Source organism: Leptodactylus fuscus, chromosome 9, assembly GCF_031893055.1.
Source record: "Leptodactylus fuscus isolate aLepFus1 chromosome 9, aLepFus1.hap2, whole genome shotgun sequence".
Classification (NCBI taxonomy): domain Eukaryota; kingdom Metazoa; phylum Chordata; class Amphibia; order Anura; family Leptodactylidae; genus Leptodactylus; species Leptodactylus fuscus.
Genome location: NC_134273.1, coordinates 60,128,400 through 60,200,488, shown reverse-complemented (window position 1 = coordinate 60,200,488; position 72,089 = coordinate 60,128,400). Strand labels below are relative to the sequence as shown.

Below are 72,089 nucleotides of genomic sequence, written 5' to 3'. Positions count from 1 at the left end.
CGCTCATCTCTACTCATGAACCATAGTTTGGTCATTGCTGGTGTAGACTGTATTGTAATATGAAAAGTTTTTAGTTGGCAGTCCTATTATCCAACAGGGCTAAAAAAAAAAATGGCAGCAAATAAAGGCATTTTATTACAGACAACACTTTAGAAAATATTACTTTTTAATGCCTACATAGTTTAGCCAAAGAATACACGTGGTGGTTGTAAAAAGACTTTGAAGGCTGAAAATGTTCTATTTATCCTGAGTGGGAACAGCTCTAACCCATAACTCATCTTATCACATACCAGTAAGCACGCTACCATTCACACTATGTTTACTGTTGCTTTGGATGTTGACTAATTAAAACCTTCCACATCTGTCTCCTGTTTATTTCATGGGGCTGAAAAGATCATTGAATTAATGTTACATAATCTTCTCAACCAAAGTTCTGTAGCAAGTTCTAACTTCTGCTCAGCATCATGGAACAGTCTGGAGGGGGGAAACACATAGTGTGAAGTCTGTCAGGAGTCTCATAGCCTGTGAAATTCAAAAAGTAAATCATTGTGCAAGAGAATGTGCTGCATTATACAACTTGCCCTCTGGTGGTAACAAATTACAGGACTTGGTGTGTGGAAACCTAATACTGTACTCTGTAATTTTACTACGATCTGCAATATCCGACACTTTGCGACACAACAACTTGTGACCAGTTAAATAACCAGAGAACAAGAACTACAGTAAAAGTGCTAAAGGTAAAATGTTGGGTCTGGTTTGACCGTGCATGAATGGCGGGTCTTCACATACTAAGAGCAGTGATACATAAGAATATACAAGTAGTGATGTCCTGCTGCACTTCCTCCTGCCCAGCCATGAGAGTGGCATTGGTGCATTGGATGGAAGTATTTACTTAGATCGATATGACATATCAGAGGATAGGAGATTTAGACCCTGCTCACATCTGAGCATGAGTTTCCCGTTCGGGGAACCCCCTAAATGGAAACCTAATCCACATAAAAAAGCGGTTACCTTAGGAAACCCGCGGACCCCATAGACTATAATGGGATCCATATGGTTTCCACTCAGTTTCCGCACGAAAAATAGGGAGAGAAAAGTGCTAATTGCAGAACTTTTCTCTCCACATTTTTCATACAGAGAGGGGAAAGGAATGGCCCGAACGCAGATGTGAACCAGACCTTAGTCATTGTATGGCATCGTGAAGTAAATTATTATGCAGTATATGCAGGATATGCACTATATAGCACTGTTACTTTGGGAACTATATGGAAGTATGATTTAGCCAATGTATGGTACTGATATTTCAGCATTGCTTCATGTGTACACTAAATGAAAGATGTCTGTGAAGGTTGCATGTTAGGCTGCTCTCATCTGTCTCTCTGATGCAGATGAAGACTCCTCCGGGACTCTAAGGTAAAAAACACGACAGAAACTTTCTTCTGTCATGTTTTTTACATTCTGGGGGAAGAAAAAGTTGTATCTTCAAGACTTTTTTATCCATTATAAAGTAAACAGGTGTGTCTGAAGAAAGCTTCTGTAATATGTTTTTTTACATTATAGTCAATGCAAATGGATACAGACGAGGGGACTCTGCATTGTTTCTGGAATTTCCCCAATGTGGGACTATTAAAGGATTATCTTATCTTATCTTTGTTCTGCATCAGTCACCAATATCCGAATGACCCTGCACACAGTAAGCTACTGGAGTGTACCATTCTTCCTCATACATCATTATAGCATATAGATAAAAGGAAAAATAAAAGCATTGTTATATCCTCACCTTTTCATACTCCTGTGCCGTCCTCTGGCGGCATTGTACGGTGCATGACGCGTGTCCACTCATGATTACCTGCTCCCAGACTCTATCATTCTGTGTTGGCAATGTTAGGGTTAACTTTTGTGTGCTGGTGATTGGCAGATATCAAGCCTGGGCAGGTTCTGGACTTCCTTAAACTGACCATCAGCCATGGTTGGTGGCTATTGTGTCTCTGACTTTACTAAACATTTATGTTGCATTTACTATCCTCTGCTTTTTGGCTCTTGACTACTCTTTTGGATTGCGATTAGGTACTGTTTTCCCTCTCTAGCTTGACCCTTGGCTTGCTGACTCCTCTTCTTTGTTGTTTTGTCTTGTCCTGCTCTGTGTATCACTTGCTTGTAAGAAAGGACTGTCACCCAGTTGTCCTCTACCACCAAGGGTAGTTGAAGCAAGTAGGTAGGGACAGGAGCTGTGTTGAGTTTAGGCCTCACTGTCACTTTCATTCCCTTCCTCCCATTTTTCAGCAGCAGCTACTGGAGAATTGCTCAACTGACAATTCCCTAACAAGCATAGCTGGCCATATTATAAAATAGTTCTCAGCCAAATGGCCTTAAGACCGAAAGTCACTGTTGTGGATAGTTTCATTAGATGATTTACATAGCATGATTAAACAAATAATTTGGTTTTATACAGGATATGGAAGATAAGTCTAGTGGTGTGGCCCCTTGAGTTACAATATTGTCTGGCTCCAGGCAACCATTGTATGTTGAAACTGTTCTAACTTTAGATGATAACTCTATGGAAAACTACGATTTGGATCTGAAGCTCTTACTAAGAAGATATCTAGTGTTCTGTAAAGGTGTGTGCCATAGTTTTGTCTGTATTCTGTCCATATTAAACTTCTCCTTGTGTTACACTTACCTGGCTTTGAGCCTATTCATCTTTCTTGACCGTTGTCTGATTACCATTTGGACGTCGTGCCACTGGCCATTGTGCCACTATCTAAGTTACCTTTTATGCACAAACTCTGCTTATCCTGACCTTGGGTGTTCTCTTACCGTGTCTCTGCTTCTCCCTTAGCATCTCTCAAACTACTTGGGTCAGATGTCACTGAGTACAATTATTAAAGGATGAAAACCAGGGAACGAATTGGACGAGGTCCACACACATTGTAATGGAGAAACAGTCCTTGCAAAGAAATAAAATTATTGTAGAATATTGGTTTCCTTGAGTCCCTAAATTGAAGGATTCATGTCATATTTTTGTCATAATTAATATGCAATACATATTAATTGATGTGTTTAGAAATGTTAGATTTCTGGTGTAAAAAAACAGCAGAATTCTGAAATATTGTCGCAGCTGGTATTTTTGTGTCTCCCACGCCACTTTTGCCACATTTAACATCATATATGACAGTTTACTTGTGCAAATGATCAGTGAAATTAGCTGGCGTAGATCATATCCCGGCAGAAGAGCTATTGCATTAATGAAGAGGCGGCTGTTCTACCAGCACCGGGGAAATAAAGACTGTCATGGAACATGCCAACCTTCATAAATAGCCCCCCAATTTTATAAACCCTTTCACATTCACAGACTTATGACTTACATATCTTAATTCTACAATTAAAATCACTTCCAGGTTTCTTATAAGCTGAATTTGTTGCCTACTAAAGTTGCTATGCATAAAATATTTGTTCTAAAGTGTATGAGCTAAAATAGAGCTTAAAACTCTACTGAATAGATGTTATACAGATATAATATGAAAGCAGCTTTATAGAGCATATTTGCCTTTGGGATACGGTACTTGGGATACGGTACTTGGGATATGGTGCTTCAGGTTGACTAGCATCTGGACCTACACTGCCTGGCCAAAAAAAAAGTCGTCTTGTGCAACAAGGTACCGTTCCACCACTGATATAATTATGAACTGTTCATGTCAGGAATTTGCATATATTCTTGAATATATATATAATTGAGCTGTAGCCTGTCAAGTGCAGTTCATAATTAAAGGTGTGAAGCGATGCCTACCAACAGAAGAGCTACGAGATGTTAGTGCCTTCAAGAAGGGGCAAGTCATTGGATTGCATCAGGCCAACAAATCGACCAAGGAGATAGCCGAAGTAACTGGTATTGGACAGAGAACTGTTCAGCGTATCATACGAGCATGGCGAGATGGTGGAGAACCCTCCTCCAACCGTGGAAAGTGTGGGCGTAAGACTATACTCGAAACTCGAGGTCGTAGGTTCCTAAAGCGACTGGTGAAGAATAACCGCCGGAAAACCACCTTTGAGCTCACACAGATGTTCAACTCGATGGAGCGACACATTTCAGAGTGAACAATGCGACGAGAACTCAAAGGAATGGGTCTCAACAGTTGTGTCGCCACACGAAAGCCATTGGTGACAGAGACCAACAGACGTCGGCGCCTGTCATTTGCAAGAGAACACAAGGATTGGACCCTAGAGCAGTGGAGAAAGGTCATGTGGTCAGATGAATCACATTTCACATTGTTCCAGAGTGATGGTCGTGTCCGGGTGTGACGAGAAGCACACGAAACACTGGAATGTGCTGGAAAGGAACCTGCGCTGTCACTCAAAACCCCCAACGAATCTGCATAACCTGGGCTCCCTGATACTCGAGAATTGGATCAAAATCCCTGAGTCTACACTACAGAACATTATAGACTCCATGCCGAGACGGATGCGTGCTGTTATTCGAGCTCATGGTGGCCCAACTAAATATTAACACTAGTGACTTTTTTTTTGGCCAGGCACTGTATTTGAGTGCATGTGATCATGGGAAGTTTTATTGGATATAAAGGACACACTCCAAAGTTACAAAAGATTTTATAGTTACAGTTCCTCCCACTAAAGTATCCAAAAGCAGATAGCATGACAATTGTCAACTTTTTTTTTTTTGTAAGACATCCAAGGAGAAAAGGTGCAGGTATGGGACAGAAAAGATGATACACTACGTAACAAACAAACAGTTTTTACGAGAACATGCTATTTTATTGTAAATCTAGGTATTGTCGAATTAATAGTACACTGTCAGCACTGACTGCACTGTGTCCGACTCTGTAGGGACATAACCTACTGACAACCAAGAGGAATAACAAAGGACAGGCAGAACACAGAATTCTAAGAGGTGCTCCGGCATTGTCATTCCATGAGAAATATTTGTTCAGACAGGCATGTCAGGAGTGTTGACAGATCCATTTAAGCTTTTTATAGATATAATCAGGAAATCCCTATAAAGGATGACCACTGATAGGTTTTGTCGGCTGTATGTCCTCAACTCAGTATATAGAAGCAGTAATGAAGAAGTAGCAGCATGATGCGGCTAACAGGAAACTGTGTTCAATGGAAATTTACCAAATTCTATGACAATTGGTTAGTCAACAGACTTGGTCCAGTTATATAGCAGTAATGTATTACATGTTTATACAGTATATCCATATTCATTACACAATGAGAACACTGGGACAGTATACATTATCATTCTCTGTTAAAGATGTAATTCAGAAAGCAGTTTTCATATAATCTATTAGAGGATCCTCATCTCTAAACCACAGTGGAGATTGGTTATAAAGTGCAACCCTATCCTGGCCTTCATTACACAGAAAACCCATTGATATGAATGGCCACTATGCTCCTCTTCCCATTTGGTGGTGCTGAACGGAAACAGAACACTTTCTCTTCAATTTCTCCAATCATTATACATTAGCTATCTGGGGGGATCCAACAGGGAGGAACTGGGTGGTCAGTTTATTATCAAGTGACCCTCCTAATAGGTAGAGGTAAAATCACAACTGTGTCATTGTTCCCTTAGAAGCATCCATTATAGAATCCATTAAATAGTGCAGACTAAAAAGTCCTGCATGCATGGTATGCTTTTGGCACCTTTGGGGTACGTTATTTTAAACATCTATCACTTCCATTGTTCTACTCCTAAAACAGAGCAGAACAACACAAACGTAATATTGATGTGAATGTAGCCTAAGAAGTGTTATACGTGGTGAACCCTTTAAAGGGGTTGTCCCATCACAAGGATCCTATCTATACTGCTTGTTAATGTGAATGTAAGACTTTTCCTAAATACACTGCTTCAGCAAAACTGCTTTGTTTGTCCACTATCTTACTTTATTCAATTCATTGTTGACACAGTCCTTGACTTATCTGCTCAAAAGTCAAGTGATGTATCTGCTGCTCTGAGGGGGGGAGGGAGGAGGGGCTGTCTGCTCTCAGGGGGGGAGGGAGGAGGAGATAAGTGCACGGGAGCGAGCCTGTGTTTCTAGCTATTCCTGTGTCTACATCACGTGACATACCTCCCTGATCTCAGATAGAGGAGAGGAGCTGCTTTCATTTCTTCTGTTCTCCCAGTTATCAGGTTAGCTAATTCAATTATGAATTAATTGATACAGGCAGTCTCTGTATGTAACACAGAATGGAGTTGCTGCTGCCTGTACTTCATAGTCCAATATGGGTGGGTGGAGTTACACACGAATTTGGTGGGGGAGCTAAACGGCAGGTTGCATGTGAAGCCCCACCCACCAAATGATGCAAGAAACCAGGAAGAAAGATTTTACAGCAGTAAAGACTAGTGAGTATGCGACGTGGGAATACCCCTTTAATGCCAAAGTATAAACACACCATATAAGCATAACCATAATAATTAGAGATGAGCGAACACTAAAATGTTCGAGGTTCGAAATTCGATTCGAACAGCCGCTCAATGTTCGTGTGTTCGAACGGGTTTCGAACCCCATTATAGTCTATGGGGAACAGATACTCGTTAAGGGGGAAACCCAAATCCGTGTCTGGAGGGTCACCAAGTCCACTATGACACCCCAGGAAATGATGCCAACACCTCTGGAATGACACTGGGACAGCAGGGGAAGCATGTCTGGGGGCATCTAACACACCAAAGACCCTCTATTACCCCAACATCACAGCCTAACAACTACACACTTTACACACTCAATACCACCTCTCTGACAGTAGGAAAACACCTTGAAACATGTGTATTTGGCACTTGCAGTGAGGAGAGCTTGTCACCAGCAGTGAATTTGGCCCTTGTAGTAAGTTGAGGTTGGCACCAACATTTGTTTTGAAAATCAGGGTGGATTGAGCCTCTAACCAGCAGAGTTTGGGCAAATTCATGGTGGAGGGAGCCTCTAAACACCCCAGTTTGGGCAAATTCATGGTGGAGGGAGCCTCTAAAAACCCCAGTTTGGACCAATTCATGGTGGAGGGAGCCTCTAACCAGCCCAGTTTGGGCAAATTCATGGTGGAGGGAGCCTCTAAAAAACCCAGTTTGGACCAATTCATGGTGGAGGGAGCCTCTAACCAGCCCAGTTTGGGCAAATTCATGGTGGAGGGAGCCTCTAACCAGCCCAGTTTGGACCAATTAATGGTGGAGGGAGCCTCTAACCAGCCCAGTTTGGACCAATTAATGGTGGAGGGAGCCTCTAACCAGCCCAGTTTGAACCAATTCATGGTGGAGGGAGCCTCTAAACAGCCCAGTTTGGGCAAATTCATGGTGGAGGGAGCCTCTAAAAAACCCAGTTTGGACCAATTCATGGTGGAGGGAGCCTCTAACCAGCCCAGTTTGGACCAATTAATGGTGGAGGGAGCCTCTAACCAGCCCAGTTTGGACCAATTCATGGTGGAGGGAGCCTCTAAACAGCCAAGTTTTGGGAAATTCATGGTGGAGGGAGCCTCTAACCAGCCCAGTTTGGACCAATTCATGGTGGAGGGAGCCTCTAAACAGCCAAGTTTTGGGAAATTCATGGTGGAGGGAGCCTCTAACCAGCCCAGTTTGGACCAATTCATGGTGGAGGGAGCCTCTAAAAAACCCAGTTTGGACCAATTCATGGTGGAGGGAGCCTCTAAACAGCCCAGTTTGGGCAAATTCATGGTGGAGGGAGCCTCTAACCAGCCCAGTTTGGACCAATTAATGGTGGAGGGAGCCTCTAAACAGCCCAGTTTGGGCAAATTCATGGTGGAGGGAGCCTCTAACCAGCCCAGTTTGGACCAATTCATGGTGGAGGGAGCCTCTAACCAGCCCAGTTTGGGCAAATTCATGGTGGAGGGAGCCTCTAAAAAACCCAGTTTGGACCAATTCATGGTGGAGGGAGCCTCTAACCAGCCCAGTTTGGGCAAATTCATGGTGGAGGGAGCCTCTAACCAGCCCAGTTTGGACCAATTAATGGTGGAGGGAGCCTCTAACCAGCCCAGTTTGGACCAATTCATGGTGGAGGGAGCCTCTAACCAGCCCAGTTTGGACCAATTAATGGTGGAGGGAGCCTCTAAACAGCCAAGTTTTGGGAAATTCATGGTGGAGGGAGCCTCTAACCAGCCCAGTTTGGACCAATTCATGGTGGAGGGAGCCTCTAAACAGCCCAGTTTGGGCAAATTCATGGTGGAGGGAGCCTCTAAAAAACCCAGTTTGGACCAATTCATGGTGGAGGGAGCCTCTAATTAGCCCAGTTTGGACCAATTAATTGTGGAGGGAGCCTCTAACCAGCCCAGTTTGGACCAATTAATGGTGGAGGGAGCCTCTAAACAGCCCAGTTTGGGCAAATTCATGGTGGAGGGAGCCTCTAACCAGCCCAGTTTGGACCAATTAATGGTGGAGGGAGCCTCTAACCAGCCCAGTTTGGACCAATTAATGGTGGAGGGAGCCTCTAACCACCCCAGTTTGGACCAATTCATGGTGGAGGGAGCCTCTAACCAGCCCAGTTTGGACCAATTCATGGTGGAGGGAGCCTCTAAAAAACCCAGTTTGGACCAATTCATGGTGGAGGGAGCCTCTAAACAGCCCAGTTTGGGCAAATTCATGGTGGAGGGAGCCTCTAAAAAACCCAGTTTGGACCAATTCATGGTGGAGGGAGCCTCTAACCAGCCCAGTTTGGACCAATTAATGGTGGAGGGAGCCTCTAAACAGCCAAGTTTGGACCAATTCATGGTGGAGGGAGCCTCTAAAAACCCCAGTTTGGACCAATTCATGGTGGAGGGAGCCTCTAACCAGCCCAGTTTGGACCAATTAATGGTGGAGGGAGCCTCTAACCAGCCCAGTTTGGACCAATTAATGGTGGAGGGAGCCTCTAACCACCCCAGTTTGGACCAATTCATGGTGGAGGGAGCCTCTAAACAGCCAAGTTTGGACCAATTCATGGTGAAGGGAGCCTCTAAAAACCCGTTTGGACCAATTCATGGTGGAGGGAGCCTCTAACCAGCCCAGTTTGGGCAAATTCATGGTGGAGGGAGCCTCTAAACAGCCCAGTTTGGGCAAATTCATGGTGGAGGGAGCCTCTAACCAGCCCAGTTTGGACCAATTAATGGTGGAGGGAGCCTCTAACCAGCCCAGTTTGGACCAATTAATGGTGGAGGGAGCCTCTAACCACCCCAGTTTGGACCAATTCATGGTGGAGGGAGCCTCTAAACAGCCAAGTTTGGACCAATTCATGGTGGAGGGAGCCTCTAAAAACCCCAGTTTGGACCAATTCATGGTGGAGGGAGCCTCTAACCAGCCCAGTTTGGACCAATTAATGGTGGAGGGAGCCTCTAAACAGCCAAGTTTTGGGAAATTCATGGTGGAGGGAGCCTCTAACCAGCCCAGTTTGGACCAATTCATGGTGGAGGGAGCCTCTAAAAAACCCAGTTTGGACCAATTCATGGTGGAGGGAGCCTCTAACCAGCCCAGTTTGGACCAATTCATGGTGGAGGGAGCCTCTAAACAGCCCAGTTTGGGCAAATTCATGGTGGAGGGAGCCTCTAAAAAACCCAGTTTGGACCAATTCATGGTGGAGGGAGCCTCTAATTAGCCCAGTTTGGACCAATTAATTGTGGAGGGAGCCTCTAACCAGCCCAGTTTGGACCAATTAATGGTGGAGGGAGCCTCTAAACAGCCCAGTTTGGGCAAATTCATGGTGGAGGGAGCCTCTAACCAGCCCAGTTTGGACCAATTAATGGTGGAGGGAGCCTCTAACCAGCCCAGTTTGGACCAATTAATGGTGGAGGGAGCCTCTAACCACCCCAGTTTGGACCAATTCATGGTGGAGGGAGCCTCTAACCAGCCCAGTTTGGACCAATTCATGGTGGAGGGAGCCTCTAAAAAACCCAGTTTGGACCAATTCATGGTGGAGGGAGCCTCTAAACAGCCCAGTTTGGGCAAATTCATGGTGGAGGGAGCCTCTAAAAAACCCAGTTTGGACCAATTCATGGTGGAGGGAGCCTCTAACCAGCCCAGTTTGGACCAATTAATGGTGGAGGGAGCCTCTAAACAGCCAAGTTTGGACCAATTCATGGTGGAGGGAGCCTCTAAAAACCCCAGTTTGGACCAATTCATGGTGGAGGGAGCCTCTAACCAGCCCAGTTTGGACCAATTAATGGTGGAGGGAGCCTCTAACCAGCCCAGTTTGGACCAATTAATGGTGGAGGGAGCCTCTAACCACCCCAGTTTGGACCAATTCATGGTGGAGGGAGCCTCTAAACAGCCAAGTTTGGACCAATTCATGGTGAAGGGAGCCTCTAAAAACCCGTTTGGACCAATTCATGGTGGAGGGAGCCTCTAACCAGCCCAGTTTGGGCAAATTCATGGTGGAGGGAGCCTCTAAACAGCCCAGTTTGGGCAAATTCATGGTGGAGGGAGCCTCTAACCAGCCCAGTTTGGACCAATTAATGGTGGAGGGAGCCTCTAACCAGCCCAGTTTGGACCAATTAATGGTGGAGGGAGCCTCTAACCACCCCAGTTTGGACCAATTCATGGTGGAGGGAGCCTCTAAACAGCCAAGTTTGGACCAATTCATGGTGGAGGGAGCCTCTAAAAACCCCAGTTTGGACCAATTCATGGTGGAGGGAGCCTCTAACCAGCCCAGTTTGGACCAATTAATGGTGGAGGGAGCCTCTAAACAGCCAAGTTTTGGGAAATTCATGGTGGAGGGAGCCTCTAACCAGCCCAGTTTGGACCAATTCATGGTGGAGGGAGCCTCTAAAAAACCCAGTTTGGACCAATTCATGGTGGAGGGAGCCTCTAAACAGCCCAGTTTGGGCAAATTCATGGTGGAGGGAGCCTCTAACCAGCCCAGTTTGGACCAATTAATGGTGGAGGGAGCCTCTAAACAGCCCAGTTTGGGCAAATTCATGGTGGAGGGAGCCTCTAACCAGCCCAGTTTGGACCAATTCATGGTGGAGGGAGCCTCTAACCAGCCCAGTTTGGGCAAATTCATGGTGGAGGGAGCCTCTAAAAAACCCAGTTTGGACCAATTCATGGTGGAGGGAGCCTCTAACCAGCCCAGTTTGGGCAAATTCATGGTGGAGGGAGCCTCTAACCAGCCCAGTTTGGACCAATTAATGGTGGAGGGAGCCTCTAACCAGCCCAGTTTGGACCAATTCATGGTGGAGGGAGCCTCTAACCAGCCCAGTTTGGACCAATTAATGGTGGAGGGAGCCTCTAAACAGCCAAGTTTTGGGAAATTCATGGTGGAGGGAGCCTCTAACCAGCCCAGTTTGGACCAATTCATGGTGGAGGGAGCCTCTAAACAGCCCAGTTTGGGCAAATTCATGGTGGAGGGAGCCTCTAAAAAACCCAGTTTGGACCAATTCATGGTGGAGGGAGCCTCTAATTAGCCCAGTTTGGACCAATTAATTGTGGAGGGAGCCTCTAACCAGCCCAGTTTGGACCAATTAATGGTGGAGGGAGCCTCTAAACAGCCCAGTTTGGGCAAATTCATGGTGGAGGGAGCCTCTAACCAGCCCAGTTTGGACCAATTAATGGTGGAGGGAGCCTCTAACCAGCCCAGTTTGGACCAATTAATGGTGGAGGGAGCCTCTAACCACCCCAGTTTGGACCAATTCATGGTGGAGGGAGCCTCTAACCAGCCCAGTTTGGACCAATTCATGGTGGAGGGAGCCTCTAAAAAACCCAGTTTGGACCAATTCATGGTGGAGGGAGCCTCTAAACAGCCCAGTTTGGGCAAATTCATGGTGGAGGGAGCCTCTAAAAAACCCAGTTTGGACCAATTCATGGTGGAGGGAGCCTCTAACCAGCCCAGTTTGGACCAATTAATGGTGGAGGGAGCCTCTAAACAGCCAAGTTTGGACCAATTCATGGTGGAGGGAGCCTCTAAAAACCCCAGTTTGGACCAATTCATGGTGGAGGGAGCCTCTAACCAGCCCAGTTTGGACCAATTAATGGTGGAGGGAGCCTCTAACCAGCCCAGTTTGGACCAATTAATGGTGGAGGGAGCCTCTAACCACCCCAGTTTGGACCAATTCATGGTGGAGGGAGCCTCTAAACAGCCAAGTTTGGACCAATTCATGGTGAAGGGAGCCTCTAAAAACCCGTTTGGACCAATTCATGGTGGAGGGAGCCTCTAACCAGCCCAGTTTGGGCAAATTCATGGTGGAGGGAGCCTCTAAACAGCCCAGTTTGGGCAAATTCATGGTGGAGGGAGCCTCTAACCAGCCCAGTTTGGACCAATTAATGGTGGAGGGAGCCTCTAACCAGCCCAGTTTGGACCAATTAATGGTGGAGGGAGCCTCTAACCACCCCAGTTTGGACCAATTCATGGTGGAGGGAGCCTCTAAACAGCCAAGTTTGGACCAATTCATGGTGGAGGGAGCCTCTAAAAACCCCAGTTTGGACCAATTCATGGTGGAGGGAGCCTCTAACCAGCCCAGTTTGGACCAATTAATGGTGGAGGGAGCCTCTAAACAGCCAAGTTTTGGGAAATTCATGGTGGAGGGAGCCTCTAACCAGCCCAGTTTGGACCAATTCATGGTGGAGGGAGCCTCTAAACAGCCCAGTTTGGGCAAATTCATGGTGGAGGGAGCCTCTAAAAAACCCAGTTTGGACCAATTCATGGTGGAGGGAGCCTCTAATTAGCCCAGTTTGGACCAATTAATTGTGGAGGGAGCCTCTAACCAGCCCAGTTTGGACCAATTAATGGTGGAGGGAGCCTCTAAACAGCCCAGTTTGGGCAAATTCATGGTGGAGGGAGCCTCTAACCAGCCCAGTTTGGACCAATTAATGGTGGAGGGAGCCTCTAACCAGCCCAGTTTGGACCAATTAATGGTGGAGGGAGCCTCTAACCACCCCAGTTTGGACCAATTCATGGTGGAGGGAGCCTCTAACCAGCCCAGTTTGGACCAATTCATGGTGGAGGGAGCCTCTAACCAGCCCAGTTTGGACCAATTAATGGTGGAGGGAGCCTCTAACCACCCCAGTTTGGACCAATTCATGGTGGAGGGAGCCTCTAAAAAACCCAGTTTGGACCAATTCATGGTGGAGGGAGCCTCTAAACAGCCCAGTTTGGGCAAATTCATGGTGGAGGGAGCCTCTAAACAGCCCAGTTTGGGCAAATTCATGGTGGAGGGAGCCTCTAACCAGCCCAGTTTGGACCAATTAATGGTGGAGGGAGCCTCTAACCAGCCCAGTTTGGACCAATTCATGGTGGAGGGAGCCTCTAAACAGCCCAGTTTGGGCAAATTCATGGTGGAAGGAGCCTCTAACCAGCAGAGTTGTGGGAAAGCAGGGTGGAGGGAGCCTCTAACCAGCAGAGTTGGTGGAAATCAGGGTGGAGGGAGCCTCTAACCAGCAGAGTTGGGGGAAATCATGTTGGAGGGAGCCTAGTATTAGCAGAATTGTGCAACGCTTATGGTGGATGAGTATGAGGATGCGGAGGAATTGGAGAGGTTGAGTACAGACATGGAGTTTCATGTTGGGGTGCTTTACACAGGTGGGCACAAAAATGAAGGCTCTATCCAGTGGTGGTTCATTTTTATCAAAGTGAGCCGGTCGGCACTCTCAGCTGACAGACGGGTGCGCTTGTCAGTGATGATGCCACCGGCTGCACTGAACACCCTCTCAGATAGGACGCTGGCGGCAGGACAGGACAGCACCTCCAAGGCATATAGGGCAAGTTCAAGCCACAGGTCCAACTTCGACACCCAATACGTGTAGGGCGCAGAGGGGTCGGAGAGGACAGGGCTGTGGTCGGAAAGGTATTCCCGCAACATGCGCCTATACTTCTCACGCCTGGTGACACTAGGACCCTCCGTGGCGGCACTTTGGCGAGGGGGTGCCATCAAGGTGTCCCAGACCTTAGACAGTGTGCCCCTCGTTTGTGTGGACCGGTGAGAACTTGGTTGCCTACTGGAGGAACTGCCCTCCCTGCCGCCACTGTCACATGCTGGAAACATCTCCATCATATTCTGCACCAATTGCCTGTGGCAAGCATTGATGCGATTGGCCCTCCCCTCTACCGGAATAAAAGACGAGATGTTGTTTTTATACCGGGGGTCAAGGATAGCAAAGATCCAGTACTGGTTGTCCTCCATGATTTTGACAATACGCTTGTCGGTTGTAAAGCACCCCAACATGAACTCAGCCATGTCTGCCACAGTGTTAGTTGGCATGACTCCTCTGGCCCCACCGGAAAGTTCAATCTCCATTTCCTCCTCATCCTCCATGTCTACCCATCCGCGCTGCAACAATGGGACGATTCGAAGTTGCCCGGAAGCCTCCTGTATCACCATCACATCATCGGACAACTCTTCTTCCTCCTCCTCCTCCTCCTCCTCCTCCTCCATTAAACGCAGTGAAGCGGACAGATGTGTGGACCTACTCTCCAGCTGTGACGGATCGGATGCTATCCCTAACTCCTCTGTGTGATCTGAGTTATCCCTGATGTCAATCAGGGATTCTCTCAGAACACACAAGAGCGGGATTGTAAGGCTCACCATCGCATCCTCAGAGCTCACCCTCCTTGTGGACTCCTCAAAGACCCGTAGGATGTCACAAAGGTCTCTCATCCATGGCCACTCATGGATGTGAAACTGAGGCAGCTGACTTTGTGGCACCCTAGGGTTTTGTAGCTGGTATTCCATCAAAGGTCTCTGCTGCTCAACCACTCTATTCAACATCTGAAACGTTGAGTTCCAGCGTGTGGGGACGTCGCACAAAAGCCGGTGTTGTGGCACATGCAGGCGTTGCTGGAGAGATTTTAAGCTAGCAGCGGCTACTGTCGACTTGCGAAAGTGGGCGCACATGCGCCGCACTTTCACCAGTAGCTCTGGAACATTGGGGTAGCTCTTTAGGAAACGTTGCACCACTAGGTTGAAGACGTGGGCCAGGCATGGAACATGTTGGAGTCCGGCAAGCTCCAGAGCTGCTACCAGGTTCCGGCCGTTATCACAAACGACCATGCCTGGGCCCAGGTGCAGCGGCTCAAACCATATTGCCGTCTCATCGAGGAGGGCATCCCTCACCTCGGAGGCAGTGTGCTGTCTGTCCCCCAAGCTGATCAGCTTCAGCACAGCCTGCTGACGTCTACCAACGCCAGTGCTGCAACGTTTCCAACTCGTAGCTGGGGTCAATCTAACAGCGGAGGAGGAGGCGGTGGCGGAGGAGGAGGCGGAGGAGGAGGCGGTAGAGGAGGAGGAGGAGGGGGGTGTTCTTCTCGTGTCCCTGCCAGGAATGTTAGGCGGGGAGACGAGGTACACCGGGCCAGTTTGGGAAGCAGTCCCAGCCTCAACTACATTTACCCAGTGTGCCGTCAGTGAAATGTAGCGTCCCTGTCCGCATGCACTTGTCCACGCGTCGGTGGTCAAGTGGACCTTTGTGCAAAGCGCGGAACTAAGGGCCCGCCTGATGTTGAGTGACACGTGCTGGTGCAAGGCGGGGACGGCACACCGGGAGAAGTAGTGACGGCTAGGGACGGCATAGCGAGGTGCCGCAGTTGCCATCAGGTCCAGGAAGGCGGGAGTTTCAACAAGCCGGAACGCCAACATCTCCTGGGCCAGCAGTTTAGCGATGTTGGCGTTCAAGGCTTGCGCGTGTGGGTGGTTAGCAGTGTATTTCTGCCGCCGCTCCAATGTCTGAGAGATGGTGGGTTGTTGTAAAGAAACGCCTGATGGTGCCTTTGATGGTGCAGGAGAAGGAGATAAGACAGGACCAGGGGAGGATGAGGTAGAAGTCAACAAAGTGGCGGAGGCAGATGAAGTGGTGTCCTGGCTCGTCCTCTGGAGTGCATCGCCAGCACAGTCAGCAGTGGCAGTGGCAGAGGCAGAGGCAGAGGCAGTGGCAGTGGCGTGAACGGCAGGCGGCCTTTGTCCTGCCGTTGCTGCCTGCCACTGATTCCAGTGCTTGGATTCCAAATGACGGCGCATTGAAGTGGTGGACAGGTTGCTCTTCTCAGAGCCCCTAATCAATTTCGAGAGGCAAATTGTGCAGACAACACTATATCTGTCCTCGGCGCATTCCTTGAAAAAACTCCACACCTTCGAGAAACGTGCCCTCGAGGTGGGAGTTTTTCGGGGCTGGGTACGAACTGGAACATCTTGGGAGATTCCGGGTGTGGCCTGGCTTCGCCTAAGCTGCTGACCTCTGCCTCTGCCTCTAGCTACCCTTTTTGGTGCTGCACCTGCCTCAACATCCACACTACTTTCCCCGCTTGACATCCCCCCTGTCCAGGTCGGGTCAGTGTCCTCATCATCCACCACTTCCTCTTCCAACTCCTGTCTCATCTCCTCCTCCCGCACAATGCGCCAGTCAACTGGATGCCCTGACGGCAACTGCGTCACATCATCGTCGATGAGGGTGGGTTGCTGGTCATCCACCACCAAATCGAACGGAGATGGAGGAGACTCTAGTGTTTGAGCATCTGGACACAGATGCTCCTCTGTTAGGTTCGTGGAATCGTGACGTGGAGAGGCAGGTTGAGGGACAATGAAAGGAGCGGAGAACAGCTCTGGGGAGCAGGGACAGTTTGGGTTATTGTTCTGTAAAGCTTCGGAATTTTGGGAGGAAGGAAGACAAGACTGTTGGGTAATAGGAGGAGAGGAGGCAGAGTCTGACTGGCTGCTGGACAATGTGCTGTAAGCGTTCTCTGACAGCCATTGCAAGACCTGTTCCTGGTTCTCGGGCCTACTAAGGTTTGTACCCTGCAGTTTAGTTAATGTGGCAAGCAACCCTGGCACTGTGGAGTGGCGCAATGCTTGCTGCCCCACAGGAGTAGGCACGGGACGCCCTGTGGCTTCACTGCTACCTTGCTCCCCAGAACCATTCCCCCGACCTCGCCCACGGCCTCGTCCACGTCCCTTTCCGGGAGCCTTGCGCATTTTGAATTCCTAGTTAGAAATTGGCACTGTATACCAGTAGTAAAAATTGTGGGTGCACGTAACCCCAATATATTCTTTGAATTCCCAGTCAGACACTGGCACTATATGGCAGTAGCAAGAAATGAGGGTATTTGTATTCCCAATATACTCTTTGAATTCCCAGTCAGACAATGGCACTGTATACCAGTAGTAAAAATTGTGGGTGCACGTAACCCCAATATATTCTTTGAATTCCCAGTCAGACACTGGCACTATATGGCAGTAGCAAGAAATGAGGGTATTTGTATTCCCAATATACTCTTTGAATTCCCAGTCAGACAATGGCACTGTATACCAGTAGTAAAAATTGTGGGTGCACGTAACCCCAATATATTCTTTGAATTACCAGTCAGAAACTGGCACTATATGGCAGTAGCAAGAAATGAGGGTATTTATAACCCCAATATATTCTTTGAATTCCCAGTCAGACAATGGCACTGTATACCAGTAGTAAAAATTGTGGGTGCACGTAACCCCAATATATTCTTTGAATTACCAGTCAGAAACTGGCACTATATGGCAGTAGCAAGAAATGAGGGTATTTGTATTCCCAATATACTCTTTGAATTCCCAGTCAGACAATGGCACTGTATACCAGTAGTAAAAATTGTGGGTGCACGTAACCCCAATATATTCTTTGAATTACCAGTCAGAAACTGGCACTATATGGCAGTAGCAAGAAATGAGGGTATTTATAACCCCAATATATTCTTTGAATTCCCAGTCAGACAATGGCACTGTATACCAGTAGTAAAAATTGTGGGTGCACGTAACCCCAATATATTCTTTGAATTCCCAGTCAGAAACTGGCACTATATGGCAGTAGCAAGAAATGAGGGTATTTGTATTCCCAATATACTCTTTGAATTCCCAGTCAGACAATGGCACTGTATACCAGTAGTAAAAATTGTGGGTGCACGTAACCCCAATATATTCTTTGAATTACCAGTCAGAAACTGGCACTATATGGCAGTAGCAAGAAATGAGGGTATTTATAACCCCAATATATTCTTTGAATTCCCAGTCAGACAATGGCACTGTATACCAGTAGTAAAAATTGTGGGTGCACGTAACCCCAATATATTCTTTGAATTCCCAGTCAGAAACTGGCACTATATGGCAGTAGCAAGAAATGAGGGTATTTGTATTCCCAATATATTCTTTGAATTCCCAGTCAGACAATGGCACTGTATACCAGTAGTAAAAATTGTGGGTGCACGTAACCCCAATATATTCTTTGAATTACCAGTCAGAAACTGGCACTATATGGCAGTAGCAAGAAATGAGGGTATTTATAACCCCAATATATTCTTTGAATTCCCAGTCAGACAATGGCACTGTATACCAGTAGTAAAAATTGTGGGTGCACGTAACCCCAATATATTCTTTGAATTCCCAGTCAGACACTGGCACTATATGGCAGTAGCAAGAAATGAGGGTATTTGTATTCCCAATATACTCTTTGAATTCCCAGTCAGACAATGGCACTGTATACCAGTAGTAAAAATTGTGGGTGCACGTAACCCCAATATATTCTTTGAATTACCAGTCAGAAACTGGCACTATATGGCAGTAGCAAGAAATGAGGGTATTTATAACCCCAATATATTCTTTGAATTCCCAGTCAGACAATGGCACTGTATACCAGTAGTAAAAATTGTGGGTGCACGTAACCCCAATATATTCTTTGAATTACCAGTCAGAAACTGGCACTATATGGCAGTAGCAAGAAATGAGGGTATTTGTATTCCCAATATACTCTTTGAATTCCCAGTCAGACAATGGCACTGTATACCAGTAGTAAAAATTGTGGGTGCACGTAACCCCAATATATTCTTTGAATTACCAGTCAGAAACTGGCACTATATGGCAGTAGCAAGAAATGAGGGTATTTATAACCCCAATATATTCTTTGAATTCCCAGTCAGACAATGGCACTGTATACCAGTAGTAAAAATTGTGGGTGCACGTAACCCCAATATATTCTTTGAATTCCCAGTCAGAAACTGGCACTATATGGCAGTAGCAAGAAATGAGGGTATTTGTATTCCCAATATACTCTTTGAATTCCCAGTCAGACAATGGCACTGTATACCAGTAGTAAAAATTGTGGGTGCACGTAACCCCAATATATTCTTTGAATTACCAGTCAGAAACTGGCACTATATGGCAGTAGCAAGAAATGAGGGTATTTATAACCCCAATATATTCTTTGAATTCCCAGTCAGACAATGGCACTGTATACCAGTAGTAAAAATTGTGGGTGCACGTAACCCCAATATATTCTTTGAATTCCCAGTCAGACACTGGCACTATATGGCAGTAGCAAGAAATGAGGGTATTTGTATTCCCAATATACTCTTTGAATTCCCAGTCAGACAATGGCACTGTATACCAGTAGTAAAAATTGTGGGTGCACGTAACCCCAATATATTCTTTGAATTACCAGTCAGAAACTGGCACTATATGGCAGTAGCAAGAAATGAGGGTATTTATAACCCCAATATATTCTTTGAATTCCCAGTCAGACAATGGCACTGTATACCAGTAGTAAAAATTGTGGGTGCACGTAACCCCAATATATTCTTTGAATTACCAGTCAGAAACTGGCACTATATGGCAGTAGCAAGAAATGAGGGTATTTGTATTCCCAATATACTCTTTGAATTCCCAGTCAGACAATGGCACTGTATACCAGTAGTAAAAATTGTGGGTGCACGTAACCCCAATATATTCTTTGAATTACCAGTCAGAAACTGGCACTATATGGCAGTAGCAAGAAATGAGGGTATTTATAACCCCAATATATTCTTTGAATTCCCAGTCAGACAATGGCACTGTATACCAGTAGTAAAAATTGTGGGTGCACGTAACCCCAATATATTCTTTGAATTCCCAGTCAGAAACTGGCACTATATGGCAGTAGCAAGAAATGAGGGTATTTGTATTCCCAATATACTCTTTGAATTCCCAGTCAGACAATGGCACTGTATACCAGTAGTAAAAATTGTGGGTGCACGTAACCCCAATATATTCTTTGAATTACCAGTCAGAAACTGGCACTATATGGCAGTAGCAAGAAATGAGGGTATTTGTATTCCCAATATATTCTTTGAATTCCCAGTCAGACAATGGCACTGTATACCAGTAGTAAAAATTGTGGGTGCACGTAACCCCAATATATTCTTTGAATTACCAGTCAGAAACTGGCACTATATGGCAGTAGCAAGAAATGAGGGTATTTATAACCCCAATATATTCTTTGAATTCCCAGTCAGACAATGGCACTGTATACCAGTAGTAAAAATTGTGGGTGCACGTAACCCCAATATATTCTTTGAATTCCCAGTCAGAAACTGGCACTATATGGCAGTAGCAAGAAATGAGGGTATTTGTATTCCCAATATACTCTTTGAATTCCCAGTCAGACAATGGCACTGTATACCAGTAGTAAAAATTGTGGGTGCACGTAACCCCAATATATTCTTTGAATTACCAGTCAGAAACTGGCACTATATGGCAGTAGCAAGAAATGAGGGTATTTGTATTCCCAATATATTCTTTGAATTCCCAGTCAGACAATGGCACTGTATACCAGTAGTAAAAATTGTGGGTGTATATAGCCCCAATTCTATTGCTAGGGGACTTGCAGGGTATTTCTGGGGTGAAGGTGGGGGGGCACACCGTTGGAACGGGTATCGGGGTATATATCGGGTATACGGGAATACACTGACAGTGTATTCCATTCAGGATCCTGGGAAAGCTGGGTTGCGGCGATTGAGCCCGTCAGTGCCACGTTACACTGACAAGCTTCTCCCTGGAATTTAGCTCTTACAAGAGCTGTTGGTTGTCTTCTCCTTCCTATCCTAGCCTGTCCCTGCCTACCCAGAATCTAAGCCCTAGCTAGCTGGACGGAAACCTCCGTCCTCGGTGAATTGCAAGCTCAGAATGACGCGAAGCTGGGCGGCGCTGTTCTTTTAAATTAGAGGTCACATGTTTTCGGCAGCCAATGGGTTTTGCCTACTTTTTTCAACGTCACCGGTGTCGTAGTTCCTGTCCCACCTACCCTGCGCTGTTATTGGAGCAAAAAAGGCGCCAGGGAAGGTGGGAGGGGAATCGAGTAATGGCGCACTTTACCACGCGGTGTTCGATTCGATTCGAACATGCCGAACAGCCTAATATCCGATCGAACATGAGTTCGATAGAACACTGTTCGCTCATCTCTAATAATAATATAACTAATCGAAAAAAGGAAAGGAGCAAACTTACCATCACTCAAGTGATACATACCATGAAACCTTACACAACGTAACATGCAAACTCACCCAAGTTATAGGGGTTGCCTGGAATATCTCTTTTTGCCTATCCTTAGGATAGAGCATAAATATCAGATTGATGATGCAACTTGCCCCTGTATGGATCAACTATTCGGGGTTATATCCCTATACTATACAGTATACAGAGCTGGGCACAGATAGTTCTTTATAATGTATAGCGGCCTGGTGATGTTACTGCAGCTCAATTCCCACTGTAAACAAAATATTTATGGCCTATCCCATTGGTAGGCCATTAAATAATCCCGAACAATCCATTTAATAAAGTTTATAACATAGGTAAATAAATATATTATGATATAAATGTAACCCGTGCGAAATGACTGCCCTTCTTAAGTGTCTTCTCGGAGATTGATATCCTTCCTGTGCTAAAGTGTCAAAAATACTGTCATATAATGAATGAATCAGGGAATAAGATTGGTCCATGTACTATATATCGTAGTCAATGTGTTATACAGGTTGAGTAAAGGTACTAACCAGTCTTGGAAGACATTATTACGCTTTCTATTTTTAAATGATGGAACAAGATCAAAAATATACCCAGAAATCCCCTTTTTTCCACTTCTGGGATCCATTATCAGTTTTAGCTTAAGGATTATTGTACGCAGTGGCGTAACTACCGGGGTAGCAGCGGTAACAGCTGCCACAGAGCCCGGGACATTAGGGGCCTGGAGACCCCCAAGTATAATGATCAGAGGCCTGGGAGAGATAAGGGAACATAAAAAACACTGTTACTTACCTCTCCACACTTCAGACAGGCTTCGGGCCTAGTTGTGTGACGATCCTGACGTCACATGACCTGGGCCTGCGTCCCGGGTCATGTGACATCCCGGATGTCATTAAAGATGGCCGACACCACCAAGGAGTGCAGAGGAGCTGGGGATAGGTAAGTGACAGTGGTTTTTATGTTTGTATCCCCCCTTGGGTATTCGATTATTATACTCTTGGGTCTGAAAATACCCCAGGGTATAATAATTGTTCACAGGTGTCCACAATGGGGCATAATACTGTGTGCAGGGGCCACTATGAGGCATAATACTGTGTGCTGGGACCACAGGGCCCCGCCATTCCTAGTTACGCCACTGATTGTACGTATTTGTATACAGAAAGGTTACACAATTCTTTAGAGTACTTTAGTATCAGATCTTCACAGGATTCAGGGATTTAATAGGAACCTGTTGACATGTAGCACATGCATAAGAAGCATTAATACAAAAAGGAGTTTTCTATAAAGTATGGTGGATAAGGATGATTCTTCTGGACTGGTTACACAGCAGCATACTGTAGTTGAGTGACAGCTGGAGGTCAGGGTTATGCAGTATGTCTCAGCACACCTTGACTGAACCCATTCATTCCTTCTCCTCTGCTGGGATTCTCAGGTCGAGCCTGCCAGGCCCTGTAACGTGGAGTCAGCAACAGGGAGTTGGCTCCAAATAGCAGAATTCATTCCTGCGCTGTAGTATTCACAAAGGGGCATTTCTCTATCATCTGTAACTGATTCCAAGACAAGCCCCTCGCAGACAGGACTCCTTTGTGTGCTGCACAGAGCTAATATGCTAGGAAGCGCTCCATATAGACTGAAGGGCTGGTCCTGGGTGGGAACATCATGAGAAGATGAAATGGCACTCTGCAACTGGCCCACTGCTCATAGGACAAGCCCACTTCAGCTACGTTGGAAAATGATGTATTACGTCTTTTGTAGAAAAAAAGGCAAGACCAGGATTAGACAGATGAAAGAAAACTTGATAAGTTCATGAGAAACATCAGTTGATAGTTACATCATGTTCTGGTTAGTAATACTTCTACATATTGTATTACTATATACAGTATAAATATAGATTATATAGATGTAAAACTATAAAAACCGTAAGACTTAACAACTGGATCAATGCATGGAGAATCACTAAATTTCAAGAGGAATATATACAAAGATCAATAGGTCTCATAGCAAATTTCAGAATAGACCCCTCTCCAGGAGCAGACATAGACAGCCGAGGGCCCCTGTGCAGGAACGGTTATGGGTCCCTTGTTTTCCAGTAGTTCAGCATAGAGAATGCCTGTATGTCTCTCTAGCAATCATGCTACCCATGAAGTTCCTTAGGGTGCAGACACCTCCTGATATCACAGGGGACATGACATTATAGACAACATGTGACATCACAATTTTCTTGTGTCACTTGAAGAAGACCTGTCCTGGTATATAGTTCTTCAGTTAGTGCTGAACCCCTGTGCTTTTTGCTGTCATTGTCAGGATGATTCTTTAAATGAATGAAATTTGTAAGAAATGATATTCAATATGCTTCTATGAAAATGTGCACACCTGGGATATTAGTTTTTGCCTCTCCGACATGCACAAAAAAAAGTGGTCCACTTAGGACAATACCTTTATGTTAGATTGATTTTTGGTAGTTTTCTCTATACTGTGGAAAGCAAAGCATTCTGTAACATAATACGGTTATATTTTTCTGTTATGAGCTCCTTTTGGTCATGTTAGATCAGGGTGTGACTAGTTTGGAATCTTGTCTTCCTCTTTAATACACAGAGAGGTAATATGTATTAAATAAAAAGCGTTAACTGTATTGTCATAATAGTATATCCTGGCTCTTACGTGCTGTGCCATAATGGAGTGTTATACTGGTGCAGTCACTGTTACAAATCTGGTAACAGAGATGAGTAAACCTCTCGAGAATCATTTTGTGTTTGGTGTCAGCGACTCCGCTCTCCAGTTCGTTTTGGTACCAGAATTGCGCTAGATGCTGCAAGGAGGACAAAAGAGGTAACAGAAGATGAACAAAAAGAAAATTGTCACCTCCCCTGGACCTCCACCTATTATACTCTGGGGTCTTTATGATGTGGTGGCCATTGTAGTTTGCCCAAATCAAATCTCCATTTGTTTGGTTTTGTAAAAAGATAAAACAAAACAATCTGGAATATTCAGATCAAACCTAGATTGGTTCGCCCATCTCTAATAGATTCCATGTGACGGAACACATGACATCACGCAATTGGTGTACAATGTCTACCTTTCTTTACTTGAGACATCTTGTGCCACTTGAGCTTGATATGTCCAGGTATGTAACTCCTTACTTGTGTATAGTCCATGTGGTTCCGTCCTAAAGTCAGTGTTGGACAAAGGTGCCTAGAGCCTAGAAAAGTGAATTCTGGAGGCCCAGTATACAGATATATGCAAATATTACCTGCCACTCATCACTGCCTAGCCCTCGCCTCTGATTGTTTCTGTCCTGTCAGTAGTTTGCTGACTGTCCTTTGCCTTGAACTAGGGCCCTCTTGGTTCTCTAAGCCAGGACTATGTGACAACACAGCAGCAGAAAGACTCTGCAAGATGACTGGTGATTGGGGCCCCTGCAGTGTGATTGAGAAGATGGGACCCAGGGTGGTGGGATATCTATATCTAGATATCATCAAGTCTCCGTGTGTATAGTAGAGTGGGAGGAATAGCTGGCCATGAGTGTTCAGCAACAGCTATTAATGAATATAGTTTAATGCTTGGGAAAAATACGGATGTGGTGTTCACCAACGTGTCTTAAGCGATGCTGTTATGTGACAAATAGCACACCTGTAGCATTATTTACCTCCCACATGACTGCTCTCTAATCCCAGACCATCATTATTAATACTGTGATGCATCTCAGGTGATCCATGCGTCAAATAATGATCTGGGAGGGGTTACTTACTCACAGTCATCGGAAGTCCTGAGTGGGTTGCCTGCCATGATCTACTGCCATTTCTATCCCTTTCCCTCCTGTCTGCTCTCCAGCTGTCCCACCCCATGCTCCTAGCACCACTGGTTGTCATCAGTGATCAAAGTGATGCAGCCCTCTCAGAGAATCATGAGACCCCCGTGAAGCCAAGGACCACAGCAGAGATCAGACAGAGCAGCTCCAAGACAGTGAGCAGGGTGCAGTGTCAATTTATGGTGCTTGCTGCCAAGGCTGCTATCAAGCTTCACTCTCACTGCTGGTCTGTAACAGAGCTATAGTTGCTACTTACATCTATTTGGACCCTGGCACCTTCTCTGCTCCAGTGCCAGCACACTTAATGCTGTCAGTGGGGTCTGAGGAGCTAAGAGTGGCAGGCAAGTGGTAACAGTGCAATGAGCACTTCCATCTGTACTGCATTTCAACTGGTACTAGCCCTGGTGGGGAGTCCGTACTCCAATAAAGTATATTTGTTGTGTATTTGTCTCTTTAGTGATAATAAAATACATACATAGAGCAGTAGCCAGAAGCGAGATGTACAGGCAGAAATATGATCACCACAGGGGCCACACAGTGGCTCAGTGGTTAGCACTGCAGCCTGTAGCGCTGGAGTCCTGGTGTTCAAATCCCACCAAGGGCAAAAAAACCATCTGCAAGGAGTTTGCATGGATTTCCATCCCATATTCCAAAGACATACTGATAGGGAAAAATTTACATTGTGATCTCTATGTGGGGCTCACAATCTACATTAAAAAAAGAAATATGATCACCATATCTGGGGTCAGGAAGGAATTTTTCGCCCCTCCGAGGTATAACTTTCAGTGGGGTTTGTTTCACCTTCCTTTGGTCATTGGATCTGGTGGCTCTCTTCTCGGGACATGGATAGATGGTCTGGGATGGGTTACTTACAGCTATCGAAAGTCCTGACATTGCCAGGTGAAGGTAACAGGGGGGTAGATCTACTCTTGCACATGGAACAGAGTGGTCATTGGGGTCAGATATTAACTGGCTGGGCGTAGCACAGTGAAGACAGGAGTTTAACAGGAAGAGGGTAACTGAGAGGTGATGTGGCAAGGACAAGGATAAGTGAAGGTTAACCAAAGGATCATGGGGCACTAAGAATGACAGCTTGGAAGGTAATAAGGGGCTTTGGGGGGGGAGTGCCTACACCGACAGGGGGATTATAACTTAGGGAGCGTTCACACTACCGTCGGTGCCCGACAGGTAGTGTCCGCTCCTAGTGTCCGCTCAAAATCTGGCACAGACATTAGGAGCGGACACTAGCTGCATGTCAGGTTTTTCTGTCCGCTTGAGAAGTCGGATATCTTCACTTGCGGACAGGGAAGGACAGGCACGGAGTGCAAAAGAACGCACCCGATGCCCATTTAAGTGAATGACAGGTGTCACGGACACAGCTAGTGTCCGCTCCTAATGTCTGTGCCAGATTTTGAGCGGACACTAGGAGCGGACACTACCTGTCGGACACCGACGGTAGTGTGAATGCCCCCTTAGAGATTGAAGAGGCGTGCTAACAATGACAGGGGGTGAGTAGGTGCACCAAAAGGTCAAGGGTAACAGGCGAGTCAATGAGGTCTGACTGTGACAGGAAGGAGGGGATAATGATAAGTTAGGTGGTTTTATATGGGGGTATAACTGGGCCATTCATCTGCATGGGGACAATATATAGGAGTATAAGGGGGACATTATATTGTAATTATATTGTATATTGGCATAAGGATGCCGTAAACTGTTTGGCGGCAAAAGGGACCTTCACATTTTGTGGAATATAAGATGGTTGTAACACTGTATAAGGGGAAAATGGGCTATTTTGCGTGTGTGCAGGGGAATGTCATTTATAGCTGTAGATTTACAGCTCCCAGTTTACAGATTTTGCAATGCTAAGGTTGAAAGTTATGGATGAACTACAGCCATTCTAGCAGGTCTACCAATTTACCAGACAGTGGCCTGCATTTACTAAAACTGGTAGATCTTGAGCCAGTCTAAGTAAAGGAGATAATTGGAGTAATTTACAGCAAATTTATTTAAAGGTGCAGGTATGTTAATAAATGTGGCCTATTTAAAACTATGAGAGCATTAAGTGTATATCTGTTATGTGCAAGTGAATGGGACTGAGCTTGCAGTACTATCCAGTCATCAAGTAGCTGTTCTGTTTATGGTGCACCATGCTACCAGAGCTTTCACCAGGATGGGATATGTTAAAGTGGGTGTTGTCCAGGGACCAGAACCTTTGGTACTCCAGCTATTAAGAAAGTACAACTCCTAGCATGCTCCAGTCACTTCTGTGGGAGTTCCAAGAACAATCGAGCAAGTGTGCATGCTGGGAAGTGTACTTTCACAAAAGTTGGAGTACAAAATGTGTCTGATCCCTGTGTAGTCTATGTAGCTTGCTCTATTTTGTGTCTCTCTCTGCCACATCCGGGGCCACCTATACAAAGTTATCAATATCTATCATTGTACAACATCTGATAAATTTGTTACAAATAATGACATTGCAGACTTCAAAATTAACACCCAAACCCAAAAATTAAAGTGCAAATGTATTATATCAATATATTTTAAATTACAATGAGATAAAACCATAATAATGAGTGAGGGGTCACAAAAATAAGAAAGCGCTCAAATGGGCCATTTATTGGTAAAATACAATAAAGTAATATAACTACCTACTGCACTAACACACAGAGTCCAGCAAACCCCCATTGACTATAATAGGGTCCGTCAGGTGTTCATCATTCGTAAACTGAAACTGGCAGAGGAGAAGGCCTAAGTGCAGGACTCTTTCCTTTTCTGATTTTCAGCAGACACTGTGATAGTCTCCAGTGCAGTGACCATATCCTTACTGTGTCAAGTCCAATGCAGAAATGGAGCTAGCAAGATCACGAGGGGGGGGGGGGGGGGGGAGGGGTTGGTCATATCTGAGCCATAAAGTATATCAGACAGTGCAATTATATAATAATTATATTACATTTTCTACACAAAAGAATACATAATAATATATTTGTGCCACCGGAAGACTCCTTTTATAAATAATATAATTTTTGCTGTATGCAGCAACCACTAGAGGGCGCTCATTGCTTATATATTTATGCAGCTGGTACTGAGCACAGAGGCATCTATCTATCTAATCCTATCTGTATGTTGTCATGTACGTGCAAGCATGGAGTGTTAACTGGAGACCTCAGTCTGTTACTCAAGCTTGCAATACAATTTTCCTGAATAAACATGTAAATTGCCAATTCCATTTTGATCCTAGTCCTTTGTGCATTTTGATCCTTGGGTTCAGACTCTTGGTGAAGTTGTCTCAAAGCAGCCGGCTTGGCAGTTTGTAAAGAGAATGTTAAAATACATAACATATGGGGAGTACATCCATGCAGAAATACAGTTTTTATAGCCTGGAGGAGTTTTCCTGATTAAATGACTTAGTAGCTCAGTTCATTGGCAGGTCGCATATTGTCTGCTTCAGAAGGCAGAATCTTTGTTTATCAGCTGTAGAGGCGTATTATTTCCATATATTAGTCTGAGTGATGATATAAAACAGATTATGATTAACATGGAGTCACATTAGTATGTCTATTAGGGAATCCTGTATTATTTGGTATATGGAATAGCAAGCAATTCACGAATATAATAGATTTCAGGGTGCAGCTCCATATCTGGGTACATTATGTAAAACTGGGATATGAGCAGTGGTCAAAACTACAAACAGGAAGTAATGACCAGAGGCGTAACTAGAGGCTGCTGGGCTCCGATGCGAAATCTGGAAGGGTCCCACACTTATCATGTGCTATGTATAATATTGATGTCTTAGGGCAAGAGGGGGTGGATTTTGGTGCTGAATCCATGTCAGAATCCCCCCTCACAATGGAGGTCTAGGTAGACCACCAGCTCACTTTTTTCCGTGAGCGGCATGTTGCCGCTCACAGAAAAAACAAGTGAGCTGCCCTTTCTTCAGGCGGATTCCGCGGCTGATTCAGCCCTGGCGTCCGTCTCGCAGCAACACCCTCCGGAATAGGCCCATTCATTTGGACCTATTCCGGAGCAGGAAGCCGCAACTGTCGGAAGCCGCGACAGTCGTGGCAGGTGCATTTTGGCCCTATTGAGACGCGGTTTCCTGTGTCGCAATCAGGACCAAAATACGCCATATTGCCCACCGTGGGAACTATCCCTTATTATTCTGCAATGAGGTCTTTACTACCTCTGCACCCCCTATCCGGTGATGATGAAAGAATTCAAGAAACCAGTATTCTACACTGATCCAATGGATAGGCAAAGAAGGTGATGTGCATGTCTATACATGACAGAGACAGAACCAGTGATGGATACTGAAGAAGCAAGGTTAGTGGATAGTATTTTGAAGCCCCTTACCTAAGGCACCAGGAGTGTCCCATACATCCCATTATTAATTACAAGAAACAGTACTAGAAGTGGGCAGGGGCTTGAGGTAGAGGGTTGTGACTGCACCCAGCCGCTGGACTGGAGCTTATAAGAGGCAAAAAAAAGTAGAAGAGAACACTTGTATAAATGATGTGGTCTAGTTGCAGGCCCAGCTGAAGATTTTGCATTGAATCGTCAGAGTTTCAAGTTAATACTTGGGTATAGATGGAGACTTTCATAGAGCATACAGAGAAACCAAGGTGTAAAAAAAAAAACACAAAGCACTTGACTTAAAGTTGTAGTCATATAAAACTACTTGTATAAATAACTAAAGGAAAATTTGCACTTTAGAAAAGAATGACATAATGTTTGTCCAACAGCTATAACTCCACCTTCAAAGTCTTTTTAACATAATTTTTCCTTATTTATTAGCAGACAGTGGCCCGGAGGGGTACAGGTCCGTGGTTATCTGATAATGGCCGGGGCCCCAGACCACAGAGGTTGGGGAAAGCCTTGTTCCCCGACCACTATACGTATAGTTAATGGAAAGGGGGCTGACTGGGCCACTTTCCATTAAATGCCAGCCCAAGGGAGGTGTATAAAAAATTTTAAAAAAATTACTCACTTGCCCTGCCATCCGCTAAAGGATCTTTGATGAGGTCATTACATCATTAAAGGTGGTTTAGCCCACTAGGATAAGATCAAACTCTTGTGTGAGTGGAGCTATCTGGATTGTATAGGACAATGCGCAAGTTGCAAGGAACGAGACTGATGGAAGGTAAGGAAGAACATGTGTGAGCAAGAGGGGGACATGGGAATGCAGGCTGTGTGTGAGCAAGAGGGGGGAATGGGGGTGCAGACTGTGTGTGAGCAAGAGGGGGGAATGGGGGTGCAGGCTGTGTATGAGGAAGAGGGGAGAATGGGGATGCAGGCTGTGTGTGAGCAAGAGGAGGGAATGGGGATGCAGGCTATGTGTGAGCAAGAGGGGGGAATGGGGGTGCAGGCTGTGTATGAGGAAGAGGGGGGAATGGGGATGCAGGCTATGTGTGAGCAAGAGGGGGGAATGTGGGTGCAGGCTGTGTGTGAGCAAGAGTGGGGAATGGGGATTCAGGCTGTGTGTGAGCAAGAGGGGGGGGATGGGGGTGCAGGCTGTGTATGAGGAAGAGGGGGGAATGGGGATGCAGGCTATGTGTGAGCAAGAGGGGGAATGGGGGTGCAGGTTGTGTGTGAGCAAGAGGGGGGAATGGAGATGCAGGCTATGTGTGAGCAAGAGGGGGAATGGGGGTGCAGGCTGTGTGTGAGCAAGAGGGGGGAATGCGGGTGCAGGCTGTATGTGAGCAAGAGTGGGGAATGGGGATTCAGGCTGTGTGTGAGCAAGAGGGGGGAATGGAGGTGCAGGCCGTGTGTGGGCAAAAGGGGTATATGGGGCTATATGGGGATATTATATTCTCATACACGTCAGAATATTAGAATGTTTGTGTAACATATAATACACAGTGTATAAATGTATTCTAGCATTTATAGAGACTCCTACTTGAAACCACAATGTGAGACCGAGACCGTGACCGACCCTGGGCTTCCTGTATTCTACACAAGTATCTATGGCAATACCAGATGTTTTTGTAAATTAAATACTGGAAATTCTTGCTTTCCAGGTATATGAACAAAAAAAGTAGAGTATTTTCAACACACAGACAGGATGAATCTGTGACACCCGACTGCATATCTAAAGCCAGCTGTGTCTCTGCCTGCTTTGGGATGCACAGAGCTAACATTACCCTGGGAAGCTTGGAGGACAGAAACAATATGGCTTCTTGCAATATAATAGTGACATCTAGTGGACAGTCTGCATAATAGATGTACTTGTGCCTTTGGGACTTTGTTTTTTGCCTGGGACAATGTGACAAATCACCTTATAATCACCTTAAATAGGTACAAGGACTAGAGACAGGTTACAGCTGAGTTTATTAATATTGAGAATAAATGAGTTTTAGTCTGTTGTATCTGTATGGGCTCAGAGGAATATTGTTGTTGCCACTTTTACATTGAAATTAAAGATTTATATGTCTCTGTTGTATGCAAGGGTATATTCGTTTTTTTACAATCAGAATATGAGAACATATGAGAGCATATTGTATTTAGGGATCACACAACCACGATTATAACATGTTGCTCTCATCTGTCATAGGATGAGGTCAATGGACTTAAATGGTGATCCAGTGACTGATGCAGATGTAGTCCCCGTCTACGTCCATTTCCAAATACTCTAATGTAACAGACAAGAGGGTCACTTTCTTCTTTCATGTTTTATACTTTTCTAATGAAATAAAATGTTGTACCTGCAGTAAACAAATATAGTGGAAGAAAGCTTATGTCATGTCCCTTACATTAGTTTGGTTGGGAACGGATGCAGATGGAGAGGTCTCCATCGGCGTCAGTCACTCTATTGCTATTTAAGTCCCTTCCTCTCCTACAAAGACAGATGAGCACAACAGACTATAAAAATAATAGTGGGAACTCCCCTTAATAGGACTTGTGACATTCTGTTTGGTGTATTAATCAATTCCTCTTTATGCTATGGAATCCTGTTATATACCTGACACGTTGCACCTAGATAGTAATTGTGATCCCTTCACTGCAGAATATCTGCAAAACATAAAGTAACTGGGAACTCTGCCAACAAATGATATGCTACACATGTGGTGCTTTAGAAGAATACTGCAGAGATATATGCACAGCAAGATACTCCTCAAATCATTCAATGCATTGTATGGACGTATTATCTAAGCACTATTTGACATAATTTAGGTACATTGGGGGAAATTTGCTCACCTAAATACTCCTAATGGGGGAAATTTGGTATAGTTTTCTGGTATAGATTGTATTTGCGGTGCGTCTTTGGTGTATGGTGCCACATCCTTCATTATACAACGCGCTCACCACTTTTTCACTTTATTTTTTAATTATATGAATAACTATCAGGAACAGTCTAGCCAAAAATAAAATGAACATACCAACCACAATTATAGGGTAAACATCAATATTTTATTAATATGCACAAAAAGGAAAAATATTAAAATAAAGCAATAAACACAAATCAGGCAAGGTCGTAGCAGTTCATATCACAGATCAATCCAATTATAAATCAATCCAAGTATAAAGTGAAAGAAATACTGTGTGTAAAATATGTGTATATATATATATATATATATATATATATATATATATACATATATATATATATATATATATATATATATATATATATATATATTAGGTTTTTTTTGTTTGTTTGTTTTTTAATGATAACATGTCAGTTTTCTTGCGTGCGGGAGTGAGCCTGATTTATTACAGGTCGGAGTCTCTTAATAATTCAGAAGAGACTCACACCAGTTAAAGGGGCTCTATCAGCAAAATCATGCTAATAGAACCCCACATATGCGTGAATAGCCTTTAAAAAGGCTATTCAGGCACCGTAAATGTTATATTAAACTACCCCCCAGTTTTAAAATAATACCCTAAAAAAGAATGTGATCTACTTACACATCGTGGGCGGGCATTCCAGGTGGGCCGTCTTCTTCATCCACGCCTCCTCTTCCTCCTCGGGTCCCCTCCTCCTGCACTCACGAACTGACTTTAATAAAAAAAAAATGGCCTGAGCATATGCGCAGTAGCATGCGGCTTCTACTACGGCTACTGCGCATGCGCCCAGGCCATTTTTTTTAATCAATGTCAGTTCGCGAGCGTCGGAGGAAGACGGGACCTGAGGACATCGGAGGAAGAGGAAGCGTGGATGAAGAAGACGGCGCACCCTGAATGCCCGCCCATCGTGCACGATGCGTAAGTAGATCACATTCTTTTTTAGGGTATTATTTTAAAACTGGGGGGTAGTTTAATATAACATTTACGGTGCCTGAATAGCCTTTTTAAAGGCTATTCACGCATATGTGGGGCATGATTTTGCTGATAGAGCCCCTTTAAGGACTTAATTAATACTGGTATAAGAGTGCTAACATACTTTTATTATGTGAACTTCCATAACCTCCCCTCCCTGCAATTCAATGGAGGCCAAAAGAGTGTTTAGGCTGGTGTACATAGCCAGGCTCTGTGGGTTATGTGAGCTAAGCTATGAACCTATATTGCTCAGGCATCAGGGGCATGATGGATCAATGTTAAACATGGGTAACAGAGATTGGCTGGAGAAGGTTATAGTGTGCATGTGCTGACCCTTTAAGAATCAGCAATGGAGTGCACCCTACAGGGCTAGAAGGAAAGGTAGGGCAACCAGGTGGGAAGGATGCCATATGGGAACAGAGCTAAATTGGTGTCTGTTCTTGTTGGAGGGGATAATATGCAGCAGGCACAGAAAGTCAATGGTCTCAGAGGAAACTGAGGGAGAGTACACAGGCAGCAGGAACAGCTAGGAGGAGCAGCACCCACCACTGGCTTTAAGGGCCCCTTGACACGGAGTAAACGCGCATGTATTTTGGCAAAATACACATGTAAAAATAAGACTCCCATTGACTTCAATGACATTTTACATGTGTATTTTAACGTGTATTTTGATGTGTATTTTGTCGTGTTTTTTTACACGTGTAAAAAAAATGCCATTGAAGTCAATGGGAGACTGATTTTTGCCAAAATACACGCGTGTTTACTCCGTGTGAAGGGGCCCAAAATGGATAAATGGATGGGTTGAGTTTCCCAAAATGGAAGCTACACTCTCTCTTCTGGCTCATAAATGGATTTCGGAGTGGGGCACCCCTTCTATGACTTCATTGGACCACCCCTTAATGACCACCATTTTAAAAAGAGATCCAAAGAGAAAACAGATGAGTTTCATTCATTGATTTACAACTTGACAACAGAGGAAGATTTGGGAACTTATACTTCAAGTTTCAAGTTTTTTCGTTGTATGCTGAAATTTTTTAAATAAAAATTTATCAGACCTTGGATAACGGGTTCTGTACAATAAAAGAATGTGTACTGCACTGTTGTAAAAATACCAGCTACGGGACATAAAGCTCTAATATATCTCCCAATTATATTTTATTGGCCACTGCTTAGTGGAATATATTGGTTTTATACAAGGAAAATTTATTCTTCATGGACTACTGCTTCAATCTTACCACTTGGCAGGGACATTATCACTTAATGGCTATATGTGCAGGAATGTGCACTGTATATTGGGTATAAACAAATCCGTTTATTTCACCACTAAAGATCAGGATTTTATGAATTATTATGTTACAGGACCATTTTGTGCTTTTTTATAACGCTCTCTCTCTATGTATAAGTCTTAAGAATATTTGTACCAAATTTATTATGGGTATGAGAAACTGGACTTACGTCTCCTATCAGACTGATAGACATCTGCAGACATTGATCTGTAGTGAATGCAATGCATAACCAACCAGCACAAAAGTATAGCAGCAAACACTAACATGTAACACTGAATTTTGAAAATTCTAAATTGAATTTTAAATTTTAGAAATTGCACCATTGCTCTACTTACCTTATATTCAAACAAACACCATAATCAGTTGTCACATAGCTGTATGTGAATAGGGGCTATTGGCGTGACTGATATTCTGATGGTCTATTGTAACAGATCGGCAGCATATAGGTCATGCTCTATTTTTGGGTGTGTTTTTAACAGCTGTTTTCACCATCAGTGATGTTAACACAGCCTTACTATACTGTATGTCAAGTTCATACCCCCCATTTAGGCCAAATTGTGTGAGCCAACTTACCATGACAAGCCATCTTCATTTAGGACACTGGTTCTTAACCTTGTTTGAGGTACCGAACCCACCAGTTTCATACACACATTCACCGAACCCTTCTTTAGTGATAAATCAAATATGATTTATTTCCAAATTCAAGACATAGGTATATGGTTTATTACTGGTACACAAAATGAACCGTGCATAGGGCCTAGGGTTCGATCGAACCCTGGTTAAGAACCACTGATCTAGGAGGATTCTCTACACTGGCCTATCATGCTGAACAAGAAACTTAACTCTATAGGAGCCTGGGACTGTATATAGGTAAGAACACAATTAGGCCAAGGCTCCACATAGTGAGATGCAGCAAAAAAATGTGGGAAAAAATATATAATTCACATTGAGGTATGTGTTGGGAAAGTCACATACACCTTGTGACAGAGTAACCAAAACTCCAGAAGATTTAATTTATTGCACCTGTTTTGGTTACAATTAGAGATGAGCGAGTAGTATTCGATTGAATACTACGGTATTCGAAATACTCGTACTCGATCGAGTACAACTCGCTATTTGAATGGAAAAGTTCGATGCAGAACCAGCATTGATTGGCCGAATGCTATACAGTCGGCCAATCAATGCTGGTTCTTCTCCTACCTTTAGAAGTCTTCTCCATGCAGCTTCCCCGCGGCATCTTCCGGCTCTGAATTCACTCTGCCAGGCATCGGGCCTGGGAAGAGCCGACTGCGCATGTCCGCTTGTAGTGTGGGCATGCGCAGTCGGCTCTGCCCAGGCCCGATGCCTGGCAGGGTGAATGAAGAGCCAGAAGATGCCACGGGGATTCTGCATGGAGAAGACTTCTCAGAGGATCCAGCCCGACCCTCACTCGTGGACTTGGTAAGTATAATTTGATCGAACGTTGCCTACCCCTGAAATGAGCATTTTCCCCCCATAGACTATAATAGGGTTCGATATTCGATTCGAGTAGTCGAATATTAAGGGGCTACTTGAAACGAATATCGAATCTCGAACATTTTACTGTTCGCTCATCTCTAATTACAATGTGTTGCTCCCCAAACACGTTGGTAGTCATTAGACTACATTAGATCTTCAAGTCACTGCCCTGGTCTTATCCTGCATTACCTAGAAACAGCCCTAAGGTAATATAGTAGATAGACATAATCATATGAGCTAGAGATGAACCTGTCATATGGAAATGCAGTGCAATCTGCAGACAGCATGTCATAGAGTATGAGGAGCTCTTGTGAGCAGGGCCCTCAGTCCCATTGTGTGAAATGACTTTCTTTGTAATGTATCTTTCTGTCTGTATTTGAACCCTACAAATTGTACAGCGCTGCGGAATATGTTGGCGCTATATAAATAAAATTTATTACTATTATTATTTATGAGGAGATACGTAGATAAATGTATAGGTTTGTTAACGTTTCAGCATAGATTTTCACTTGTTTATTTAGAGGCTTTTTCTAGGACTTTTAGGCTGCTTTCACACGGAGTTAACGCTCCGCTCATTCTGACACGTAAACACATTCAGAGTGAGCGGCGTAAAACAGAATCCCATTGACTTCAATGGGTTCGGTCTTACGCGCGCTGCCCATTGAAATCAATGGGAGGCTTTTTTACCTATTGCTTTCAATGTGATACGCACGTATCACATGGAACGGATAGGTAAAAAAGCCTCCCATTGACTTCAATAAGTAGCGCATGTAAGACCGAACCCTTTGAAGTCAATGGGGTTCTGTTTTACGCCACTCCCTCTGAACGTCTTTACGTGTCAGAATGAGCAGAGCGTTAACTCCGTGTGAAAGCAGCCTTAAATTGATGGCCAATTCTTATTATAGGTCATGAGTTGTAAACCTATGAAGGTCCAACAACCGGGACACCTGCAGATCAGCTGTTTGAATTGGCAGGGACATTCCCTGGGCACCACTTCTTTTTCACAGGGAACATAATGTCACTTTCACCAGTCACATGATCTGATCTCGGCTCAGTCCCAGTCAACAGAACGGGCTGAGCTGTGATACTAAGCACAGTCGCTGCACAAATGTAAAGCTCTAAATTTGGTAAGTACTGAAGAAACTTGAACGCTCAAATGCGGCACCCTCTTCACTAAGCTAAGCAGCCAGGGAACTAGGATAGGTCATCAATTATTGTGTATTAAGCCCTGTCATACAGCCAAATTTGGGCCATTAAAAGTTGCTGCGACTCTTCTGCCTTGCATTCACAAGCAGACAGGACAGCAGAGCCACAGCCGTTCTGAAACTTACAGTATTATAAATCAGTATGATGCTGCAAGGTTAGTTTACAGGACTGTATTTGTTCCCAGAAATACGACCAACACACACAGACCTTATTTCTCAGTCTGTGTACAACCGTGTGCCAAGGGCCCTAATGGTATGTAGTATGCTTTTAAAGAGGTATTCCAAACTTAGACATTTATGCATAAATGTTTGATAGATACAGGTCCCACTTTAGGATCTGAGCTATAATTTGCACCAAGTTATGGTACAAGTGATGGGAAATCTGTTGGAAAGTTGGCGGCCCCCCTATGTGTGGTCCAGGGCGAGTCTTGAGTAGGCCTCAGCCCCAGGTGTGGGTCCTGACCTTGTTACTGGCCCATAAAAGGTTGCAAAGCCCGCACTTGAGGGCAGATCCTGGGCAAGAGAGGAGGTGCCTGGGTCTGACCTGGAGAGCTGAGTTTTGGTGAGACCAAACTGGGACTTGTTGTGCTTTGTTTGATAAAGTGGCCGGAAGTAAGTCACATGTACAGTTAGCCTTACTTTGTATTAGTTACAGCTCGGACAAGCAGGAGTTTTGTTTTGCCTTTTGCTTGAAGTTAAGGCTGTATTTTATTTTGCTGTTTTTACTAAATAAACCTGTTTGCACCAGATTTTGTGTCCCTGTCTCTGACTGGTTGGGTCGATTGCTGCTACCGAGCTACCTTCCCCCATATATATATATATATATATCTCACAGAAAAAGGCCACGCTTACTCAATACCAGATGATACAAGATGCAGGATGCAAGCAAACAACCATTGCAAGATATGATAGAAGAAAGCTTTTACACATACAAGCAAAAGTGAAGCTCTTACGTGACCCTACCTTACTTGCACATTGCAATCTGGTGCATTTTTGTCATGTACTTGCTTTATTTACTGTGTTTGTATGCAAAAAAAAAAAAACTGCACTAATACTACATTATGCAATGACTTTAAACTAAATTTTACTCCATTCGTAAAAATTTACACCATAAAGCTGATCCAACACACGGCATCTATTTCTCTATATCTAAGTTTAGTCTTGTCTTCTGCTAACCTTGGAATTTTAATTTTGCCAAGGGAAAATGAATCGTGACTACTGCAGAGTTTCTTTCTAGCTCATGAAAAATCAGGTTTAATTCCCATATCAACAGAAGATGTGTTAGCAGAAAACAGAACTTTAACGTCTCCGTTGTGATCTACAATTACTTGAGAAAAAGAGCGCGCCAAAGGTCATTTCTCTTAGACAAAATAACAATAATAGTGATTGCAAAGAATTATGGAAATATATGAGTGTAATTATTTTTACTTTTATTGCGTTATTGTATGTTGCTTAGTAGTTTAAGTACCGCAGCGTTATTTAAGGTACACATCCGAGATAAAATACCACAGTGCTGCGGACATTTAAAGGAACAGTCTAGGCAGAACAAATGCATCATGCTATGGTAAGTGCAGGGCCTGAGGGGGTAATACATGACACTGGGATTGAAATAGAGACCCCCTGTGTTCCCTGGGGCTCTACACTAGGCCAAACACAATGGCCCACATTTACAAGTCCAGCATCAGGTACTGTGATAAATCTGGTGTATTTTCAGACTGTCCGGGCAGTCTGAAAATACACCAGATTTATCACAGTACCTGATGCTGGACTTGTCTTTATCTTCACTTAGAAAAGTAAATAAATAAGACTAACAAAAGCTTCTGTCTTGTTTTTCGCATTATTGTGACTGGAGATGGATTCAGATTTAGGGTGCTCCGTCATCATCAGCCATTTTGCCAGTGTTTTAGTCTGTTGCTCTGTTCCTATGACAGAACAGGACATGGTACTCAAATGACTGACTCCCTGCAATTTGCAGGAAACATACTAGTAGGTTCACATCAGCGCTCTCTGTTGTTCAGGTGTCTGCCTTGAGGCTTGATTCACCTCACATTCTGTGACATTGACTTAGCTAGTACAATTGTTACATGCTAAATGTACTCCAGGACTCCATTAGCTGGACACAGGCCAAAAACATTTCCTTCTGTCCTCTACCTGGCCAGTAGAGATGAGCAAATTTCCAAAAATTTGATTCGGCAGCTTCGCCAAATTTTCCGATACGATTCAATCCAAATTAATTTGCCGAGAATTACACTATTTCCTGGCTGCACAGAGCCTGTATAATGGTGTAGAAATCTTGCCTTGCGGTGGTTTTTATTGATATCCCACTAGGGGACCTGAACCAGCAATGCACTGTTTTCTGGCTCAGCACTATAGACTGCAATACACGTGTATTGCAGTCTATAGAGGAAGTCAGCCTATGCAGACACATAGGCTGACTTCCTCACTTCTGGGCAGGATCAACCAGGTATTGGAGGCTACAAGCAGCCCGGGGTCACTGGCCAGACCCTGGATCCGAGGAGGACATGTAGCATAGTGGAACCCCTTGGATGCCTTGTTCAAATATGACCGTGGCATGTTAAAGGGCTGTGACATCACAGGGCTGACTGCTGATTGGCTCCACGCATAGCATTGTGGTTGATCCCACGTTCCCAGAGTTCTTTACCCCATGTCCTAACATGTGCAGCAGCCATTTTAGGAACAAATGCAATTTGTTACCACGAAGCGTCAGGAAAACTGGATTCGAATATTTCCTGAAATTCAGATCGAATTCTACTTCGTCAGCTTCAATTCGCTCATCCTTACTGGCCAGTATATGTCAGTATACAGCAAAAAGGAGAGTAGAATAGTGTAGTAATATATACTATTCCACTGAATAGTATGGAGGACAAAAACATTCAGTATATGGGGTTGTAAACTTTTTAACATTTATGCCAATAGGTGATAGATGTCATTATACAACATCCATCAAGGCCTCCATTACATTGGGAGTTTTTCCCAGTGTATATATTACACAGAGGCCATTACCTTGATGTGAATCGAGCCTAAACTTGTCACTTCTCGGAAGTATTTTTGCGGCTATGAGTATGGATGTGCATGCTATATGAGCCTTGTAGGATGATATAAGCTGCTCCCATTTTGTCCTTCATAGCTAACCGCAGGAGTTTTCTTGTTGAACTCCCGACAGTAAATTGTGTCCACTGCTGTCTGAACGTGGGGCTTAAGTGTACATTAAATTTCCATCTATGTCATACACAGCTAGTTCCCAGAATATATGGAAATACAATTATGTCATATCAGTCGCTGGCTTGTAGTCTAATTAGAAGCTCAATATGAAATACAAACATTCATGTAGAACTTACGTTTTATAAAATGTATCCACAAAGTATGAAGTAGAGGAATAAATGGAGGCGCTGAAGATCTATGAGCACTTTAATATTCTATTTGCACTGCATAGGAAAATCTATAAAAATGTTAAAGCTGGTTCTAGGAATATATCCAAGTGGAGCTCTGGATTGCATTAAATATGGAAAACTTCTTTTTGGCTCTTTGCCTCTAAGCTTCTGTGTTAAGTCATGAATTTAGACCAAATACATTTCACTTTTCTCAGTCTACAGCGATGACCTTAAATGACCCATTGTATAGATGGACACCCATACTGAATACAAGTATAGAGGTATAGAGGGTAAAAAATTCAGTATGCATTTCCTTTCATGTAAAATGCCCACAGAGTTAAAACATATCACCAAATATAAAACAACTTTTTATAAGTTAATACTTTTTATTCTGCTACGTGATTTTTTTCCAGCTAGCAGAAAAAAAGAAGCTTCCATCTTGTACTTATAGGAATTCTGCTTGAAACGCCCATTGAAATAAATGAAGGGGAAGAGGAGAGGTAGACGTAGTGCACTGAGAACATTATATCATATGGAGGCCACTTCAGGGAACATTATATCATATGGGTGCCAATGGAGGAGACATCATATCACGTGGAGGCCACTTGAAGGGGCATTATACTGATGTTAAGTGGGGCCGCTGAGAGGATGTTATATTGTGTGGGGAGCCACAAAGGGGACATTGTATTATGTGGGGCCACTACAGTGGCATTATAATGTGCAGATGACATATTATAAATGGAAACACTGAAGGATATTATTATGTGGGACAAAAACAGATAACTAAACCCATACACTTTGTATAATGAGTGTTGCCCGCACAGTATAATTGTCCTCATCACTGCCCCATACAATATAATGGCCCCAGTACTGCTCCTATACATTATAATGACCCCATCAGTGTCCCCCATATGGTATAATGGCCCTATCACTGCTCCAAACAATGTAATGGCCCTATCAGTCCCTCATCGTACTATCCTTCTAATCCTATCCTATCCTATCCTACTAATATTATAAAAAATTCTATCCTTCCTACTAATATTATAAAAAAGTTTGGATGTTTGTGTGTTTGGATGTTTGTTCCTCGATCACACAAAAACAACTGAATGGATTTGAATTAAATTTGGCACATAGATAGATTGTAACCTCGATTAAAACATAGGGTGATTTTTATCCCGGTAAATGACATGGCTTCACGACTGTTATGAAATTATTTTCACATACTATATTATACTTCTCTTGCAACAGCCTTATCTAAGCTTCTAAGAAAGCCAGGTCTGTTAGCTCTCTATTTAAACATATGCTAACCCTCAGTGGATTGAGCACACACATTTGCATATTATCTGATTTGCTCCAGGCAGTGCTGACAAACTGACAAGGACAAACACCTTTAATCCAAATTGGCAGTTTGCTAATTTTAAACATGCCGGGAAAAAGAGAATCTAATTTGTCACAAACAAAGAGAGCTATGAAGGAAGTCTGAAGTTAACAGAGTTCTCCTCAAGCGGAGCTGAGGTGGATCATTAACGCCAACAAAACGCTCATTATATGACGTCCCAGCGAGCTGCTGAGATGCTGGAACAATCACAGGCACAGTGCGAGGAACGAGTTCAGCGGCAGGCCAGTTTGAGAGCTGCCGAAACGCCAGAGCATGCAGATCATCAACGCCAACAACACGCTCATTATATGGCTTCCCAGCGAGCTGCTGAGATACTGGAAAAATCACGGGAACAGCACCAGGAACGAGTTCAGCGGCAGGCCAGCTTGACAGCTGTCGAAACGCCGGAACAGGTGGATCATCAACACCAACAACCTGCTCATTATATGGCGTCCCAGCGAGCTGCTGAGATGCCAGAACAATCACAGGCACGGTGTGAGGAACAAGTTCAGCAGCAGGACAGCTTGAGAGCTGCAGAAATGCCGAAGCAGGCAAACCATCGATGGCAGCAATTTGCTGAATATAGGTGGATCATCAATGCCAACAACCCGCAGATTAAGTCACGGGCAGAGGCTAGTATATAAAAAGAAAATCTAATTTGTCACAAACATAATGTTTGCCCATGTCAGTTTGTCAGCACTGTCTGGAGCAGATCAGATAATATGCAAATGCCGGTACTCAATCCACTGAGGGTTAGCGTGTGTTTACACATAGAGATAACAGCCCTGGCTTTCTCAGAAGCTGCGATTCATAACAGTAATGAAACCATGTCATTTGCCGAGATAAAAAGTAGCTTATGTTTTAATTGAGGTTACAATCTATCTGTGTGCCAAATTTCATTAAAATCCATTTAGTTGTTTTTGCGTGATTGAGGAACAAACATCCAAACACAAAAATTTTCACGTTTATAATATTAGTATGATAGGATAGGAGGAAAATCTAGTATATCTAGTATTCCGCATTTTTCAAGCGGAAACTGGGTGAACCATAATACAGTATAGTCTATGAGGTCCACAGGCTTCTGCAGGTAACCACTTTTTAATAGGGTTAGGTTTCCTTTTTTTTTTTTTTGACAAATCTCTACTCCGAAATCATAAGTTGTCATCATCTGCCATCACCTTGATGGGCTACCTAGGCCAGTGAAGCAGGGGGTACTTAACTACTTTAAAGTAGTTCAGGGTCCACCATCAAGTAAAGGTCTGAGCTGAACATTTCCATTATTTATGGTATTTTTAAGACAAAAACATGTGTGTGACCATAAGACGTACTCCAGGTTTAGATATGTGCGGGGGCACTGACATGGCATTATATTGTACAGGGGGCAATTAATGTGGCATTATACTGTGCCCAAGGGCACTCATTTGGCATCATACAGTGAGTGAGGGCACGTTATTAAATGGCCTTCACAAAGCATAGCAAGTGACACATTTGGTTTAAGTGTAAATGTTACGAATCACACAGTATAATTAATACAATATTTAACATATTGATCATTGAAGGGCATAAATAAAAATGTTGCAATTGTTTATTTTAGGTGGGGTTTACTATTATTATATGGGGTCTGAATATACATTGTTATTCACTTTTATAAACGCCATACCCCTTGAAAAAGCCATTCTCATTGTCATTCACAAATCACCCTGTGAGGGCTGTCCCAGGTTGACATCTCTGTGTATGGTAGATATTGATGGTGGCAGTGATGTGAACACTGCAATGTATGGGAGACACTGAGGGGGCAGTGATGGAGGCCATTGTATGGTGGATACGTATGGGGCAGTGATGGGGCCATTATATTATATGGAAGCAGTGTTGGGGGCATTACATTGTATGGGGGTTTTCCATCTTTGTAATATTTGTGGCCGATTTTTAGGATAGATCATAAATATGACATCTGGGAGGTAAAAAAGTCAGGACACGACAGTCTTGCTGGGTAGTCGCCATACAGGTACTGTAGTGATGCACATTGTACAGTGAGTGAAATGCCGATGTTAACATATTGGTAGCCACATTGACTCAGAACAGCTGATCTGCAAGGTCCTGGCAGGTGGACCCTGCAGATGTAAAATTCATGGCCTCTACTAAGATAGGATAAGTTACAGTGGGCATGGCCTACTTCCGAGAGTGTCGGCCCCCTTCTGACACTCTCCTCTCCATCTCCACTAACCTGATTTTTAAGAATTCGATCCCCACTCTCCTGATCACAATTTTAGTTTTCACTGTTTTTATAGTTTTGCAGTAATTTTTTTGACTTGAGAAGCCCTGAAAAAAGGATTGTAAAATTAGCTTTTGAAAGATAAGGATGTTTTTATAAAACTTTTCTTGACAGCATCAAAATGTATTTAAAGGGGAGTGTGAGAAATAAAACCATACTCACTTGTTCATGGTCTGGTCCTGCTGTTCTATGGTCTTGTTTTGGTAGAATCCCACAAACACAACTATCATTATACTTTGGGGGGTCTTTTCAGATCCCCGAGTATATTGTTCGGAGGGCTAGGAGAGGAGAGGGAACATAAAAAAAACACTGCTACTTATCTCTCCTGGGATCCGAAAAGTTTCAGCACCATTTGGTGACATCCCAAATGTCACATAGGCCAGGCCTGTGTCATAATGAAAAGACCCCATAGTAATTGATCATGAGTGGTCCACAATGGGGCATAATACAGGGCGCAGGGGCCACAATGGGACCTAATACTTTGTGCAGGGGCCACTATGGCACATAATAGTGTGTGCAGGAATGCGGTTTGTGCTTGCGTAGGGGGGCTCCGCCATTCCTAGTTACGCCACTGCCCCAATGGTCACGTGCAATGGGGACTATAGTCGGAAGACTGGGCCGGCAGCACCTCGTTGGGAGGCACCACAGCACTGGGGAAAGGTGAGTATGAATTTTTAAAATATTTTTCACTTCCCCTGGCCTATATGAAATATAAATTTTTGCCTTGGCAACTCCTTTAACTAATCCGCATTGCAAAAAATAGTTTTTCACTGCTTTCTCTATTTGGTCCAGTAGGTGGCGCTGCTGCGCTCGCATTCAGCCTAAAGTTATGACGATGCTGGTTGGGAGCAAGGTTGGCGGAAGTGTCACAATCTCGCGGGGCTACGCACGGGATTCTCGCAACCTGGCGGAAGTTTGGCTTCAGTAATGAAAGAATGGAGCCTGTGGGGAAGAAGACGCTACTGGTTCGGCATCTCCCGTCTCAACTCAGTCCGGAGGAGCAAAGACAGCTGCTGGAGAAGAGCGGCGCAGACAGTGTTCGCTTGTGTTCTGGGAGAACTCGCGGCAGTCTGGTGAGAGACAGATCCGGGGGTAGAGATCATGTGTCATGGCCGAATGATGGGCACAGGGAGCAGGCAGGACAGCACAGTGCCTCTTAGAGGAGAGGAGGAGTCTAGGGCAGGAATGGGTTAACTGGATTGTAAATTATTGGGGTAGTAATTATAGGGTTGTGTGTGATTGGGGCAATAATCTGCAAGGATTGTGCAGGACTGGGGCAATAATCTGCAAGGATTGTGCAGGACTGGGGCAATAATCTGCAAGGATTGTGCAGGACTGGGGCAATAATCTGCAAGGATTGTGCAGGACTGGGGCAATAATCTGCAAGGATTGTGCAGGACTGGGGCAATAATCTGCAAGGATTGTGCAGGACTGGGGCAATAATCTGCAAGGATTGTGCAGGACTGGGGCAATAATCTGCAAGGATTGTGCAGGACTGGGGCAATAATCTGCAAGGATTGTGCAGGACTGGGGCAATAATCTGCAAGGATTGTGCAGGACTGGGGCAATAATCTGCAAGGATTGTGCAGGACTGGGGCAATAATCTGCAAGGATTGTGCAGGACTGGGGCAATAATCTGCAAGGATTGTGCAGGACTGGGGCAATAATCTGCAAGGATTGTGCAGGACTGGGGCAATAATCTGCAAGGATTGTGCAGGACTGGGGCAATAATCTGCAAGGATTGTGCAGGACTGGGGCAATAATCTGCAAGGATTGTGCAGGACTGGGGCAATAATCTGCAAGGATTGTGCAGGACTGGGGCAATAATCTGCAAGGATTGTGCAGGACTGGGGCAATAATCTGCGGGGATTATGCAGGACTGGGGCAGTAACCAGTATGGTAGTAATGTGTTAGGATTGTGTATGATTTTGTATTATGTTTTTATTTCAGAAAAATGTTGCTTTCGTGACTTATCCAAATCCGTATGCAGCTGCAAAGGTAAGTGCAACTCTATGGTGATTGCATGGCGAGGGATCATGTGTTTAATTTGCCTTTAAGAGGTCTGACAAGTCTGTTTTTTTAAACAGGACTTTTCATGTCCTCGGGGACATGTGATTTTTTTTTATACCGCAAGAAAGCAGACAATGCACTGAATTCAGTTAACTGTCGGCTCTCCTGTTTTTCCCCCCAGGGCTGGAAATATCCTTGCTGTTATAGCGGCACCGATCTCTGCCCACTGTCAGAAGGGCGTTCCTGACAGTCTAGCTGGGCTGTAAGAAGCACCCCTCCTGACAGTACTCGTCCATACCCCTTTACTATCAGAGGGAGCTGTTCCTTACCGCCCAGCGGTGACGCTAAACTGTGAGGAACACCCCAGCGGAGATCCGGCGGTAGGAAAGACAAAGAAACATCACCATTTTCGACTTATAATAAGAGCTGTTGTCAAGTTATTTAATGGGGAACACAATTGCAGTTGTCATATTCATTATATCGATGATAAAGAGTTAAGGGCTTGTCCAGAAACGTTGGAACTCCTGACGGAGGCTGTGGAAGGGGTCGCACAATCAAAAAAATTATACTCCACTATCCCCTTGCACTTTGTTGTCCGCCATCACTGTCTGGTCCATTGCCTGTGCCAGTGGCAGTCCACGTTTGACTGATATGGCCAGTTAGTGGCCTCAGCCACAGAGATGGAGCCAGTGACGAAATGTGTAGACAACTCCTTCCTAGCTGTATAGCAGTGTGCACATCCACCTTAATAGCCAGGTCTCTGCATAGCAGATGGATTTCTGTTCTGGTAAGGAACAGAGCCTGTCCGGTGGCATCAGAGGAAGCAAGAACGGACTATATGTCAGATGGGATAGAAGGCTGAGTGAGTTTTGGTTGATCACTCTGTAAAGGCTAGCTATACTAGCTGGTTTATTGTATGTATTTCTCCCATTTCCAGGCTCTTTCAGTGCTCCACCAGCTCAATGTACTCGGGCATACTCTTGTTGTTGAATATGCAAAAGAAGATCACGTTCACCTACCTGACCAGCCGGCCATTTCTGAGAAGAAGAAAAGGTTTGGGACCCTTCTGCAGATTTATATTAAAATGTAACATGACCCTTGTCAAAGGACAAGGACAGAAATGAGTTCTGTCAGTCAGCTGCCACTACACACATTAGTCCTATCATGCTTGGCTGGATTTAGCTTTTTTAGGACTTAAAAGAACTGAAAAGGGTTTATTCATTTATGTCCCTGCTCATTGGCATATCAGTGAGTGACTTCTTGACTTAGAAGTCCAGTGAGCGGCATTACTCAGTGAGTGACAGCCATCTTTGTCAGCACAGTCATACTGGGAAGGTTTTCACCACTCACATAACTTGTAAGTCCAGGATGAGGAAGGATATTAGAGAATTACAATTTATCTCTATATTAGGGCAGGGCGATCAATCAAAAAAATAACTGAAACCGAACATCAAGGGTAACCAGCATGATTTTGTTCACATCAGTTATTTCAGTTTAGTTATTACGATATTTGTGAGGTTCTACCTGAAGTTTTGTTTGGACAGAAAACGCCAGAATTCGGGGAAAAGCGGTGGCTCAGTGGTTAGCACTGTAGCCTTGCAGTGCTGGAGTCCTGGGTTCGAATTTCGCCAGGAACAACATCTGCAAGGAGTTTGTATGTTCTCCCCGTGTTTGCGTGGATTTCCTCCCATTCTACAAAGACATACTGATAGGAAGAACAAATGTACATAGTGATCCCTATATGGGGCTCAAAATCTACATTTAAAAAAACAAAAACCGCCTGAGTTGGAACTGCTATTAATATACTGTGTGGTCTCTTCAGGTGTAATAAGTGGAGGCCCAGAGGAAGTGATCAAACATTAACAGTGTCACCAGCCTCTTCTGGGCTATGGCACGACTCCATGATGTCTTTGGGTCTATGAGCTGACGTCAGGGGCTGTTGAGGACTCAGCAGTCCCTAACATTAGCCAGAAGACCCGAAGACGGTAGAGAGTTGAACCAGAGCCTAGGAGAGGCGAGTAACACTGTTTATTATGTTTGATCACCTCCCCTGTACCCCTGCTAATTATTTAGGTCATAATCGCCCAGCCCTACTCTTTATCAATCTGCTCAGTTCTTCTTACTCTACAACATGTTAACTATGTCTGAGCTGTCAGCTTTGGCCAGTGCAAAAAGATTCCCAAATATCAGTTGCAATCTAAAGGGTCAATCCAATAGCAAACATTCAGAATCCCTGCAGTGGCCTTATTAGAGGACTGAAGTATTTCACAGTCACCATAGACATCAAGGACAGTCTGTGTAATGTGCAGGGTCCCCTAGAGTGAGAGATGTTCATTGCAGCCACAGTATACTTTAAATTAAAGTTATCTGCATACATTAGTTACAATGGTTGTCTAAGGGCTAGTTCATACAGAGTTTTTTTGCAGGCGGATTTTGACGCAGAACCTGTCTCAAAATCCGCCTGCAAAAATGACTTCAATGGGAGCCGATCGCTTTTTTTTTTTCCCCACTACCTAGCAGCGGACAAAAGAAGTAAGATGCCCTATCTTGCCGCGGATTCCGCATCTCGAGATACACTCCTGTTTAGGCCCATTCATTCGTGCCTAATCAGGAGTGGGATGCTGCAACAGAATGCCGATGCACTGCATCAGCATCCCGTCGCGGCCAGCCACACGGAAGTTCAAACGGCGGAAACCATTTTCCGCTGTTTGAACATAACCTCAGGGGGAGATGACACCTGACACCGCACTAATCAGCAGCTGCAGCCATCGGATCTGCCAAACTTCAGAAGATTCCAGTGTGCCATGATTTTCTTAGAGGTCCAATGTTGACTCGGAGAGTTCTTGGGCAACCCCATTAAGCCTCCAATGTTTTATGTAACCAGTTCAATATATTTACTGGAAAAGGAAGTCCATAGGGATAAGCATAGGCTTCAAAAACTATAAAAGATGGTGCTTCGTCTAGTCCTGTGAATAATAAGGTTTTTTTCTTGTAACCAAGGCAGCAGTCTGTAGTAATATGTAATTCTATATTTCACTTTTTTTTTCCATTTAATTTCTACCTTTTAACAGTGGAGAGAAAGCAGACGAAATTAAAGCCTCAAAACCTCCGGACGAGGTGTCCATTGAGAGAGGAATCGCACCAAATCACGGGTTTGTGACTGTAAATGTGTATGTATGTGTGAGTGTCTTTTGTGAGCAGCCTTTCTGTAGATTGGAGACAACCTGTCATACTTTTGGATAGGTCTTGGCATTTGGACTAAACATCACTAAAGTGAAATCCAGTTGCATTAACCAACATGATGTTTCTGATGGCTGATATTTTGGATCTATTTGTATCACTGGTTTTTCCCCTCATTTACTCTGTCCTATAGATCAGAGCTTGGACTCCTAAACTGTAGGTCCCCACTTTGTCAGCTGGCTGTTACAAAGCTGCTGGACAGAGCAGGGACTCCTAAACTTAGTGCAGGTCCCCTTCACTTCGCTTGAGAAGAGACTGCTGTCTGCCTCCTTTTACAATAGGTTTGCTCCAGGTCTCAAATCTAGGCCTTCCTTTGTGGAAGGCGGAGAGTCTACAAGCTGAGCGATAGCTCAGCCGTTATACATGAAATCCCCAATATTATCCTCCTTTTTACATATATAATGTGCTAGTCTAAAGAGATAACTCTATACTTCAATATTACATTAAATAACATACATAGGCCTGGTTCACATCTGCATTCCGTATTCCGTTTGGGGAGTCCGCTATGGGACCGCCCGAACAGAATGTGGTTTTAACTGTGTGTATGGTGTTGCACTGTAACTAATAGTGCCCTATTACAGTTATAATGCCCCCCCCCCTCCCTCAAGTTTATAACAGTCCCACACACACCGGTAATGTTATGAATTGACGAGCATTATATCTGTAATAGTCCCCTCCCCCAATCCCAGGTTATATCCTCTCTACACATGCACACAGGTAATATTACCTGCGAGGGGCAGTGCCAAGACACGCTTACAGTAATAGTGCCTTCCAGTTAATAACCTGTGTGTGTGGGAGGGGGGGCTGTTATTAACTGTAGGGGGCACGTAAATGTAATAGTGCCCTAATAGTAGCAGTCGCCATCCCACACATGTATTAGTCTCCATCTCCACAGGTAATATTAACTGGGGTGGGGGCAGTCACTATTAATGTAATAGTGACCCTCACAGGTAATGTTACCTGTGGGGGGCAGTATTACATTTAAAGGGATTCTACAACTAAATCAAGATTTTTTTTCTAATTACCACATCGGAATAGCCTTAAGAAAGGCTATTCGTGTCTTACCTTACCTTAGAAATACCAGTTTATGTATGCAAATTAGTTCTCCACAGCAATGAGGGCGGGCCCCAGCACTCAAACGGTGATGGCGGCGTCCCCACTGCTGCCCAAGAGCTCACTCCCAACGACTCCTCCATCTTCAGCTGCAACCCCACCTCTTCTGTCTTCCGTCTCAGTCCAACTTCCGACGCCTGCGCAGTACACTCCTGTATTGAACTACAAGAGCAAGAGCGGCCTCCCAAAAATGGCCGGTACTGTGTCCAGCCGGCAGCCATTTTTGGGAGGTCGCTCTTGCTTTTGTAGTTCAATACAGGAGCGTAATGCTCAGGCGTCGGAAGTTGGACCGACAGAAGACAGAAGAGGCGGGGTTGCAGCTGAAGATAGAGGCGTTGCTGGAGTGAGCTCTCGGGCAGCAGTGGGGACGCCGCCATCGCCGTTTGAGCGCTGGGTCCCGCCCTCATTGCTCCCTTTAAAATGTCCCCCCGTTCATAACATTATCTTCGCTTGGGGGACTGGGAAAGCGACACATTTACAGCAATAGTGCCCCTGAGTGATGGTCCCCTCTAATTCAATGAGAGAACCCTCCACCCTTACCCATGCTTTTATTAAGGGAGCTGTCCATACCACAGATAAGTTATGCTTTGATATGGAGAGATCTCCCTTCATAAAGTATAGAGAACTGTATAAATGTAATCATTAAATATGTCCTTTATTGTATTCTTTATGAGCTTCCCAGTTGACCCTTAAACCCCACTGGGCCACAGGGAAAATTGGCATAAATGTAAGTGATGCTTGATATAAAAAAAAAAAAAAGCTTGGGGACCGCTGGTCTATGAGATCCGTGGGTTTCCGCAGTAGCCGCTTTTAAAATGGATTAGGTGTCCGTTCCTCAGGTCCCCAAGCAGACCTGAAAAACAGAAACCCAGATGCGTAATCTAGATTTCTGCAAAATAGCTCTTAAGTGGAGTCTGTCACCTCAGGCTCACCTCATTGTCATTCTTTTTTGCCAATGAAAATTTGTGCTAATGTTAGATAGATTAATTTAATTCTCAGTGTGCAAATGAGCAATCTGGAGCACTGAGGGCAGCTCTGTTGCTCCAAACTGCTACACCCCACATTGTTTGAATATTACTCCTTCCTCCATTCCTTCTTTGTGTGACAGAGCTAAGGAGCTTTGCTAAAATCTTGCTTGGTTGTTTTTTTTTGTTTGTTTGTTTGTTTTTCTATTGAGGACGTTTCACCACCTCTAACAAGTTCAGTTCTTTAAATCATGTGATAGTCGCTACCGTTTCTGGCACAGTTGGCATTTTTATCTGTAGCCCCCACCATTCCTGAGCAATCAATGTTTTGGTGCCCGATTTATTACTTAGGTTTTGTACTGTCAGGTGGGCTGTGTCAGGCAAGAGTAGGCAAAGGGGTGTGATTCAGAGTAGGGCTGGCAATCAGTTGCTTACATTGATTATTTTGCATCATTCGGGCCCGGTTCACATCTGTGCATGGGTTTCCATTCATGGAGTTCACTTGGGGACTCCTCAAACGGAGACCTAATCTGCATTAAAAAAGTAGTTGCCTAAAGAAACTTGCAGACCATAGACTATAATGGGGTCCATGTGGTTTCCAAACGAAAAATGCAGAGAAAAAAATTGCTGCTTGCAGGATTTTCTTTGTATTTTTCATGCAGAGAGGGAGAGCTGGACAGTGTCAGATCTCGAATCAAGCGCCCTTGCCGGGTCCCTCTCGACATTGATCAGCCGATCACTGGTTGCATTGAGCACCCCCTCAGCTAGTGTGTCATGTGGGAGTGGGAAGCAGACAGTGCTGGGGGTCCCAGGATGTCTTCGAGCAGCAGCAGCTGTGGTTTGATGAGGTTAATATTGCATTTTTTTTTTTTCTATGAAATGACATTTTGCCAGGTAAGCACTTTGAATAACTGAACCTTTCATTTTCTTTTTTTTTTAAATGCTGATTTGCAGCCTTACATTGTTCATTTCAGACTTGTTTTTCCGATAAGATCCAGTCTCAAGTACTTATACCCTCCTCCAACAAGCACCGTATTGGCCAATATTGCAAATGCTTTGGCAAGTGTTCCGAAATTCTATGTGCAGGTAAATGTTTTATTACTTCTTGCGTGTTTATAAAAGGTATGGATTACACTTCTGTAGTAGGGGAGCATAAAAATCATTGTGCGCGGGTTGATACATCTTTACACTGGTACAGTCCATGAAAGGTCATCTCTATAAAATATGCATAACGGTCCAGAAAACTCCGTATAATTATCATAATAGCTTTGCAAAGCATAGGATGTGATACCATGGGCTCTGAGTAATGACATTTATTGTACTTCAGGTACTCCACTTAATGAATAAAATGAACTTGCCAGCTCCTTTTGGACCCCTTACTGCACAGCCTCCCTTGGTGAGTATAGGACGTGTAGTAATAAGGAAGACTATGGTTACTATTAGGTAAACATAGTCTTTTTCCTCTAAGGATGGGTAGGGAGTAGAGATGAGCAAACAATAGTTGAAACAGCCATTTTGAATAGCACGTGCCCATAGAAATGAATGGAAGCAGCCGACACGCAGATTTTGCGAGCGGCCGGCCGCTTAACCCCCCCGCGTGCCGGCTACGTCCATTTCTATGGGAGAGTGGTATTCGAAACGGTTGTTTCGAATAGTGTTCACTCATCTCTAGTAGGGAGTCATAATGATCAAAGGATTGGACATGTTTATATTTAATATAGTCAATCCTTGCTTCTTGTGATAGCAAAAATGTGTGAGCAGTCAGGGTAACTGGTGCCGGCTGCATTATTGTCAGGATTGATGAAGCTTGCAGACACTCATGCTTTGCTTTGTGCATTCATTGCAGTATGCAGACTATTTGGCTATGCCGTCACTGTACCCTCCAGTCCCACCTGACCTCCCGGAGAACCCACCCCTGCCAGAATTGGATGATGATTATGACATGGATGTATCCAGCAGAGAGGAGTCTGAATATGAGACTGGAGATGAGGAGGAAAAAGAGAGGTAGCTTTATAAATACACAACAGATCATATATATTATATATACATTATAGCAGACAGCTTCAAGTGCACTTGTCCAGTGTGAGAGCGTAAATCACAGTCCCCATGCTGGATTATGTAATTTTTACATATTTAGTGTTGCGTGTTTTCCCTATGAAGCCTCAGAGGCATAGTAAGATTACTTTCTGCTTTTGTAGTGTACTTTTGTTATATGCACCTTTCCCTTACCTCCTACTTATACATGGGCCTCCATTTACATGACAGATTGTAAGCGTCAAATGTATTATGAAACTATCATTTAGGGGTGTACGTAGTTTCTACCTAACTCTTTACACCTGTTTACGAGTAATTTTCTTGGCTGTGACCCCTTGTGACATTTTTTGATGTATTCTTTTAAGATACACAACTAAATGTCTATATATATTTAGGACTGCCCGTCTCAAAGAGCTAGCAGATCTGCTACCTAAGAGACCGAAGATTAAAAAACCATCTCGTCCACGGAAAAAGTTGAAGATAAAGGATCTGGTAACTGTTCCAGCTGTACAGCACAGGTTGGTACTACATGTATATAAGATATCTTTGTAGTTTGTAATCATTGGTCACTGCATGGTAATGGTTCTGTGCAGTATAAATAACATACACACCTGGCGCTAAGTATATAATGTAATTTTAGCTGAATTATATATATTATGTGTGTGGGAATAGGTACATATGGAGAGAAAAACAATAATAAATAATAAAATGTAATTGTAATGTTAATGTAAGTAAATAGCAATAATAGACAGAATGGGAAGGTATTGTGATTGGAAGGTCCTGATCGGGGCCATTCACATGGATATTTCTTGAAATAAATGGATGGCTAGAGTTTGCCAGTCTGATATGACCTCTCTATTCTGGATGACACATACACGCTCTACACGCTAATGTCCAAGTGCCCAGTTAGGAAATATAGCATAGTCTTTATAAAACAAACCCTCTAAGCGCTACAGTATAAGTAGTCTATGGGATTAAGCGCTTTAAGGGCTCGTTCACACGGGGCAAGAAGGGATGGATTTTGGCGCGGAATCTACCTCAAAATCCGCCCCCTCACAATAGAGGTGTATGTAGACCGCTAGCGATCTTTATTCCGCGAGCGGGTTGTTCCCACTTGCAGAAAAAAGAGGGGAGCTGCCCTTTCTTGAGGCAGACGCCACGGCGAAAATCGCCACGGCGCATCCGTGTCAAGACAATCCCTCCGTACTAGGCCCATTCATTTGGGCCTACTCCGGAGCGGGAAGCCGCGTCAGTCGCGGTCACTAGCCCCTTGTGAACTAGCCTTAAATGTAAAGTTTACATAAAGCCCATAAAAAGTAATTTATTTATAAATTTTACCCCTATTCTAATGTGTTACAAATCTCAGGGTTGAGATGAAATAATTTCCCTAAATATTCAGCGGCCTCCTATATTTTATTGAAATCTTTTTATTCTTTGAATCTAATCTGTTTGTGCACCTTATTAAGTTTAATGTGTCATTTTTGTCATCCTTTTTGATTTCAGCCATCCTCATGCACCTCTATCTCCCTCTGAAGTTTTTGAGCAGCCAAGTGTTATTGGGCCGAAAAAAATGGAGCTTCACATTCCTGCTGATATAACCCCAGCTACAGACGGTAAGCGAGGAGGATCCCAGCATTAGCAGACTCTAATTGTTTTGGATATAAAGGGGATTGAGTGGATGGTTGTTCATGGAAAAAAAATAAGACATCCCCTGAAAATATGGAGAGCTTATCTGTATGAGTGGTTTTATTCTGGCAAATTTGAGCTTTTCTTCGCTTGCCACCATGTAAAACTGTTTGGGCTAGTTCTCACGGGGCAAGAGGGGGCGGATTTTGACGCGGAATCTGCTTCAAAATCCGCCCCCTCACAATAGAGGTCTATGTAGATCTCTAATATTCTTTTTTCCGCTAGCGGTTTGTTCCCGCTCTTGGAAAAAGAGGCGAGCTGCCCTTTCTTCAGGTGTCCGCCTCGCAACAGCACCCTCCAGACTAGGGCTCATTCATTTGGGCCTAATCCGGAGCAGAACCCCATGTGAACTAGCCCTTTCCCTGCAAGTAGCTTCTTCAAACAAAATGTGCTACTTGCCTATAAAGAGCATCTGCCACCACTCCTGGCATTTAAGTAAGGGCTCGTTCACATCTGTGCCCGGTCTCCGTTCTGCAGGTTTCCGTTTCCTGCACAAAACAGAGGCAGGAGACTGAAACCTGCAGGACTCTTTCAAACCCATTCATTGGAATGAGTTTGAAAGATGTCCGGCCGTGAGCATTTTATGCTCTCCGCCGCGAAAACGTTTTTTTTTAAATCTGACAGAGTCGGACATGCAGTACTCTTTGTGTCCGATTTAAAAAAAAAAAAAAAAAAAAGGTTTCGCGGCGGAGAGCATAAAACACTCACCGCCACTCATGGCCGGACCCGATCTGACAGGTTTCCGTCTTCTGTATGCAGAAGACGGAAACCACAGAACGGAGACCCGAACGCTAGTGTGAACCTAGCGTAAATATGTGAATTCCTATGAATTCTGAAACCTCTTATAGTTCAGCATTTTGCCATTCTTCTCAAATACCTTTTACAAATTTAGAAGGTTGTGTCCTTACTAGGCCCAGAATTGTCAGCACTGATATGTTACGAGGCAGAACCCCCCCCCCTCCCCCATAGTTGTTGATATCCCAAAATCTAAAAAAGAAAGTTGTAATGTGCCAGGAGAAATGACCAGTTCTTTCTAAATAGGACCTGAATATTTCGTAGCTGTTAAGTATATGTCTACAGCAGAACCATACAGAAAAATTAGAAAAACACTGGGGTCAAGTACAGAAAGAAAAAATAAACTAGCCATCTGCTACCTCTGACCATAAGTTACTTATAATAAGGTGATCTTACATTATTCTCAGTCTTATTCTGGAAAAGGACTTTTCTGAAATCTTGTAGTATTCTAGTATTCATCCAGACACTGACAGAAGAGCGTAAGGTCAGAGGTTTCATGTTATATGGACAGTTTATTGAAAAATGATTGTTCTCTGTAGCCATCTCAGTCAGTGTGGACCCTGAGCTAGATGGAGAGGTCTGTGGATTTGGGAAAATCTATCCAGTTATTGAGCCCAAGGAAGAAGATGAGAATGAGGAAGATGATGATGATTTGCCAAAGGAATTTGTCTCCAGGAGGGAACTGGAGAGGGGACGGCTTTCTAAAGAAGGTAACTATACAGATTATTAGTAATATATGAGCGGGGGAGAGAATTAGCCTGTATGTGGCCTAACATATTACATGGCATAACATGTCACACGTAGAGGCCTGTTGTTCTAATAAGAGGCCTACCCAGGAATTATGTCTTCATCAAAAACGCATGAAATCACTACAAAACGGTATTGCTTTTTTTCTGTTTAGAAATGCGAAAGCTCTCTGTGTTTAAGAACTACGAGGCTGGAGAGCCAAATTGCAGACTTTATGTGAAAAACCTATCCAAACTAGTTACAGAAAAGGTATGCTGAGACTTTAGATCTGTGGCGAATTGTCATTATGTCCTTTATGCCTTATATGTTTTTTTCTTTCTCTTCAACAGGACCTGAAGTTTATATTTGGGAAATTTATTGACTTTTCATCTGACAATGAAAAAAACATGTAAGTTACATTAGTGCTGACCTTTGTTTATATACAGTTTACATTTTTAGCGTATAATGCAGGAATAGGCAACCTTCGTCACTCCAGCTGGTATGGACTACAGCTCCCAGCATGCACGTCTTTCTCTGCTGTTCTTGGAGATCCCATAGACATGACAGGAACACGCTTAGAGTTCAGGTTTCATAGTAGCAGGAGTGGCTGAAGCCCCACTTATAGTAGTTGTGATTAAGTACTGCAAGTCTGCTCGCATTCACAGTGCAAAAACAACCCCCAACCTGGAAATCCACTTTAACAACAACTCTACCCTCGCCTCTTAGTGTTCTTAAAGGGATCCTATCATTAAAACTCATTTTTTTTGTGACTAACACGTAGGAATAGCCTTAAGAAAGGCTATTCTTCTCCTACCTTTAGATGCCGGCGTTCAGTAGAAATCCCGGTTTTCGTCTGTATGCAAGTGAGTTCTCTCACAGCACTAGGGTCGTCCCTGAAGCTGCGAGAGAACTCTCCAGCACCGCCTCCATCTTCTTCAGGAACAGCCTCTCTTCGAATCTTCTTTCGGCACTGGCTTCAAACGTCTAGGCCTCGGCCAGCCGACTGCGCATGCCTGCCGGCCACAAGAGAATGCCCGCTTACACTATGTAATCGACCATTTTCTTGTGGCCAGTGGGCATGCACAGTAGGCTTTGCCCGAGGCCTAGAAGTTTGAAGCCAGCGCCGGAAGAGGTTGCGAAGAGAGGCCATTCCTGAAGAAGATGGAGGCGGCGCTGGAGAGTTCTCTCGCAGCATTGGGGATGCCCCCAGTGCTGTTTGAGCGATGAGGCCTGCCCCCAGTGTTGCAAGAGAACTCATTTGCATGCCGACGAAAACCGGGATTTATACCGAACAGTGGCTCGGAGAAGACATCTAAAGGTAGGAGAAGAATAGCCTTTCTTAAAGCTATTCCTATGTGTTAGTCACAAAAAATTGAGTTTTAATGATAGGATCCCTTTAAGCTAAGAACTCACCTACTCTCTTTCCATTCCTTGTTGCTAATATTGCAGGTTTGACATTCGTCTGATGAAAGAAGGCCGGATGAAGGGACAAGCTTTTATAGGTTTTCCCAGTGAAGAAGTGGCAGCAAAGTCCTTGAAATACACAAATGGATATGTCCTTTTTGACAAACCAATGGTCATTGTATCCTTTTATAAATGTTGTCTCTTATATAGTTTATTTATTGCTACTTTCTGACTTTTATAGGAAAGGGGGTTAGAGATTGCTGAACTCTATGGCAAAATATGGTTTTTTTTCCATAATCTTTGTTAAATGTATGTAAAATGTTATCCTAGTACACTTACTGACATTGCACAGTGGGTTACACTGCTGCAGTGTGATATCTTATAACAGACGACTATAAAAAACAGTCACTGAAAAACTTTTTTCAGATCACTTTTTATTCTTTGCTGCATTGGAGCCATTCCATTCTTGTATCTGCATGAAATATGCGGATAGTCCTGCAAGCAGCACTTCTCTCTCTGCATTTTTAGAGCGGAAACCTCACGGACCCTATTATAGTCTATGGGGTCTGCTGGTTTCCTTAGATAATTGCTTTTTTATGCGGATAGGTTTCCATTTGGGGGGGTTACCAATTGGACTTCCCGAACGCCGATGTGAACCGCACCTAAGATATCATACTGCAGTAGTTTAACCAATTGCAGATGTTTGGTTAACCCGGCTACATCTGTGCTAATACCAGGTCTGATTTTACTATTGGTCGAGCTCCACTTCAATTTATCGACCCCCAAAAAGGAGATTTCTTCTTCTCATTGTCAGAATAGTTCTCTGGCTATTTTGATTCTGTATAATAGCTAACCCAGGCCTTACTGTGACTCCTAATAGCCCTGGCTGCAGAAAGTGTCTGTACATAAGAATGACTTCTATATCATTGTTTACCTTTACTCGGTACCAGCAATTTGCGCGATCTGCTCGTCCTAAGCCTAACGCTGATAAAAAACAGAATAAGCGATAGCAGTGAAGGTAAGTTATACAAGTAGTCACGCACCTGGGTTAAGACAAAATCTCAGAGAAAATTGTATTATTAGGATTTATCAAGGGAAGCTAAAAGCGGTTGTGTTTTTCAACCATGAGTTAAAAAGCAAACCTTTACTTTTCAAGGAAGAAAGACATCAAGTGAATGAAAGGTGAGCTGCAGTAACCTGGCATAGCCACTACACAATGGGTGGAGCTGTTTAGTTCCCGCTCTCCCCGCTATGTATTTCTGCTGCCGGAGCCCTTTGTGAATAGCTAAATGGTGTGGTTGTCAGACCACCACTGATATAATAATGATAACCTATGCTAAGGTTAAAAATTTTAATACATAAATAGGAAAAAAAGGGAAAATGGAATACTCATCTCGCTTGCCGGTGATCCTCTTGATTGAGACTTCCACTTCAATTGCACCGACTACTTCAGCTCTGCCCGGATAGATACTCCCTCGGCTTGGAGTGTGAAAGTAAATCCATCAATAAAAAGAGATCCAGCACGGCCATTGTAGTAGAATTAAAACTCCTTCTTTATTTACAAATCCACATAATGTTGCTTACACTCATCTTTCAAAAACACAGCATCAGGCCTGAAAAAACCTTCCTTCTTTGAAGAAGGAAGGTTTTTTCCGAAACGCGTCAGCCTGACGCTGTGTTTTTGAAAGATGCGTGTAAACAACATTTTTATGTGGATTTGTTAATAAAGAAGGAGTTTTAATTCTACTACAATGGCCGTGCTCTTTTTATCGATGGATTAATTAACTAAAAATTTTGGCTGGGACACTTTGTAAAAGTGCGTTACTCCGGAACCACAAGAGAAGTGGATCCAAATAAAATGTTTATGAAAATCCTAGAATAGTGCACCCCCTGCCACCTTTGAGTCCTGAGACACTTTAATTAACTTTGCCTATATTAGTACATTCCTTAAATTTATACACAAGTTTCTGCACAGGTAATTTCCAAGGGGGAAAAGGCTGTTCAACTAGGGCTGAGCTATCAGGATCGGAAATATTGGATCGGGTTCCGATCCCGCCTAAAAAAGAACAGGAGCGGAATTCCGATCCTGATCGCTCAACCTTACCTGCACAGAACCGCTGCCATTCCCCAGAGCTCCCGGCCGTTGTTCTCTGTCTTCTCTGTCATTCACACACCGGCAGAGCGCCGTGCGCGCCCCTGCCTCCCTAGGCTAGTGTTACAGATGCTGGGAGAAGGCGGGGCTTGTTGTGGCTTAGTAGAGCGTGGGCGGGTACTGGGAGGGAAGACGTGGGTGAAGCCTTGAATTTTTGGACTCCATGCTGTGTAGTGAATAGAATCGTTTTTAAAATCCGATTTTCCATCATTAAAAAATCACATTGACTTGCAATAGGATCAGGATCGGGTTTGGATGGAAAATGATCGGAAATCGGATTTTAAAAACAATCCTGAAATCTCAAGATCGGCTCAACCCTACATGCAACTAAAGCCGCTGCTGCAAAGCCCTTACCCCTAATCTATAAAACTGTCCTTATATATTTCACCAATACTCTGAAATGACTGCAGCCATACGTTCAGTACAGCATTGCAGTGTGTATTATGCCTTGTCTGAAGAGCACAGACCATGCACTGAAAACAGTTGCTATTCTTCTCCTTAAAGATGGCCGTGTAACTGCTGTTTGACATGAACAAATTGTATCCTTTCCTGTTGTATCCTTTGCAATTGATTTCTTCGAGCCCCACTGAATACATATAAGATGCAGTGCTGTATTAAAGAAGGACCTGTTACCTCTCCTGACATGTCTACCATAGTAAATGCTTGCATATTGTGCTGCTGTGTTACTTTCTGTTGTGGCCTTCATTTGTTGTTTCTCCTGACTTACAAATAAATTGACAACTGTGGGGTCTGTCCTTTACTAATGATGTCAGCACGTATTGGTCAGTGTCACGGTTTAGGGACACTCCTCCAGTCGATCACGCCCCATTGTCAATTTATTCCTAAACTTTGAGGAGTAACAGTACAATGCAGAGATTTGAAGGGAATCTGTCAGGGTAATTTAGGACACTTAAACCAGCTACAGTCTGTGGCCACGTTAAAAATAAAGAAGCTTTTTACTTTTCTATCGACTGTAATCTTCACACCGCTGCAGTTCTTCAGTGAAGTCAGAGGAGTACACATTGCCTACACTGCACATCTGCTGGACCTTGAGCGCATGCGCAGCGAAGGCAGAATGAACATCTCTGGCGTCACTGATGAACAGCTCAGGCGCCAGGAGCACCAGAGATGAGTCCGGTGAGATTCATTGTAGTCCTCTCTAGGTGAATAAAGTCTGTTTTTTTGTTTTTTTGTTTTTTTGTTTTGTTTTTTTAATGTGGCTTTGGATCGTGTTATAACAGGGTAATACAGGACACTAAACCCCAGTCCTAGCTCACCCTACAGGTTTCCTTTAAGTAAAGATGCTTGATAAAGTATTCACTTAAACAGACGTCTCTGCGTCCCGCTGCATTGATTGTTTTGTTTTCCTTTTTTGTGTAAATATTTTGTTTGAAATAGAGGCAAGCATTATAAAATTGTTTGTCATGTGCAATATAATTTCTTAATATACAGATGTATCAGGTGCCATATGTACAGATGGCATGCTGCTCACTTATGCCAAAGTGCGCTACACTATGTATCCTCACAAATAGAATGGGCTTAAAGGGATCCTATTATTCCGAAGTATTTTTTTCTGCATAACACGTCGGAATAGCCTTAAGAAAGGCTATTTGTCTCCTACCTTTAGAAGTGGTCTCCGGCCCGCCGTTCGGTAGAAATACCAGTTTTTACCGGTATGCAAATGAGTTCTCTCGCAGCACTAGGGGCGGGCCCCAGCTCTCCAACAGCACTGGGGGTGTACCCAATGCTGCCAGAGAACTCTCTCCAGCGACGGCTACATCTTCAGCAGCAACCGCCTCTTCTGTTGTCTTCTTCCGTCTGGGGTCACACTCCGCTCTTGCACACATGCACAGTAGGCTCCTGTAGTTCTACGGAGAACTACAGGAGCATACTGTGCAAGAGCGACCTCCAAAACAATGGCCGCCGGCCGGCATGCGCACTCAGCTCTGCTAGCGTCTCGATGGCAGAGCTGACTGCACAGATGTCGGAGCGTGACCCAGACGAAAGAAGACGACAGAAGGGGCGGTTTCTGCTGAAGATGGAGCTGTCGCTGGAGAGGGTTCTCTAGCAGCATTGGGGATGCCGCTAGTGCTGTTTGAGCGCTGGGACCCGCCCCCAGTGCTGCGAGAGAACTCATTTGCTTACCGGTAAAAAACGGTATTTCTACCGAACGGCGGGACAGAGACCACTTCTAAAGGTAGGAGACAAATAGCCTTTCTTAAGGCTATTCCGAAGTGTTAGGCAGAAAAAATTACTTCTGAATGATAGGATCCCTTTAATGCAAATGGTGCAGTGCAGATTGTGCTTGCTACATCTAGGTCTATAGTTTTAGTTTTTGTCATGTTTAAAATTTCAAAGTCCTAACCTTCGAACTCTTTTCAGCTACCCCTAGAGGGAGCCTATTAGCCACAATCACAACTACAGTGACAGCATTTTTTTTGCAGAATTGAAGCTAGTTTTCTTTTTCTTTTTTTTTTTTTTGTTTTTTGGTGACCATCGTCCTTAAAGCTCTAAAGTCACTGTGTGTATTTATCTCTGTGTATTATTGAAATGAAGGGGGAAAAAAAACGTTCCTGCCTTCTCATCAGTGTCTTGAACCTAATCTGAAAAGTTCATTTTAACTTTGCAATCTTTAAAGGGATTCTATCATTAAAATCAAATTTTTTTCTCGATCACATGTAGGAATAGACTTAAGAAAGGCTATTCTTCTCCTACCTTTAGATGTCTTCTCCACCCCGCGTTGGAAATCCCGGTTTTCGTCTGTGTGCAAATGAGTTCTCTTACAGCACTGAGGGTGGTCCCCAATGCTGCAAGAGAAATCTCCAGTGCTGCCTCCATCTTCAGGAACAGCCTCTGCGCGTCTTCTTCCGGATCTGGATTCAAATTGCTACGCATGCGCAGTCGGCTCTGCCATCGGGCCTCGGGCAAAGCCAGCTGCACATGACTGCCTGTTGTAAGCAGCCATTTTCTTGTGGCCGCTTACACAGTAACGCAGTCCGCTTTGCCCGAGTTCCGATGGCAGAGCCGACTGCACATGCGTAGAAGTTTGAATCCAGCTCCGGAAGAAGACGTGCAGAGAGGCTGTTCCTGAAGAAGATGGAGGCGTCGCTGGAGATTTCTCTCAGCATTAGGGACGCCCCCAGTGCGGCGAGAGAACTCATTTGCATACTGAAGAAAACCGTGATTCTTCCGAATGGCGGCGCAGAGAAGACGTATAAAGGTAGGAAAAGAATAGCCTTTCTTAAGGATATTCCTACATTTGATCGAGAAATAATTTGATTTTAATGATAGAATCCCATTAAAGCCTAAGGCTACGGTCCCTTGTTGCAGAATGCTGCTAAAAAACGCAGCAGAAACTCATCTCGTTTTTTTTTCTGCTGCATTTCTCTCTGGATCTTCTTCTCTTATTAAAACTATAGGGAAAACGCGAGCCTTTCACAGGTATAATTGACATGCTGCCTTTCTCAGAAATGTGTGTTCTTTTTTTTTTTGCTGCTTTTCTAGTGTTTTTTTTTTTTTTTTTCCTCTGTAGTGTGTGGATGGGATTAGCCAGAATTTGTTTCTCTTTGCTGATACTGTAAATTGTAAGGCTTTAGCCTAAAAGAGGGGGTGACACAAGAGGTAGCAGGGGTGATATCGGAGGTAGCATTACTTATACAGTGGTCAGACCATTTTGTAATAGAGGTTACGGTCATTACACAAACATAAAACTGTGTGAGCCGTCGCTAGTCGTGTCCTTTATTGTGCAGAAGGACATATAAAGTTAGCCTGAAACGGCATCATATTGTGTGGGGGTAATGTGGAAGCGGGGACAGAGATGAGGTTTTTTTTTAGGGATTCTAATTACAGTACGGAAGGGTTTACATTAGGAATTGTGATAGGCCTGTCTGAAAATATGTCTTTAGTTTGCACTTGAAACTGTAGAAATTGGGAGTTAATCTGATTGTCTGGGATAGAACATTCCAGAGAAGTGGTGCAACTCGGGAGAAGTCTTGTATACAAGTGTGGGAGTTAGTATTTAAAATATACCACGATTCTAAATGGCACAAGCTGGCCCAGTAGCAGTGGCCGTGACACCTTTGGTACTGTAATTAGAATTTTTTATTTTTTTTTTGCTAGAAATTTTGTTTTACTATTCTTTCCAGACTTTATAATTCAGCGAGTGGAGTATTTTTTTTTTTAGCATGCACTGCCAATTCTAAGATTTTGCCCCAGCATCTCAATGGGTTTCAATTAAGGACTAACTTGGCTACTCCAGAACTTTTTTAAAAAATTTTTTTATAGATATTAACAGGTGGACTTGGCTGTGTGCTTTGGGTTATTATTCTGCTGCGTATACCACCTGTTCTTGAGCTCTAGGTCACAACATAGTGTTTTTCTTTCTTTCTTTTTTTTTTTTTTTTTTTTTGTCAACAGTGGTTTGAAACTCTCCCATGGAAGTCATTTTTGGCCAGTGTCTTTCTTGAAATTGTGGTGTGTGACCTTATAGGAGACAAGTGAGGTCTGCAGTTCTTTAGATGTAGGCCAACCATCCCGGTTCACCACTGTTCCAAGTTTTCTTCATTGGTAGGTAATGCCACTCCTTGTGGTTTTCTGGAGTCTGAGTCTTAGCAGTGACTTTGTAACTCTTTCCAGACTGGTAGATTTCAATGACTTGGCTTGGTATCTGCATTAGAGTCTCTTTAGAACATGGCGTCATATGCCGTTTTGGACCCTCTAGCATGCTTCATAATAGCAGACTGGTGTTGTGTAAGTGAACGATTCTATCCAAAAGGTCTAGTCTGGGATTATCTAGAAAAATTCAACCCAGTTGTTAGCTGAATTTGCTTTATTGGTTTCTTTGGAAGCTAAGTGCAGTAGTTTATTTTTCACTTAGGGTTAGATAGGGCTTTACAGCAAATTAATTCATCAATTTCAGTTATACTTAAAGAGGACCTTTCATGGATTTGGGCACAGGCAGTTCTATATGCTGCTGGAAAGATGACAGTGCGCTGAATTCCCGATCTGTGCCCCGGGGAAAGAGCTATCGGTCCCGGTGCCGTAGCTCTTTACGGTCAGAAGGCCATTACTGACAGTCTGTCAGGAACATTCTTCTCCACAGCAGCGCCTATCGTGCTGTACTGCGTGAGCAGGGAGGAACGCCCCCTCCCTCTGCTCACAGTGTTCGTCCATAGACGAGTATTATCAGGAGGGGAGGGGGCGTTCCTCCCCGCTCACACAGCACAGCGCTGTAGGCGCTGCTGTGAAGAAGGACGTTTCTGACAGACTGTCAGGAACGGCCTTCTGACCGTAAAGAGCTACGGCATCGGGACCGATAGCTCTTTACCCGGGGCACAGATCAGGAAAGCCGACAGTGCGCTGAATTCAGCGCACTGTCGGCTTTCCAGCAGTATATAGAACTGCCATGACAAAATGGAGGTCATTTTCGGATTCATCGCACCAAAAAACATACATATTACGTGGAATGACCAAAACAGCTCTTGAAAAAGAAATTCTTGAAGACCTGTGTAATTTGATAAATTTGAAGACAATTTTGCACTTTGAAGGAAATCCTGACGTCTAGGAGTTTTTTCAATATTTTATTTGTTTTCAGCACACCAAAATACATGGAAATTAGATGAAAACAATGAAACAGCTTTTCAGTCGCAGACCTGTGTAATTGATGTCCGCTGGTTCATCAGAGAACCTTTTATATGCATGGATCCTTGCATAGATTTTTCCGGCAACCTTGTGTATATTTTCTGTGCTGTTTTCCACAAAGCCTGCTCACATGTGGAATTTATGCGGACAAACAGTGATTTTTTTTTTTTATGTGGACATAAAAGATGCGCCACAAACAAAGCAGTTATCGCTTCTTACTTCATGGTTGTATGGTTTTAAACTTCAGGCCCAGTAACTACTAAAAACACATTTACAGGGGCACCTTAATATGAAAAGTCGTTTGATATGAAATATATAAATGTCACAATATGCAAAATAGAAGGAATCGGGAATTGGGGCAGACACGTCTTCTTCACACTGTATACCGTCGTCTGTTTAACGTCCGTGTATTCATCTTACAGGCTATGCACCAATCTTCTTATCTCCATTACCATCTCTCTCCTATTGTAGGTGAAGTGATCTTTGGCGTGATGCAGTTTCTGGACATTGGACCCAGGATACGTAACTGAGAAGTATTTTACGTTGTATATTGTTTTGTTTATTGTGTAAATAAATTTTTATTTTACAAAAAAACATTAAACATTGTGTTCCGGCTCTTTAATAGTGCACCTAGTGAGCAGGTTATGGGTGAGTGATGATACATTGTATACAGATGATTTGGCCTATTCTGCATTTTTAGTCTGTCTACTAAAGGATTGCATTGTAGGACGTTTAGGTTATTATTAGCTAAATATACCAACTCGCAGGCGGTTTTCAACTGTTGCTGTAGCCTAAAATGTGACCTTAAAACAGTATTATGTTAGTGCTGGAAGAAACACTAAGCTCCTATAGTATTACTATCTATGTGTTATCATGCCCTCCATAGGAAACCTGTCCCTTAACCTCTTAGCGATCATGGATGTAATACTATGTCCTGTGTCGCATGGGGAGAGAATTCAGGAGCTGAGCTCTCTCCATACATGGTGCATGTCGGCTGTATAATACAGCCAGCACCTGACACTAATCCGTTAGATGCCGCAGTCAAACGGGACCATTTTTCACCAATCACTGCCCTCCTGAATGTCATCTGAGGGCGGTGATTGGTTGCCATGACAGCCAGGAGCCCACTGCATTTGATCTATTAATTAATTTAATTGCATCAGATCTATTCATTATTATTAATCATATTGTTTAATAGAGAGGTAGGCATTTTGCTATTCACTGCAATACGGTAATATTGCCATGTATTGTATGAGCAATCAGACCCCCTAGGTTTCAAGGTCCCTAGGAGGTCTGATCATTTAAAAGTATAAGGGCTCATTCACACAGGGCAAGAGGGGGCGGATTTTGACGCCGAATCCACTTAACAATCCGCCCCCTCACAATAGAGGTCTATGTAGACTGCTAGCGTCCTTTTACCGTGAGCGGTTTGTTCCCGCTCACGGAAAAAAGAAGCAAGCTGCCCTTTCTTCAGGCGGATTCCACGGCCAATTCAGCCGCGGCGTCCACCTCACGACAGTACCCTCCGGACTAGGCCCATTCATTTGGGCCTACTCCAGAGTAGGAAGCCACAACAGTCGCGGCAGGCACATTTTGGTCCTATTCTTACACGGCTTCCCGCGTCAAAATCGGGACCAAAATACGCCGTCACCAACACCGTGTGAACTAGCCCTAAAAATTCAAACATAAAGTAAACGTAAACACATTAGATATCCCCGTGCTCCAAAATGCCCGAACTATTAAAATATTTATCCCATACAGTGAACGTTGTAGTGCCAAAAAAATTCCAAATGGTCAAGCATTTTTTTCAACACTTTGCCTCCTATAAAAAAAAAAATTAAATAAAAAGCGATCAAACCATCAGATCTTGCCCCAAATGTCATCTTGTCCCGCATAAAAAGACGCTATACCCAGCTCCATAAATGTAAATATGAAAACGTTACCGGTGTCGCACAGTATTTTCTAACTCGAGCTGCTAGTCCCAGATATTGTCTGTGTAATACAGCCAAGACCCAGAAGTTACCTGTGGCTTGGAAGCCCTGTACTATTTTGATGTTGAGCGTTACCTATATGCTCAGTGCAACGTAACAGTACGGAGCGGAAAGGGGTTAATAAAGCATTTTGATCAATAGTAATAACTAGTGGCAGAATGTAGAAGACATCTATTTATTTTCTCATTTGTTTTTACGTCAATGTTCAAGAGAAAGATTAGTAGTCATGTAAAGTTATTTCTTCGGAAAGTTGTCCTAAGGGTTACTTTTTAACAGAATGTGTTACTTTACCAGCTGGGCACAGGTTATGTAGGGGAATATAGATCAGATATCAAAAATACAAATGTATCAAACTGTAGCTTGGCTGAGATTACTTGCTACAGCATGATATCTTATAATAAATGCCAAGTGTCGCTAGGTTTACACTTACGTTCGGCCCAGATGCCTATCCGGGCCCTTTTCAAGCAGTGGTACTTTGGCAAGCAAGAGAATAAAATGCAACTTTGGTAAATCCAATTAAGATATCATTAATAACTGTTAATATACATAAAGCCAATAAATACTTTAGTGTGAAATTTACTCAATATAACAAAGTGAACAACAGGAAACTGAAGTTGTGAAATAAAGAAATGCATAAATCTACAATATTCAGTAGTGTAAATAAGAGCATCTGTGCAAGGCAACAAGGCTTTCACATACAAGTCACAAGACAAGAAACCTCTGGGTGTGCCACATCTTTGGACTCAACGACTGGACCTTCCTTTCCTGCCGTTCGCTCGCATTCAACCCCTAATCTTAAATAAAAAGATGTATAATTTGAACAAGGCTCAACCCATGGACCCGTTGTTACCTGCAATCATCACAGGTGAGCAATAAGATTTAGCTCAGACATTTGAACACTACTGTTTGTGATTTAGTTACGTTATTTGGATCGGTGGTTCTCAATGTTTTCAAGTGATGTACCCCCTGGATCCCAACCAAGTACCTTCAAAGTTGCAATCACTTAGACATGTTAATAAAATAAGGTTTTGTTTGGACCTTTCGTTAGCAATTATGTAATGGCGCCCCCTCATTGCCCGCACTCAAATGTAGTATAATGGCCCCACCAGTGCCCCCACACTTCAGTGCTCTACATGTAATATAATAACTCCCACAGTGTCACCCCAGTGCCATAGTGGCCCCCATATAGTATAATATCCCATAGTGGCCTCTCCATATAGTATAATGTCCCATAGTGGCCTATCCATATAGTATAATGTCCCATAGTGGCCTATCCATATAGTATAATGTCTCATAGGAAGGAAATACCAACACCCAACATGTTTTTTTCTCTGTCCTCTGTTGATGGGACAGGTGGAGGGAGGTTATTCCTTCCCTATAGTGTTATCCAGGTTTCTGGATGACTTTCCCTTCCTCACTCCTTCTTGAGTTTGGTTTTTCTTCTATCCTCCTGTTGTGAAGACTCTTTCTGCTTTTGGTTCCTGATGGCACAAAATGCAAGGTTTAAAAACTCCTTGTCTGTCTTTCCTGCCTCTGTTGCAGAGAAGGACCTTTTTTCCGCTGTTGTTTATGAGCGAGCAATAGAGTCCACTGCCTTTAGTGTAAGCCTTGCGTCGCTTGTGGGTTTTTTTGTTTTTTTTTTAATAACATTGCACACCAGTTCCTGCTCCTTTTCTCCGGCTTTTCTATGTGGGGACGCCGGAGTCCAGTGGCTTGCATACTTGATGATATCTCTAGTTCAGCAGCTCTCCTTCACTCCCCCTCCCGGTACTGATGATGGGAGGGGTTGAGCTGGCTAGGAATTTTTTTTTTTTTTCTCCTTAGCATCTGCCCCCTTATACATAAAATCTGTGCAATGAAGCCTCTTTCTTCCAAAAAAAAAAAAAGGAATAAAATGAAGAGAGAACGGGCGCTTATTCTCTGTGTTACCTGTGTCAGGAAGCGGGAGTGTCTTTGCACTCCATTTTGTTCTATACACGTCTGCTGCTTCATATCCTCTGCCCCTGTGTTATTTTCCAGACAGCTTGCACATTGTGCATTTACAGGTTCATTTTAACACGCTCTGTTGTGCTTTTCAAACCCCCCCCCCCCCCCTCTACATGAATTAAGGTAAATTTTAATTTTGTTTTTTTTTTTTTTTCTTTCTTTTTTTACCTAAGTTGTAGGCTAACTTTTTCTTGTGGTTTTTTCTGTATGTCATCTTCTGCATCTGGCGGTGACGAGTCCTTCAGGTGTAAGTCTGCATCTAAATGCAAACTTCTTTGCCAATGACAGTAGCAAATTTAATACATGTCGTTAGTGCTGCCCAAAGGAACCCTCTGAGGAACCAACTATCAGAGATGTGGTTTGGGTCAAGGAGTATGTCTAGGACACCAGGAAGGACTTGAAAGTGTCCTTAACTCATTTGTCCAGGCAGCCTGTCATACGATCTGATGAGGAGTTCAGGATCATAGAGGAAGCTAATTCTTCATCTGAGGATTCAAATAAGGATATAGCGAAAAGGCTTTTTCCTTTGGAGAAAATTCGGAGATTATAGAAGTCCATCGAATCAAGGAACCATGATGTTGACCAAGAAAAAGCTTCTTGTCCACCTTTTGGGGGCCTAGGGTTTTCAAAGTGGACAACATGCTTAAAACAGCTATGTCCAACGAGTGGGTACATCCAGAGAAGTCCTGTTTATTATGCGAGAGGTTCAATCTTTCCAATATCTCAGACCAATTTGGACTTGGGGTCCTCTGCCAAATTGTCCAGGCGAACACTTGTACCCTCTGAGGATGGATATAACCTTTAGGTTCCCATGGATGGCCGGGCAGAGTGCTCCCTAAGGAAAGCGTATACGGCTTCCTTTGCACAGTGTTCGGTTGGTATTGCTACTAGAAAATAGCCAGACCTCTCCTCATTAAAAAGAGATATTGATTCTGAGGTTCCAGAAGGAACTATTGTACTCTTTGAAGAGTCTAGCCCTTGAGGCTGGTTATCTCAATTAAGTCTTTCTTAACCAGGTGAAGTTATCTGCTAGAGCTATGGCCTTGACAATGTCTGCCCATCGCCCCCTACAGTCAACCAGTAATTCAATTAAAATTATGGAAGGACTAGTGGACAAAGAAAGAAAAGTGCTTTCCACAGTCCTTTTGTGGCTAAGGCATACAGCGTTGCACTGGACAGTCTTCTCCAAGGCCACCACTTGCAAGAGGTCAGATGCAGTAATGCTCCAGGTTCCAAACGGGGACCTTCAACCATCGTTTCTACCATGACGACCAGACAGTCAGATGTCTATTACCTTCTCCCTCCTCCAAGACATGAAATTCCTGTGGGGACACCTTGCCTTTTTTCTAGATTTCTAAGAAAAATATATATGTAACAGATTCATGAGTCTTGGAGATGTTGCGGTCCTGTCACAGCATAGATTTTTCTGTGCCTCCCCAGGACAGATTGATATGGACGACCATTGTATATGCTTTCTGTCAGAAGCCTCTAGAGTCCTCAATACTGGACTATGTAAGAAAGCACCGCATGGAAGAAGATTCCACTGCAACACATTGTCTCCTTAGGAGACTCAAAAAAAAAAAAAAAAAAAAAGGGAGAAGATGCTAATGGCCTCAACAGAGTCATCATAAAGAAAAAAAATTTGCATGGCAATGATGAAGCCTGTAATGTCCATTCTCCAGCATGGAGATTTCATGGCTGCTCTGGACCTGAAGGACATGTACCTCCACATCCCCATTTTTCCTGCTGACAGGAAATAGCTTAAGAATTTCAGTGGTCATAGAGTGTCGGCTGAGATACCTCCAATTTACCACACTTCCATGTTGGGATAACGTCCTCACCCTACATATTCAGAAAGGTGATATCCGCAGTAGCTCCATCTCTGAGAACCCAGTAGATCACCATTGTTCCTTATCTGGACAGCTGGCTGTTAAAAGCTCCCTCAAAAGAGGGCCTACTACAGTATGGATCGACCACATTAAAATTGACTTGGATTAAAAGTTTTTAAAAATCCCAAATATCTCCAGGAACCCAGAAGATATTTCTAGGGTT

At 43.8% G+C, this 72,089-nt stretch overlaps 1 protein-coding gene across 2 annotated transcripts; it reads left to right on the top strand.

Moving 5' to 3' along the window:
• Window positions 1–45,188: 45,188 nt before the first annotated feature.
• Window positions 45,189–66,591, top strand: RNPC3 (RNA binding region (RNP1, RRM) containing 3). 2 transcript variants are annotated; one of them, XM_075287322.1, is made up of 15 exons: window positions 45,189–45,368; window positions 46,246–46,293; window positions 47,243–47,358; window positions 49,377–49,457; window positions 52,598–52,709; window positions 52,951–53,019; window positions 53,470–53,627; window positions 54,053–54,175; window positions 55,161–55,270; window positions 56,678–56,848; window positions 57,040–57,134; window positions 57,215–57,273; window positions 58,314–58,446; window positions 59,219–59,286; window positions 66,532–66,591. In XM_075287322.1, the coding sequence occupies exons 1-14, from the start codon at window positions 45,231–45,233 to the stop codon at window positions 59,276–59,278; spliced, it is 1,473 nt and encodes a 490-aa protein (XP_075143423.1). In that variant the 5' UTR covers window positions 45,189–45,230; the 3' UTR covers window positions 59,279–59,286; window positions 66,532–66,591. The 2 variants fall into 2 exon arrangements, with proteins under 2 accessions (XP_075143423.1, XP_075143422.1); XM_075287321.1 differs by lacking the exon at window positions 66,532–66,591 and adding an exon at window positions 60,925–61,153.
• Window positions 66,592–72,089: the final 5,498 nt, after the last annotated feature.

Bases quoted from the DNA above. Each gene is read 5' to 3' on its own strand.
- RNPC3 (XM_075287322.1), top strand. From the start codon at position 45,231: ATGGAGCCTGTGGGGAAGAAGACGCTACTGGTTCGGCATCTCCCGTCT. The intron at 46,294-47,242 runs GTAAGTGCAACT...TCCCATTTCCAG, and splicing joins ATCCGTATGCAGCTGCAAAG to GCTCTTTCAGTGCTCCACCA. The intron at 55,271-56,677 runs GTAAGCGAGGAG...TGTTCTCTGTAG, and splicing joins TATAACCCCAGCTACAGACG to CCATCTCAGTCAGTGTGGAC.